Source organism: Harpegnathos saltator, unplaced genomic scaffold (genome assembly GCF_003227715.2).
Source record: "Harpegnathos saltator strain DR-91 unplaced genomic scaffold, Hsal_v8.6 scaffold229, whole genome shotgun sequence".
NCBI classification, from domain to species: Eukaryota; Metazoa; Arthropoda; class Insecta; order Hymenoptera; family Formicidae; genus Harpegnathos; species Harpegnathos saltator.
The window spans coordinates 316885-377832 of record NW_020230016.1 but is presented as its reverse complement, the minus strand read 5'-3'; the positions used below and the strand labels follow the sequence as shown (position 1 = coordinate 377832).

Genomic DNA, 60948 nt, shown 5'->3' with positions numbered 1-60948 from the left:
GATAGCGGGCCCGAGGTGGCACCAGCCGAGGAGCCACCTTCGATCCCTTGGGAGCCTCCTCGACCGCCTCGATCGGGCCTCGCTCCCGCTTACCTACCCTTCTCTCCTTCAGAAGGGGGCGCGGCACTTGGACGAGGGGCTCCCTGAGAGGTCCAGGGCCGGAGTGTCGGGGAAAGAATATTCACGTAGTTCCCCCGACTCCCCCATTCCGGCCCGCCTAGCAGACACTCTGGTGGGGTTTTAGCCGGTAAGAGTCCGATATAACCCCCGCTCCTTCCAAGGGGCAGGGGTATCCATGAGAATTTCCCCATCGTGGTAAAAAAAAAAAAAAGGAAAAAGAGTATCAAAGTTGTTGTGACGCCGTTTTCGGAGAATAATTAAAGGTCATGGTAGCGTTAAAGAATGGAATTTCATCCTATGCGAGTTTTGTTTCGTTCTTATTAAATGTTAGATTATCCGTTGCGGACAATAACTCTTCTACTTTTTATCTAATATTTAATGATGATAAATAACATTTAATTGCATTTGTTCGGTTTTTCTTATTTCGAAAATAAAAAAATATATACTAGGGTGAGATTTCACTCATGACAACATCAACGTGATTTTCTTTGATGCTTTTTTTAAAAGTTCAGTTATTTCGTTGACTCGCGGGATATTTATAATCGGAGTCTCGTCGCGTTAATTGTGCGCGTTAACATGTGCTCCTCCGAGCGGATCGAATGCTCACCGACGGCCACTGTCAGTGCCACGAGCGAATGTCCGGAGCGGACGGGATGTTGAATTGAGAAGCAGGACGAAGGGAACGGGACGCGGGCAACGATACATCATGTGTCTTCAGACGTATCAAATCGTTTATTACTGTGATCAAAAAATAAGATGAATTTTTCATTTAAACTTCGCGGGTATTATAAAATCATGAAATTATTTTTTGGTGGGTTGGTAGCACTGTCTTTGACATCTATGCAAAGTTTCATGTCAATATATTCAATTGGTGCAGAGCTATACGTGTTTTTGTAAACATACAAAAGTGAGTTTTTCGATTTTTACTATGTCTGATTTTGTTGAGCAAAGAATTTGCATTTAATTTTGTTTGCGGAATGAATATTCTGCCACGGAAACGTTGAAGATGTTGCAGAAGGCCTTTGGTGATAAGGCTACGTCGCAAAAGAATGTTTACAAATGATACAAAGACTTCAAAGAAGGCCGAGAACGAGTTCAAGACGAACAGCACCCCGGACGACCATCAACATCTACCACGTCAAGGAAATCAAAGATTTGCTGTTCGTAAATCGTCGATTGACAATTAGAAACCTTGCTGATGATACGGGCATTTCATTTGGATCAACCTAAACCATTTTAAAAGATGTTTTATGGGCAGACAATTCTTGGTTTTTGCACCACGATAATGCACCGTCCCACACTGCATTGGTTCTTCGAGAACATTTCGCCAAAAATTCGACCCATATCGTTCCACAACCACCGTATTCGCCTGATTTAGGACCGTGCGACTTCTGGCTGTTCAACAAACTCAAAAGACCGCTCCGGGGACACCGTTTCGACTCGATTGAGGAGATACAAACCGAATCGAAGAAAGTATTAAAGGCCATCCCGGAAAAAGACTTCTTTGATTGTTTCGAGGATTGGAAAAAACGTTGGCATAAGTGCATTGTGTCGGACGGGGAGTACTTTGAAGGCGATGAAATTGGTTTAGAAGAATAAATGAAGATTTTTCATTTCATTTTCATTTTATAAACAAATTCACCTTATTTTTTGATCACAGTAGTATACAGAAGACTTTGATATGGCAACATGTATTCGAAGATTTAATATTTAATACATACTTTTACTTTTCTTGCTCCCCTCCCCTCCCCCCCCGCTCTTTTTAGACCTCCGGGCATAGTTTGGCATAGAGATAGCAACTGTGGTTGTAGCACGGACATAGGGCCGTATTCATAGTCTGAACTTATTTTAAGACTGTCTTAAATTTAGTCTTAAGACGCCCTCTAGATTCATAATCGAAAAAGAAGGCGGGACTTGAGCAAAATCTGAAGGCATACCTTTTTCAAGATGATCTTATTTGAAAAGATCTTAATGTGATTCACAAATAGATATAAGCTTAAGGCTACCATATTAATCATAAGGGCCGTATTCATAGTCGAGTCTCAAGGCGATACTGAAGGTCGTCTTAGTCAAGATTATCTTATTGAATGAAGATCACCTTAAAATCGATATAATTCATAAACATATATTAAGATAATCTTTGCGAAGAAGTTTTTGCCTAAGAAACTCTTATTCTATTTGAGAATATCTTCGCAAAGATTTGCTTAAGATGATACTTATTGATCATTCGGCTATTTCCGTATTATTTCTTTTAGGCCAACCAATAAAAATGATCCTTCCTTTGAGCTGAAGTGGTTAAAACAAGAGTGGTCTATTCTTTTTAACTGTACTACTACACTAGTGCAACAAGTTAAAGTGGACATGTGAGAAATGTGATACACTTGATTAGAAGAATTAACAAATTTTTATTTGCTAGTTGTCTCATTGTAAGATTTCAATCTTTAAAATTAAAAAATTTGAAAATGTCGAAGAATAAACATTATACAACTGTGGAAAGAAAACTTTTCGTAGAGATATTAAAAGATTTTAAGCACGTCATTGAGGTTAAAAAAAGTGATTCTTCAACACTTCATGACAAAGAACTTGCATGGGCTGAAATTTGTAAGAGATGTAACAATTCTTCCATGATTATGCAAGAAGTAAATATAACAAAATTAATTATACTACGTACAGAAAATTTTTGAAATACAGCTCTAGATATATTAGTGATATTAATGTTTTCCCTTTTGCAGCGTACAGTTCAACAGCTAAAGAAACTCTGGACAAATATTAAACAAACTCAAAGAGAATTATTAACTAAAGAAAAACAAGCTCGTCTAACCACTGGTGGTGGCCCGCCACTACCAGAAATAAACATTGACCCTGATGTTGCCATAATAGCACCACATCTTTTAAAAACAGCTCCTGTTTTGTTTACATCTAATATGACAGAAAATGAGATAAATGGTAGGTAACTTTAAAAATATATTTAAAAATAAATAAAGACACATAAGTAAGGCATATATATATATTTATGTATAAATTTCTTATTATTAAACACAATATAGATTGCATTCCAATAATCATTGCCAAACATTGCCAGCCTTCACAAACTATAGGTATATTCCATTTCTCGCATGAAATGCATGATGCACACATTTATCTATAGTTCATATTACATATATTATAGAAAATGTTCACATTATGAGCTTCATGCTAGAAACGGAATGCATCTTACAATTAATGTCACGTATATTAAATATTTTCAGCACTGTCAATAATTTTGAAACAGTCATAGTTGCACATGCTAAAGATATAATTTTACTAGATAGAAAGAATTTTACAAATATTTATTATAATTCATATATTAATATATTTTATTTATGATTCAGAGAAAGGAGAACATATTTTGAACCTTTTAGTAAATGATGACATCTCATCATTATACGGGAGTAATGTTGATGAGCTGAATGATAAAGAAATTAACAAAACACAAGGTATTTTCGATTAAAATTAATTCAAAATTAAATTTACATATACCATACTATCTGCGAGAAGGTACATAATTTGTTAATTATATAGATTTTATTAATACTTTTATATTTACTCAATTATATACAATAGTAAAAATAAATACGTTTATTTAAAAATATTGTCAAATAATTTAGATTCATTATTAACGATTTTCAGATATAATAATAGAAGAGATGATTGACAAAGAGAACCAAGATACTAATCTTTGTAATGAAGGTAGTATAAACTATTTTTTACTTATTTTATAGTGTTAATGAGAGGAAGTAACTAAATATTATTGTTTTTACAGTTTTTGAGCCGAAAGAAGAAAATAAATTGGATTTTGCCTGTACGCGACCAGTAAAAATAGCAAAAGGAAAGAGAAATATAAAAGAAAATTTTGTTAGCGAGGAAGATACTGTAAAGATAAAAAGAATAAAGCAAATCATAGAACAAGAGAAAGATATATCAGATATAAAAAAATTTCATGAGAAAAGAATTGCTACAATGAAAGAAAATCTTCAAACAGAATTATTTGCTTTACAAATTCGAGAAGCTACTGCGAAAGCTGAGTTAGCCGAGTTACAATTACAAAGGGAGAAAGAAAATATGCGTTTTTAAAAGAAGTCTGTAAAAGGAAATATCGAAGTCCATTTAACCAAAGAAATATTATAAGAAAAAGTTATTTATTTTTAGCTGCAAGAAATAATATTAAAGTATTGAATAATATAGATTAACCGTATTATGTTAGTGTCCGATAACTCACTGCACAGCCACTATGTATACAAAATATTTTTCACTTTGTTATATTTTGTTTTATTATAAAAGAAAATTTAAAGATTTTATTTTCAAAATATATATAATAATAATATATATAATTAACAGTGGAAATGTGCAACAAAAAGTAAAAGACTGAATAAAATTTACTTTGGTTACTTTTTGTTTATTGTATAAGTTGTGTAATAAGTTGTATAATAAACTATCTATATAGTCTCTCAATAAGTGCTTCTCGCATTACAAAACCCTCTCCCGGCTGCCAGTGTGGTTCAATTGGTATTTCTATTTCATTATTTTCTTCAACTTCTTCTTCTGGTAACATATTATTAAAAATTAAAGACATATTATGCAGCACAGCACACGCAACAACTATTGTTGTTGAACCAATTAACTTGTTGCTTAATCCTCTAGATAAGCACGGAAATCTACGTTTCCATATCCCAAATGTTCTTTCAACAATCTGACGTGTTCTTCCGTGAAGTACATTATAACTGTAAAAAAATACATTTGTTTACTAACGTTTTATAAAAAAATATATATATATAACCTAATATAACCACAGAAAAATACAAAAAACGCAATTTCCTTATCTGTTTGCGGATTCTGAATAGGAGTTAAAAGAAATGGTAAACAGGGATATGCTGCATCTCCTACTAGAATACCTGGCAACTGACGTTGAAAGTATTTTATGTATATAGCAGAATTTTGAAAAATTCTACTATCATGTTGGCTTTTTTTTTTTTTTTGGTGACGCAGGGGAAATCCATCATGGATAACCCCTTCCCTTTGGGGGGAGGGGGTTATGTCGGATTCTTACCGACTAAACCCCTGCGGGATGTCTACCTGTCGGGCCGTGAGGAGGGGAGTCAGAGGAACTACTCCCGTATTCCCTCCCCAACCCCCCGGCCCCAGGGCTCTCCGGGAGCCCCTCGCCATAACGTACCGCGCCCTGTCCCACTAAGGGAGTCCAGGGCGCGGTCCCGGTGGGTTGCCCCACCGGTTGGCCTTCTGGTCACACCTATTAGGAGGAAGGGGACACCCACCCCTCCTCCTTTACCCCCCCCTTGTTAGTCAAGGGGGAGAGCTTTGGGGGAGCGGGCCCGTCCCAAACCGGGACACCGCCCCCCCTTTGCCCTACCTATCCGACCGCGCGGGGGGATCTAGATAGCCCAGTCCCCCCCGCGCGGACGGTGGCGGGCCCGAGGCGGCCGAGGAGTCCCCGACCCGTCGCTGTCGACAGGTGAGTCCTCCTCGGCCGACGCCACCTCGGGTCCGCTTCCGATTCCTCCTCCCGAGGATCGTCGACCGGTGCGCCGCCTTTGCGACGCACTCCCGGTCGACGTCCCCACTCCGCGGCCTCCTTCTGCGAGATAACTTCCCGACAGAAGGAGGCCGCGTCCCACACTTCCTCGCTCCCGCACATGGCCTTGACCATGCGCGGGAGCGAGAGGTCCCCCCCTTCGGCACTCCACCGCCCCCTCGAGGACACGGCGCTCCTCGTCCCATGCCGAGCATGTGGACAAGGTATGATGCGCCGTGTCCTCGAGAATGGGGCAGTGGTGGCACCGGGTGGTGGACCCCTTCCTTATCTGGTGCAGATACCGACTGAAGCATCCGTGCCCGGTCAGCATCTGCACCAGATGGAATGACATTCCACGTCCCTTCCTGCCTGTCACCTCGGACAGGCAGGGGCGGACAGCCGCTGCCGTCTTGGGACCGGACACCTTCGGGTCGGACAAAGCGTCCTCCCATTTCCGAAGGATCCGGTTCCTGGCCTGGAGCTTCAGGCTCCTTAGATCCCTGGCCCTTAGCGTCCCATCCGCGCGGAGCTCCCTCACCCGCCAATAGAGAGTACTTCTCTCATCGGCAAGGAGCTCCACGGGAGGAACGCCGGCCAGGGTGGTCGCCGCCATGTACGACACGGTCCGATACCCCCGAATCGCCCTTATCAATACGGGCCTCAAGGCCTGCCGGAGGAAGCGTTTTCTCCTCCGGCAGACCAAGAGGCTCGGCCCATATGGGCGCCCCGTAAAGGGCAATCGAGAGCACGGCCGTGACGTACAGGCGGCGTGCATCCAACCCGGGCCCCCCTGGGCGCGCATGAGGCTGGCGACCGCCAGACCTGCTTTGCGCACCCGGGGGGCCAGGTTCCCGAAATGGGGCCCGAAGCTCCAACGACTGTCCAACGTCAGGCCGAGATATTTAATCGTCGGCCCGACGCGGACGTGGATGCCATCCACGAGGACCTCGGTTTCCAGAGGCGCCCCTCGACCTCGGTCGTAGAAATATACGGCCTCGGTCTTCTGGGGCGCCACCGAGAGTCCGAGGTCCTTAATGGTGCCCACCACCGATGCCAGCGTCGCCTCCGCGCGGAGGCGGGCTTCCCCCCAGTTCTCCCCCCCGGCCACCACTAAAGTGTCATCTGCGTAACAGACGACGTGGCAGCCCGAGGAGAGCGGAGTTCTCAGCACCCGGTCGAACGCGATGTTCCATAGCAGGAGGCCCAGAACGGACCTCTGCGGAACACCGCGCTCCATGGTGCGCCGGCCCTGGACCCCGCCCTCCATCGGGAAGGTGAGGTCCCTGCCCCCGAAGTAGGCCGAAAGGATACGCCGGAGATAGGCGGGCACACCGTGATACACTAGCGCCCGATCTCCGGCCACGGCAGGGTGTTGAAGGCATTCCTGATATCCAGGGATACCGCCAACAACACCCCGCCGTCCCTCTCCACGACCGCCCGGGTCAGGCCCCGGAGACACTGGACAGCGTCCAGCGTTGATCTCCCGGGCCTGAACCCAAACTGGCGGTCGTGGAGGTTCGACCCCTCCGAGGACAGATGCTGGACGAGGCGGTCGGCAATGATGCGTTCCAGCAACTTGCCCGCCTCGTCCAGCAGGCATATCGACCTATAGGCCGACGCACTACCGGGTGCTTTGCCCTCCTTGGGGAGGAGGACCAGCTTGGCCCTCCTCCACTCTGGGGGGAATACCCCCTCCCTGAGGCATCCGCTTAGAACCCTGCGCGTGGCCGCGAACAGGTTTCCCTCGCCGAGTGCGAGGGCCCAGGCGCGGCCAGGAATTCCGTCGGGGCCAGGGGCTTTTCCCTTGGCCCCGAGCCTCTTCCTGGTCCCTACGAGCTCCTCTGGACTGACCTCCAGGCCCTCGTCCCAGTCCCCCTCCCCCATTTCTGGGGGAGGGATCACTGGTGAGCCCCCTTCCGCCCTCGGAAAGAGGGCGTCCAGGAGCCCATCGAGGGCCTGGTGGTCCATTTGTTCGGTCGGCGGGGGCGCCCAAGGGCGGACCTTCCCGGTCACCCTTTTGTACGGGCGCCCCCACGGATCCTCGCCCAGGGAGCTCACAAGTTGCTCCCAGGACGCTCGCTTCGCCTCGGCGATGGCGACTTTCAGGGTCTTCCTCACTCGGAAGTATTCCCATTTTGTCCCCGTGGCATCCCCTCCATTCCGCCGGGCACGCACAAACAGCCGCCTGGCTGTGATGGCGGAGCGTCGGAGCCGTCCTAGCTCCTCACTCCACTAATATGCTGCCCGGCGGGATCGGGGGCGGGACTGGGGCATCGCAACGTCGCAGCACGACGTCACGATGCCCACTATTTCCTCGGCCCCTTGCAGGAGTCGGGGTCCCGCCCCCCTGGCACCTCTTCCAGGTGCCAAGGTGCCACAAGGACAGCCGCCCGAAACCTGTCCGCGTCCAGTCGGTTGAGGGCCCATCTCTTGGGGAGAGGGGGTTCCCTCTCCACAGGGCGGCGGATGAGCACCTGCTGGGGTCTGGGGAGGCGGAGGTTCCACACTATATGTCTGTGGTCAGACAGTGTCTCACCCTCCGCCTCCACCTTCCACTCGTGGAAGAGCCCCGCGGCCGAAGGGGTCGCCCAGGTCAAATCAATGACCGAGCCTCCGCCCCCCCCCGGCCGCACGCAGGTGCTCTCTGAGCCCTCATTCAGAACAAGGCAAAGTCCCGCCGCCCAGCCGATCACGATGTCCCCCCGGCGGTCCCGTTGTCGGGGACTGCAACCCCACCCTTCCGAGTGGGCGTTGAAGTCCCCGGCAATTATGACTGGTCGGGGATGGCACCTCCGTGCCAGCTCCCCGACCCTGTCCAGGACCGCCTTGACCGGGGCAGGACGACCGAGACCGGCCTTGTTCCTGTGGTGGGGAAGGTATATCCCCACCACATTAATGGGCCCCCAATCGACCGCCAAGTACGAGGGCCCCGATTCCCTGAATTTACAGGGCGGGGCCCCCGTCGCAGGGTCTGCCACCATGGCCACCGAGCCGTCCGGACCCCTGAACCAGTTCGCGCTGCGAACGGGGATCCAGAGCGGCTCGGTGACCACCGCCAGCCCGGCACCCAGCTCTTTCAACCTCTGCATGCAGAAGTCTTGAGCCCGGGCGCCGTGGCCGACGTTGGCCTGTAGGACCCGGAGTGGCGTGAAGGCCATGCCTTTCACGCCTCCTCCGGGTTACCTACTTCGGCCCCCCCTGGCCATCCTTTGACGGCAGAGCCGTCTCGGATAGCCCGGGGGAGGCTTCGGCCGTGGTGGCCTCGTCTACGGATGCCTCCGCGGAGTGGTGGGGGGTCCCTACCTGTGCGGATTCCTCCTCTCGGGAGTACGAGGAGGAATCGTCAACCTAGGGAGATGGAGGTGGCGCTCCCTCCGTCTCCCCGTCTTCTAGGGTTGTTGGGGGTGGACCCGTGGGTTCCACCCTCCTTACCTTTGAATCCTGTTCCTTTTCCTCCTGTTCCTTTTCCTCCGTCGAGGTGTCCGGGTCTTCCCTACCCTTCCTCTTCCTTCTTGGAGGTACCGGTGGCTTCTCCTGCCAGCCTTCTGCGCCTGTCGTCTCCGGTTCCCAGTCGCACTGGCTGGATGGATGGTCCTCCCGGTCTTCTGTTGGGGTGAAGGCTTCCCTGCACCTTCCCCCTCTGGATCCTTCCTTGGGGGAGGAGACTCACTCCCCTCTCCTGACTGCTCTGGTGTCGGCTGGGTTGGCACTCCGGCGACGTTTCGGGCACTCGTCACTCCCGTGTCTCCCGCTCCCACCAGACCTCATGTCTTCTTCCCCTTCTTCTTCTTCTTCCTGTTGCCCGCAGGGGGGCCACAGGCAGGCCTTCCGATCTTGTGACCGGAGGGCCTGCCCGCCTTTGCATAGATGGGGCAGTTCGCCGCCCGCAGGCACCCTTTGGCGCGGTGGCCGGGGCTACCGCAGCGATAGCATAAATCGCCGCGGTCGACGGCGCTGGTGCACCGCTCGCGCACGTGTCCAGGTAGAAGACACCGGAAACACAGCACCGCGCGAGCGGGCAGCGCCGTTACCCTGGCACGGGTCCACCCCACGTGGACCCGCTCCGCGGCGGCGACCTTCGCGGCCACCGCCAGCGGACACCGCACCACCATGGCGCCCGTACCCCGCTGGGTGACACTCATTACCCCTGGGGATACCTCCCCAGGTGAGCATCCCCCAGCGCGGGCAACGGCGGCCGTCACTTCCTCGGCCCCGGTTGTCGCGTCCAGGCCAGCCAGTCGCAATGCAGCGACCTATACCGGCCTTTGGACGCGAAAACTGGGGCCCCTTTCCGCCGCCAGCTTGCGGAGCTCGTCCGCAAGCCGGTCGGCGGATGCCCCGACGTTGAGGCCAGGTACCTCAACATTGCCCCGCTCAGGGCCCGGCGGACCTTCAGGGATCCACCGATCCCCAGGTCCGCCGGGATGATGCGGCGCCTGGCCTCCAACATAAAGCTGGCGTATTCGCCCTCGGGGCAGATTATCGTGACGGCCGCCGAGCGTGGCGGCTTAAGCCTGCCCCCTCCTGCTACAGTTGGTCCCTTCCCTTTAGATCTCACCTTGGGGGTAAGGGTCGGAAGTTCAGTTGGGTCCCTCGTTCTTGCCTCTTCCTTCCTCCTCTTTCCCTCCTTTCGTCCCACCACCTGGGACCAGGTCTCCTGTAGTTCCTGGTTCCGGGTAACCTGTGGTACCTGGTTCTGGCCAATCGAGTACCACAGTCCCTTCTCCACCGGGTAGCCTCCTGCCAGCAGTATGTCCTTGGCGGACATGCCCTTTCCTCCTTCCAGGGCTCTCTTTCTCTCCTCCTCCTTCATTAGTTTGTCCCTGGCCTTTTTCCTCATTTTATTCGCCTTCTTCCTTTCCTTTTTCCCTTGACCCTTCTCCTTTCGTCCATTGGGTTCCTCCGGGATTATATTCTCCTTCCTATTTGGCGCCTTCTTCATCCTTTCCGGTGCTGAGGGAGGGGTGGACGCTGGGACCCCCACCGACACCGCTGGCCCGCCCCCCCGGATAACAGCCTCGAGGCGGCTGGCGGCGGCCCTGAGCCGCTCGACCTCCGCCCCGCAGCCACAGCCGGGGAGCCGGGCCTTCAGGTCGGTGTCCAGCTCCTCTTCAGCGCCTTCCATCTTCTCCTTCGGGGGGAACGGATGGATCATATCCTCCAAATTGTCATCTAAGGAGGGGATGTCCTGGTCCTCTTCCACCATCCTGGCGGAGATGGAGGTTCAGGACGAGACAATCCTCCTCCTCTTCCTTTCCCTCTCCTTTCTCTTCATCTTCTTTTTCTTCTTCTTTCCCTCCCTATTCTTTTCCTCCTCCTCACTGGATCCGGCCGAGGATGATCCTCTCACCACTTCTGAATAGGTGGGTTTCGTGCCTGATGGACCTGGTGGAGAAGAAGCGGCAGTTGTCGGAGGAGCCATAGAGATCGACGAGGAGACTTGCCGCCTATTCTCCACCCTCAACCTCTTTAGCTCCTCTCTGAGCTCCTCTGCCTCTTTTTCGGCCAGGGTGATATCGCCATCCTTTTCCCTACTGGCCACCCTGGCCATCAAAGTGGCGAGCACGGCCTCGGAGACGCCCACGGCACGATTCAGCGCCCCCACAAAGGTCCCTTTCAAAGTATTGGACCTTCTGGAGACTAGCCGAATCGTGCCGAGGGCACGACCTGCCTCCGAGGCCAGCTCGCACACTTTTGCCTCCCTCAGAAGTCCTTTGGCTGCCCCGTCCCTAAAGACTTCTTCCATCGGTCTCTTGTCAGCGAGGAACCGGAAGATTCCTCCATCCAAAATGGTCTGGATCTCCTTTTCCAGTCTAATCCTCTCTGCTTCCTTCCTCTCCTTTTTCTCCGCCTCCTTTCTCTCTCTTATCCCCACGCCGAGACCAGTTGTGAGGGGCCTGCCACGTCCCCTCTTCGTCTGCTCAAGCGCTGGGCCGGCGGTAACGGCGCGCGAGCCGCTACTGCTGCTCCCTCTGGAGCTTAGCGGTTCCCTGGGCCTTTTCCTTATCCGAGATATGGGGACCCTTGAGTTCTGCGAAAGCAGGACATCGGAGACGACCACCGGTTTCCCGGTGGTCCCCTCCGACGCCCCTTCAGCTCTCGCAGACCCCAAGGCCCCCGTCTCTCGGATTCCTTTGTGCTGTCCCCTCTTAGAGCAGAGGGGACCAGGCTTATCTGCCGCCGGTGTTAGGCTCGGACCCTTGGACCCAGTCCCGCTAGAGATCCCTCGTTGGGTGGCCGCTCGCTTAGACCTGACCGGCGAGCTTATCTCGCCACCTCCGCGGTCGAAGGGGCGATCCCCTGAGGGCGGTGGTCTTCCCTCTTTATCTGGCTGCACCCCAGCGGCTATTCCACTGGGGCTAGCCTGCACTTCCTCCCCAGAGGGTGGGGAGGTGGCACCTGCCTGCAGATCTCCTGCCACCTCTAAACCCTCCTTTCCCTCTACATAAAAATCACTCTCGCAAGAGAGTGGTGAGTCCTCGGACGGGTTGGTGCACCTGTCCATACGGGACCTTGAGTCCGAAGACTCGGAGTTTTTTGTTTTTTTTTTTGGAAATCTTCATTTGAGTCCCACGGGTGCGGCAGGAAGTGGGCGTCGACCCCAGGCAGAGCCCCCGCATTGCCCGGGGTAAGGCTACCATGTCCCCTGGGTTCGCCAGGTGCCCAGAGTGAGGAACCACTAGCGACAGGTCACGCACCTGCCATTCATCCCATAAGCGTGGCATGCCTCAACCGTAGGATTACGTGGTATTTTATAGAGGACCCGCCTCGCGGTCCGGCCGATTAAGGCAAGACCCCCGGCTCCAGAGACATGACCTAGGGTTTCGGTATAGTAGGCTAGGGTCTGCCGGGGATGCCTGAGCCCCCTGTACCAGGATGCCGAAGCATCCTGGCCCCTCGCAATCGTGTCAGGTTATACGTCCTGACAAGTACGGGTTTGCAGTCAGGGTTTTCCTTCCCCTAGAACGGTTGCCTTCATCCGGCTTACGAGCCCGTTCTGCCCGCGCTGTAGGGTCCTTTGGGTAGCACTGGTACAAGTACCAGTGCGACCCTCCGGTCCCTGTATGAAATTCGGAGGCAGCTGCCCCTCCGAGAGTGAATAAGAACGCTCTTAGTCTGGCCTTTCAGTGCGGATCTCTCCGGCATGGTAGAACCTGCCAGGGGCCGAAGTCCCCGCCGGCACAGCTCCGCACATCAAGGCACACAAGCCCCCCCACCACGTCAAGGTGGCGCCCACGGGGGGGATCATGTTGGCTACCCGGCCATTCTGGAACAATGTCCAAAAATTCTGTTCTAGGCCCAACAACAGCCTACATATAAAAATATATTAAAACCAATATTTTTTAGTATAATGTACTTAATAACATTTTATTACAATTAATATGTGTGTATTTACATATGTTACATTGCATACCTGTACATTTAATGATAGATATCCCTTTCGATTTCTATAAATTTCTTCTATGTTCTGCAATTTGGTACCATACATGTGTACCGTACATGTGGTGGTAATAGTACATGTGTACAATCAATAGCTCCATCAATCCCTGGTAAACCAATACTTCCAGCATGACGTACTATATCTTTAAAAAGATTGTGATTTTCTCTTATAGCATCTGGTGTAGAAGGCATTTTTATAAACCTATTGAATATCCTTGCTAACAATATGGATACTCGAAATATAACTCTTGATATAGTTGGTTGCGAGACAATAATTGTATCTCCAAGTACTGCCTGTAAAAATATAAAAAAAGTATAAGGCAAGATCCGAGTCTTGACTGGTTGGATCATGCACGGATCTTGCCTTGACTGGTTGGATCATGTAAGATAAGACTATTGGAAAGTGAATGTTTTACGAAATATTTTGTATTTTTATCAAAATTTTGTAAATTTGGAGCTTTATAACTCGAAAAGTACTTCACCAAAAAACATTTGATTATAGTGTTTTGGTAAGTTCTCGAGGTCAGCTATAAGAATATGTAATAAAAATAAGGAGTTCCATCTAAAAAAATTAAGGTAACCTTTACGTGACCTTCAAATGACTCTTCAAGGTCAAATCAATGGTACCATCTTATGGCCCCCTCGAAACTATACAAAACACGTCTGAACCATTTTTCTCTAAAATCAAAAATAAGAGATATTTGGGGTGGACACTTAAAATGGGACACCCTGTATATAAACACATATGATTATTTGTCACAGAACTTACTTAATTTCAACCTCTATGTTAATTATGCGTTCCTCCATTCTGGTCAAGAGTGCTTCACTTCTCCTGTAACGAAAACAACAATTACAATTAGTTTCTAATAATAGACAAATAGACAAATAATTTTTAATTCCTTTTAGAAATTCAAATAAAAGATACATATCTGTTCCAATAATCTATTTAATAACTATATATTTTATCATGTATCAAAATTAGTTAGCATATATTTGATAATGAACAAACCTTTTTTCTAGATTGTCATCCTGCGGAGGGAAAATTGCACTGCCTTGACCATATTGGAAGCACTTCTCCTGCTGCACTGGCTGTGGAGTTCGCACATGAGACAAACTGTTATTGGTATACAGGATTTGTCCATCTTCTTTATTCAATATAAAATGTGTTTGTGTTGGTAATGTGTTTGTGTATGTTTGCATGGGTGAGATGTGTGTGTGCATCTGTATGTTAGGCGTGTATGTGTATTATGTCCAGTACGTGTTTGTGTATTATGTCCAGTATTAGTGTTTGTAAATGATTGTGTATTTAATGTAGGTTGAATGTGTGTTTCTATATTAAAAGTTGTAGCTTCATCCCCCAAGGTTCTTGTTATTTCATCTAGGTCGTCATTGATAGAACCAGCTGCAGCAGATGCTGCGAAGCGCCTCCTCTGTGGAGGTCCTTCATCTGATGATGTTGTTAAATATCGGGGAGGCTTTGTTATACTTCGTTTTGGTCGCTCTGTGGATCTGAAACAATAGCAATGCATATATGAATATACTTTGTTCAAGAGGTTAAAGAGGTTGCTTAAAAGTTACAATTCCTTATTTTACTTGAAATAATTCCTCCTTCCTCTAATGTGGTTACATTAAATTGAAATGAAATTATATTATAAAATGAAATGAGATTATATAACAAATTGGGGGCGGTAAGGAAGATATTGGGTGGTGGAGAGAAGCCAGAGGAATGGATAAGAGAAGTAGAGAGATGGCGAGGAGAAGGGATGAGAGAAAATGGAGGAAGAGAGGAGGGAGAGAACGAGGGAGAATGGAGTATTGAGGGAGCGGGGAGGGAGAGAAAATAGGATAAAAGTATGAATGAAGGGTGAGGGATAGTAAGAGAAAGGAAACGGAAGTCCCACCAATTAAATGTAATTAGTTACAAGCAATAGATATAAGGAGTAGTGTTTGCGATCCGTCCAAGGCGCCGCTCTTTGTGTCGACGAAATCAAGGATTCTCGATATCACGAGATATCCTGCGTGACTCTCGCGTGAGCACGCCGTGCGTGTTTGCTACCGGACACCGCGTAGTTGTTGTCACGTTTTTGTCCGTATGTGACTGCCAAATATGGCAACGTCTTCGACAATAGCGGTTACCATATCATCTCCGAGCGACACAAAAACAAACAATACAGGTAAGATCGAAGTGACGAACGGGTTTTCGGTTCCTCGCGTCGATCGGACCTTCTCTTCGCACGAAACCGCTCGCAAGTAATCTTCCGTTTTTCCGCTCCGTATTCGTGTGTTCTCAAATCAGCTGCTCGACCGCTCCGGTCGGACCTCATCGTACGGACTACGAGTGCGGCCTCAACGCATTGCGCTTCGAGCGGACGTGCCGCGTACGATCATATTAATCGCACATTGTGAAAGTTTATTTGTATTGTTTTTATAATAAAATTGGGATCGCGTGTTCGAGTCGTGCTCACGCTTCAACTGGCGAGCATTGGCCTCCCAGCGCCTCGACGAACGTCGAAGCTGATCAGGAAGGAAAAGGAGGACCGATCCCACAAGAAATAAAAGAGACCATTATCTTCCTTTTAAGTCGCACCCCGCGCTCATTGCTGAGCCGTCCCGGCCTCGTGTTCGCTGCGCCAAAGAGCGAACAAGTAGTATATAAGCATTAATTATAAGCAATAGCACATAAGCATTAGGATTTAAGCTAATTAGTATGTAAGCTAGTAAGATAATTTGAGTTAGATATAAGCTAGAGATGGATGGACAGATAGAGGGGAAGAAAGGAGAAAAGGTGTGTGTGTGTGTGTGCGTGTGTACGTGTGTGTGTGTATGTATGGGGGGGGGGGGGTATAGGGAGTGGGCGAGAAAAAGTGGCGAGGAAGCAAGATGTATAAAATTGTAACTTCATAGGAAAACAATAAACAGCTTATCTATCTATTTATATATATTATAATGAAATTGAAGAGAAAAGAAATTATTTTAAATTATTTCAAAAAATTATTTCATAAAGGGGGCTAATTCCAAAAATAATTAAGCAAATATTTATTTTAAAGAAGCAATTTATTTTAAAGCATGCAATAAAGAGATTAGAGTAAATATTTTTACCTTTCTTGTGACATAGTGAAGATGATGAACCCTTGCTATATCACACTTGCAATATAGAATATTTATCTTCTATATTACTCGACGTAATCACGAAAAATATGCTGTATAATTGACCGCAAAATCGTAAACTTATTAAGAGAACAGTTGAAGGAGGAATAACGTTAGGCCGATGCCCTGCGGAAATTTTTAGCGGAACGGAACGTGCGCACTAATCACAGCCATTCTATTCTATTCGTGAAAAGAATGGAATGGCTGTGATTGGTTCGAGCGTTCCGTTCTGCTGAAAATTTCCGCTCATGGGACATCAGCCTTACGAGCTACGTTCAAAAAGTGTACCCTGAGAGCTTGATAGGAATTTTAGCCCCAGCCGAGGTTTAATCATATCATAAAAAACTGCGTAGTAAAAATAGCGTATACGCGAAAATTTCAAGATGGGCTCTGAGGCTCAAATGTCCATCTAAGGGTGCATTCAGTACTACAACCGCTCACTGAGTACTACAACGGCTGCGTTCAGAAAACACAACGGTTACACAACGGTTGAATAATTCGTCAACGTTATTGGCCTGAATGTAAGGATCTAATAGTAAGGACCAATAGTTATTAAGTGCTCAGCGAGCGCTTTGTTTTCTGAACGCAACCAACCGCTCACTGAGCGCTAAGGGAACTCTTGCATCTGATTGGTGTATATTTTTAAATTTAAAGGAATATACCAATCAACTGTAAAAGCTCATTGAGCGCTCAATGAGCGGTTGTAATATTGGCCGCGTTCAGTAGAACAAAGTGATCAGAGAGCGCTTAGTGATTATTGTCTGTGATTGGAGCATTCTTTTAGATTCTTCATAGACCCAGAAGTATTTACCAATCAGGAGCGAGATTCAGTGGAAAATCTAGTAATGTTGTCCAACTGTTGAGTCTACTGAATGCAGCCATTGAATGCACCCTATGCTTGAGAGCAGCATGCAGTTAACCAATCATGATAAAGAATGTCTCGTTCGTGTGGTCCTCATTGGTCGATCGATTGCTATTCTACTTGTCGAGTACTGGCACTATATTCTTGAAATAATTGCATAAACGTAAGTTTTAAGCCAGCGGTACACGATGCTTGTTTTCATGCTGGATTGCTTGCTCGATGAAAATACTGCGTTCTGATTGGTGCATTTCCATTCATCTTCGGAAATGTACCAATCAGAACGCAGTATTTTCATCCAGCATGCAATCCAGTACGAAAACAAGCATCGTGTGCCGTTGGCTTTACTGTGGAAATTTCAGCGGGAAGTACACACTTTTGCATAAAGGAATAATATACGACCATAAGGAAATGAACCAATCACAATCTTTTATTTCAAATGTAGCAATACAAATGAAAGACTGTAATTGGTTCATTTCCTTATGCGTTATGCATTATGCCTTTATGCAAGAGTGTGTGCGTCTCGCTTTACGTATAGTACATTGCACATTTGTTTATTCCGTGTTCAACTCGCAGTGAGTTGTGTTGGACGAATTTGCCGTATTCAAGTGATATTTAATGTGATATTCAACGAGTTGTCTCAAGGATTTTCAAGCATACAACATTTTGGACCTGGACTTACAACAACAAAGTTATGTAAATATGAAGCCATATTTAAAATTATCCACCTCGCGTAAACCGTTGCATAAATTATCAATGAGACGAAGAAATATGATTATGAAAGAAGTACGGCGCAATTTTCAACTACAAAATTCTGGAAGGAAAGAGTACATATAACGTAACCAATGTAGAGTCCAATGATAATTCCGTATTGCAAAATGTTTCAGCTTTATCGCAATGTACTTATTTTAATAACTTGCCTTCCGTTAACGAAAATATTGCCAGCACAAGCAGTGCAAACGTAGAGGATGATAGAGCATCATATTCATCTTCCATCTCTTCAGATGGTTCTTGTGTATTGTCTTCATGTTTTAGTAGTTTGTCAGAACCATCCTTTACTGAAAATTTAGCTTCTTCATTTTTTGATTGCAATTTGACGCATAGCCAAGGAAATAGAATATTATCTGTTTTGAGAACATATACTTGTTTGTCTCATTTGCCCAAAGACGTAAGAACCTTGCTGAACACACCAAGGCATCGTGTCGTTGTATGCACTGTTGAGCCAGGGAAATATATACATTTCAATGTGGAAGTAGCAATTGTAGAATATCTTTCTAATGTTCAATGTGCATCTGATATTAGAGAATTAGAACTCGATTTTAGTACTGACGGATGTACATTAGATAGATCAGGTACAATTCAGATTTGACCGATTCAGTGTAGAATATCAAATTTACAAAATTCAAAACCCATCGTTGTTGGAATATATAAAGGTGCACAAAAGCCTAACGATGCTAATGCTTTTTTTGAAAAATTTATTGTCGATATAACAGCTATTTGTAATGAAGGTGTAAATTTTCACGGTGCTTTAATACCAGTTAGATTAAGAGCCTTCGTAGCTGATGCACCTACTCGAGCTCTTCTTTTACATCATCGTGGTCATACATCTTATCACCTATGCTCTAAGTGCAAAGTTAATGGCATGCCGATCGATGGCCGCAATGTATTTCATGGTGTCAAACATCTCCTTCGTACGGATGAAGATTATAGATTGCGTCGTGATGAAAATCATTACAAAGAGGGCACAAGTCCGTTGGCAGTTTTACCTATGGGGATGGTTTCGCAGGTCTCCTTTGAATATATGCATTTAGTATGCTTAGGTGTAGTAAAAAAATTATTGTCTGCTTGGGTACATAGGAAATACTTACGGATGTCGAAACTGTGTGGAAGATCGATTTCAAGAATTAGTGATCGTTTAAAAATGTTGACACAATATTGTCCTGCCGAGTTTGCAAGACGCCCTAGATCTCTAGATATTTTTTCAAAGTATAAAGCAACAGAATTTCGCCAGTTTCTTCTGTATACAGGACTAGTTGTAATGTATGGAATATTAGATGACCACCTCTATAAGCACTTCTTGCTTCTACATGGTGCTATAAGAATCTTGCTTTTAAAGTCTCCATCAGAGAAACAGCTGAGGTACGCGGAACTTGCACTGGAAAAATTTGTATTGCGTAGTAATACTTTATATGGTTCTAATTTCATTAGTTATAATGTTCACGGTCTGCTTCACCTTAATGATCACCTAATGATGTAAGACACCTTGGTAATTTAGAATCGTTCTCCGCTTTTCCTTATGAAAATATATGTCTATTTTTAGAAAGTATTGCAAGAAACCGGGTCAGCCTTTACAGCAATTTTTTAATCAAATGACAGAGTTACGACTTCATGGGCGAGACGATAATCGCGATATCGATATATCTGTTCGCGTATCAATATCACGTAGTAATAGCAATACTAGTGTCCATTATTCAAAAATTACATTTAATGGTATATACCTAGGTACTCATATGCCAGACAATTGTTGCATTCTGCGGGATGGATCGATTTGTATTGTCGTTGACATAATTGCTGACACAGATTCTTACTCTTTGATTATAAAGCGATTTTTAGAGATGGATGATTCTTTTAACGTTGGCCTGCCATCTTCAGCGTTTCACGTATATCAATGTAGTAACATAAGTAGCGATAGGCATGTAATTAATATTAATCAAGTCAAATTAAAAGGTTACAGGATGCCTCTGTTTGAAAAAACATCGTCAGACGACAGCAGTACCGAAGAAGAGGACATGGAATCATCCAAATACATCGTCGCCGCTTTAATACACATGGAATAGAGAAGTAAGCTGTATAACGAACATTCTCTTTACTAGTACTAACACGCATGAATATTAATCCGCAAATTTATTGTCTCTTTGTTTTTTGCAGCATATGGTTAAATGATGCCGAGTTCCGTCATATAAGGACCGATGGGCAGTGGGGTTTTAGTGGGTGCGAGTCCCACACTATCTCCGGTCGCTTCTGCATCTACGGCCGGGGATGTGCGTAGGCATTTCCCCACTTAAAAAAAAAAAAGAAAACTAAAAACCTGTGAAATTGTATAATTTTATTTTTCTAATTTCTAATTTTTCTAATTCTATTGTATTATCTATGTATATTGTAAATTCTTCTAATTCTGTTATATATTCGTCCGTGTTTGGTTTGCAGACAATCAAGGAGCGTGCAGCGGAAATCGCGACATAGAAGGAAGCGCTTGCCATGCAGTAGTGCAATTTTGTTACTAGAGTTAACGACAGTTTCGTTATCGTTATGTATCTTTTGTATACGTAGAAACGCTGCGCAACAATAATGAAACCATCGTTAACTTCAATAACGAGTTAAGCGGGAAGCACGCACTTTTGCATAGGCATAATAAATAATACATAAGGAAATAAATCAATCAAAATTCTCATTTCTATCACCACGCTTGAAATGAAAGACTGGTTCATTTCCTTAAGCAGGATCTACATTGGTCGTATCGCAGCGTCGTAATGTTTGTTACGACGCTGCGATACTACGATACGACCAATGTAGATCCTGTTTTAGACATTTTAAGGCGTTTTTTTGCATGATGTTTTTAAAACGATTCAAAGACGTCTAAAAGGCTTCTTATGTCCCGATTTTACACATATATGTTGTCCAGAAAGATACAAAGCGCTATCTGTAAAGTCCTTTGCACAATACCAGGCAACAGGCAATAAGAATAAAAATAGACCAATCACAATTGACTATTACAAGAATAATCTATTGTGATTGGTCTATTTTTATTCTTATTGCCTGTTGCCTGGCATTGTGCAAGGGGCTTAACGGGAGCAAGGCGACAAGAATATAAAAGGTGCATTTGCAATGTCCATTTAAAATCTTTTTTGACAAGATTTATGTTACATCGCAAACATTATTTATATAAAATATGTATTTCATATTTTTACAAAATAAAATATATATTTCTTGTCTACTTCTCACAAATGTCGGTTCTAACTTGTTTATTCATCAATTCTATCCTAACGACCGAGGTTATATACGCCATGCGCGCCATTTAAAGCGATCAACTGTTTATGTGCAAACGTTGCTGCGAATTTGCTGTCAACTTGCACTCAAGTCTTGAGTTCAAGACGCTGCTCCGGTGTTGCCGCCAACTTGCTGCCAAGTTATGCGCGCAAGGTTTGAATGTTGTTTGCTGCAAATTTGTATCAAATGCTTTATGTCAAGGTTTGTCGCGTATTTGACCGCAGTTTGACAGCAGAATTTGATATAATAAATCTTGCTTCAAATTTGATGCTCATTTGCGATCAACAGTTGAGGTCAAGCTCCGTTCGAGATTTGCTCGCGCAGGCTTGGCTATCTGGGTAAGTATGCTCCGTTATTCTTTGTAGAGTTATGTGGCGGTCGAGCCGCTCCCGCCATCTCCAGCGCCGACGGAGAACTAGAAAGTGAGCCGCCGTAAGCAGATTCTCCAGCCGAGGGCGCTGTTTTGAATTTAGTGTGTTGTGCGACCGTGTGCCAAGTTCGCACGTTTGAGTCGTGACTTCTGTACAGCCATAGTAGCTTTTTTTGAATGCGACATTTCTCACGAGTCCGTAGTGATCTCGTTGCCTTTCGCGTGCAGTTTCGTGTTCGTGCGTGCGTTTCCGCGCGTGCACCTCTGTGTACGTTTCCGCGTGTACACCCCTCTGTGTGCGGTTCCGCGTGTGCACCGCTTTGCGTGCGCTTCCGCGCGTGCACCCCTCTGCGTGCGTTTCCGCGTGTGCATCGCCTTGCGTGCGTTTCCGCGTGTGCGTCGCTTTGCGTGCGTTTCCGCGTGTGCATCTCTGCGTGCGTTTCTGTGCGTTCATCTCGCCGCGTGCGTTTCCGCGCGTGCATCCCTCCGGGCCCATTGCCCGTTCGAGGGTTCCGCCGGTTGAGCCGATCACGCGTGCGCCGCGTGCCGGGCCGTCGAAGCCACGCGCGCCGTCGCGTGATCGCGATTCGTTGTTGTTTTGACAGGCGTCAGGTTCCGAGCTGTGCACGTGCTCGTTTCTCGTGCGTGCACCTAGCGTGTGCTCAGGTGACCCTTTGGTCCGTGCGATGTAATCGAAAAGCGCGTGGCGCCGGCGTGAAAGTCGTGTTCTCCGCCGCGTGCGGAATCTTATTAGTGCGTTCCGCGTTTCGCGCGCCTCTTGCTTTGGTCAGCCCAGTCGCGCCGTGCGCAGCCGGCGGTTAGTGTAGATAGTAAGCCGTTAGTAGTGTAAGAGCGTGAGTTCCCTCTTGCGAGGGGATTTCAATAAAGACGGTGTTGTGAACCCGATTGCACAATTATTGTTTCTTCGCGCGGGGGTGAAGAACCCTCACGATCCACTCCTGAACACGCACCAGGACGCGAGTGTCGCGTTCCTTTGGCGCTACGTGGGCGGTCGCCTATGCCCCCAGCGGCGGTCGGCCGTGCATAGAACAGGTGACCCCCCCATAGTTATTTCCAAACGACGATGTAGTGCAGCAGAGTGGGCGCAGTGCTAGTACTCGTCAAATTGCGTGTTCGCGCCTAGTTGTATCTTGTTATTTCTTTTTAATTTATGTTTTTTTTACTCTTACGAATAAAAATATATATGTTACAGAAGAATAGGAAGATAAATTCATTATACAAACAGCCTTTTCTATGTTTTATGAAGAAGAATGGACACAATTCAAAAAGAGATATATATTATATTTAATTAGAATTTATTGCATACTGTTCGCGCGAGCGCGTCGAATTTTTGTCCGTCGGCGAGCGAGCTTTCGCTGCCGTCGGCCGGTCACACGCGCGAATCGCGTTGGGCTGATACCGCCCAGTACAAGGATGCGAGGACAGTTCGGAATCCTTTAAACAAGGAAAATGACAGTAGACCGTGATAGTTTATAAATCTTGCATTTATACTTTGAGACGCGACACGATTCACGCAAGACAGCACATTAACAGAGTCCACGACAATGACAGTTCGATACTCAATTCACAGGGTTATCGGCGACGAGCGCAACGGTTACCGAAACCGTTATAAATAGAGTTTGCGATGATCGTCGAACGACGGTATCAATTCCGCGTCGACTCACAACAACACGGACAGCGCGAAGCTCGATCGGAAGACGGACTCACGCGAAGCACAACCGCTCGTCTTCACTCGCCGAGGTTGCGGCGCGGCAAACGGATCAATAATCCAAGTCCGGAGAGATCGCCGATGAACGGCGTGATCCTACACGTGGGTAGCACGCGGGATCGCGAATCGATACGCGCAATGCCACACGTACCCGAATAACGGTTATTCGCTCGACTTGTGATTTGGCTGTGGCCGTTGTCGACTCACCTAACCGCTCCTCAACGTGAGCGATCGATCCGCTCATCGATCCGCGTTGCGCAGATATTCGCATTTTATGGCTAATTGTTTCCACGCACACGTGTCACAAGATACGCCGAGCGGATTGGTGGCCCCTGCTAGGCGCGTATGCCTTGTACGACTCACGCGCACTACGATCCAGACGAAGCTACGTGAAAACGCGTGAGAGCGACGCACCGGCGAGCGCGACGTCGATCACGCGGCCAACACGAGCCATCGCACATGTAGCGCGGTGTCAATCGCCTATAAGCTGGCTAACGATGAGCGTTGTCGGCCCGCGCCAGAAGCGCACGACTTGAGCACGCGTGCTTTCTTCCACGACTTAAGGTGGTCGTGTTTATCTGATTGGAGCGAACAACAAGAAAAACGTATCGAAGTTTGCATCGATACGACCGACGTCGCGCCGGATTCACGTGCTAATCACGAGTCGCTCGAGGCGAAACCAATTTCGCCTTTGCGCGAACACATACATTTTTTAATTAATACATTTGTATATATGTTATTTGTATGTATGTAATACATTTGTATGTATATATATAAAATTTATATACAGAGTGTTTGATAGCTGATCATGCAGACGAAAGTTGGAGATAGATTGAGTGTAGCCGAGAAGAAAAGTCATGTATCATAATGTCAAATTGCCAATACTTATCGAGTTATTAATTAAAACATGTGAGCCAACGAGTGCGTAGAGAGCGGAGGGCGACCGCAGTAAGCACGTAGACATTTGATACAGGCGGAGTCAGCGAGTAACGGTAGGCGAGCGCGCACGGCGAAGGGCAACGTAAACAACAAGAAGCGAACGCGCGCGACGAAGAGCGAGCGAGCGCAAACGACGAGGAGCGAGCGAGCGCAAGCGACAAGAGGCGAGCGAGCATGACGAAGAGCGAGTGAGCGCGAACGACGAGGAGCGAGCGAGCTATAAGGAAAAAGCTATAAAGTAAAAGCTCTCGCTCACTCCTCGTCGCGCGCGATCGCCTCTTGTCGCTTACGTTGCCCCTCGCCGCGCGCGCTTGCCTACCGTCACTCGCTGACTCCGCCTGTATCAAATGTCTACGTGCTTACTGCGGCCGCCCTCCGCTCTCTACGCGGTCGTTGGCTCACATGTTTCAATTAATAACTCGGTAACTATTGCCAATTTGACATTATGGTACATGACTTTTCTTCTCGGCTACACCCAATCTATCTCCATCTTTCGTCTGCATGATCAGCTATCAAACACCCTGTATATATATGTAATGTTATATAAAGACACGTAATATATAAATATTGAAGTATATAACATAATATATGAAAATATAATATATAAGAATTATAATGTGAGACAGTGCTGCGAAAATGTGCCCGCGCACACCACAGCGTGCGAGGGGAAGCGTCCCGTCCATGCGCCTTCACGCACACAACGCTGCTGCTCCGCCTATCGATGTGAAGCCTCGTCGCCTCACGCCAGCCTCGCCGAGCAAGAAAGAGAAAGAGAATGAGATAGAGAAAGAGAGAATGAGAAAAAGAAAGAGAATGATCTTCGCTCCTTCTCGGTCCTTCTCGCCTCGACTCAACTGCGTTAACGCGCGTCCGAGCGTATTTTGGCTTTCTCGGCGTGGATCTGAATCGTGAGCGCGATTATGATATATCATCGCTGCCGTGAAAAGATCCCCTATGTAAATTTTCTTATCAAATCAAGATATTTACATCAATATACTATATGTATAGTATATTCACAATTTTATTCTACATATAATGACACAAGTATGTTACAATCAGAAAACATGCAACATAGACTTTTTTACGGCAGCGACGATTTTTGAAAAAATATGAAATAAATATAAGGCGAAAATATAACGTGCCGGTACGTCGCCCGGAGCGAAAGTAACATACTGGCAATTTCCTAACGAAGTTCAGTCCTAGTTCAGTCACTGAACTGTGACTGAACAGTCAGGAACTGTGACGCAAGACAACGTCGTCTGGACAAACCCTGTTAAATATCCTCATATGTATTGACCAAAGTTTGCCTGTGAAGCATTCGCGCTCCGATTCTACGCAGAGGTTTGGATTTTGTTATTACTCACATTACATGCAATACGTACAAGCAACTTTGGCAGGGAAAAAGAGATGTATGCGTTACATCTTGCTTTTCACTACGTACTACACATTTCATAAGAACAAGTTGCACATGCATGCTTTCTGGCAACTGTAAATACGACAGTAATTGTTTTGTTTACATCTTTATAGATTATTGTTCTCATAGTTATTTTAATGTTAGTTGTTACTGTTTGCTGAACGCTTGCATGCAATTGCTTTAATTATTGCTTTCGCATTTTTTCCTTCACTCCTTCCCTAATTCCTTAGGAAATGTAGAACATTATCTAATGTTTCTCTATTAAAAGAGTCTTATTAGATAATTGTTTTACATTTCCTCCTGATGGAAGAAACCACCACCTTCCCGCGGTTTCCATCGAGCAGTAATGTGGACTTGCAACCTTGCATTTTTCAAATTTATTGACACGCTTTCATGTCACTTCTTCTGCATAATGCATACTATCGCATGTATGAAAATAGTTTCCTTTACTGATTTTAGCGTTATAACAATAAGACATGCAAATATCTCCTATTTTTTAGACTTCATTAAACGTGATCATAATAAAACATGCAAAAATATCTGCTATTTTTAAGGCTTGATTCCGTCCACGTTGCTGGCAAAGAGTGGCTATCCTCTTTTGTATTAGGTTGTTCGGAAAGTTCGTTTCAAATTTTTGAAATAAATTAAGAGCGCAATATTTTACACAAAGAGGAACTTTATTGAAGCAAATATTTACCGTTTTGTTCAACGACCTTGGCCCATCTTTCAAGAAGCTGCATAATGCCTTTGCTCCAAAATAAAGGTTTCTTATTGGCGAAGAATTTATCCAGATGACTTTTGAGGACTTTCAAAGACTCGAATTTCTTGTCCCGAAGAAAATTTTTTAAAGAAAGAAATAGATAGTAGTCAGATGGGGCAAGGTCGGGAGAATATGGAGGATGAGGAAGAACGTTCCATTCGAAGTCTAACAGCTTCCTACGGCTTCCTACAGCTTCCTACAGCTATCCTACGGATAGACATTGCAACGTGAGGTCTGATGTTATCATGATGGAAAACAATTCCACGCCTGTTGGCCAATTCAGGGCGCTTCCGTGGCAGTCTTCAGTTCGTCCAGTTGAAGGCTGTACTTCGCCGCGTTGATGGTTTCGTTTGATTGAAGAAGCTCATAATATACCACGCCCTTAAAATCCCACCAGATACTCAGAAGAACCTTTTTCGCGTGAAGCCCCGGCTTGGCCACTGTTTGCGTAGACGCGTTGCTGGTTCCCCACGACCTCTTGCGGCTAACATAATTGTATAGGATCCAACTTTCATCGCCTGTTATGATCCTCTTCAAGAACGGTTCTTTTTGGTGCCGTTGAAGCAGCATATCGCAGACGTTCACACGTTCCAGCAACTGCCGTTCATTCATTTCGTGTGGCACCCACACATCCAGTCGACTTGAGAATCCTAGCTTCTTCAAATGGTCATGCACGGTGGAAACAGACTTGTGCAGAGTGTCGGCGAGTTCTCTAACTGTCACTCGAGGATTTTTGTGCACGAGATCCATAAGAAGCGTTTCATCAACCTCCTGAGGCCGGCCTGAGCGAGCTTGATCTTCCATGTTGAAATCGCCAGCTTCGAATCTTCGATACCATTTTCGAACTGTCTGGTGAGTGACGCAGGCATCTCCATATACTGAGAACATCTCATTCAGGGTCTGCGAAGCCGTGAAGCCACGTTCAAAGCAATATAGCATCACATGACGAAAATGGACTTTTTGGTTCTCCATTTTTCAAACTGATTTCTGACGAAATAGTTGCACTTAGGAAGATCTGCGAAGTTTCCTTAGCGGGCTCATAGATCCGGGAATGTTTGTTGACAAACATAAAATCGTTTAGAGTGCCCTCGTTCTTATTGATTACATAGAAATGTGGAGCGCGCGAAATTTGAAACGAACTTTCCGAACAACCTAATAGCATCGATACATTTCGCGACAGTTTCCAGACCATCGAAAGAAGTCTTCTGCATTACAATATTCTCCATGTATAGCTTACGCTTCTTCAACGGCGGCTGCTTAAAATGTGTAGAGTCCTCCGATGCCTTCTTTGCAGACTCGTTTTCGTCCACCATTTTCTCTCGCTGGCTCATCATTATAACCCGTGCACCGTACGCTGAGGTAAAGCTGATGGCGATATTGTCGATGATGATAGGGGCTGGCATATTCTTATTTTCCCCGCACAAATAAGAATTTGCAGAGGGTATAATGTCTTTAAATTTCTCCCACGTATTCAAATCAAGGAGAATTCCTGAAGACGTGTTTCCCATTATCCTGATCGATGGCTCAAATGGTCCCATGTCGTACATGGTACGCAACCCAACTTGCATCCTCTTAGTGTCCGAATTGTTGAGAGCGTAAGTCGTGCATAGAAGCATGTTACGCTCGTTTCTCACTTCTGTAGAGAGGCTGTTCGACGTCTTCTTAAGATCGACGTTCACGTTAGCGGCGAACATTTTTCTTGCAAGAACTTGTAAATAACTTATAAAGAACTTGTAAATAACGAGAACTAGCTATGCTGCGAGTAGAAGCAACGAAGCTCGAATGCTTCATCAGTCTCAGCACCGTATGCCTTTCCCCGTAGAGAATAGAAAAAGTAGTGGGGATGGTGATGCGCAGACGTAAAAGGTCTACAACTATTTATCTTTTTCAAAATGATAAAATATAGTTTTTATATTTACTTAGAATGAAGAGATAGACTACTATATCAATACCATTCTGTTTCTCAAAGCATTTTTCTGGGAAATGAATGTACGAGAATATAAATGCTGTAAAGCTTCTACTGCATGAGAGTAACGTTGAGACGAAGCAGTATGTAGATGAGAATGTTAAAAGATTGAAGGATTGGCTGGAAGATTACCGGAAAAAAACATACAGAGCATAAATAGCATTCATGAGAACATAGACCAAATTTTAGACTGGACACGCTCAGAGATAAAGAAATCAGAGGAAATTTAAAAGTAGAATATTACAGTTAAATTGACATATAGTATCAACATAGCGAGAGACGGATCATCACAAGCTGCAATGGCGAAGCAATCATCAAAATTTAACAAAAAGAAGAAAAGTTCAGAGAAGCAGCTCATCGGTAACGAAAAGCATCGGTTGGTGGAGGAGATGCACGCTCCAGCGAGAAGATATTTTCCCCGTAGACGCGTCATAGTGCGCGGATACGATGATCTTTGGCAAGCTGACTTGGTAGAGATGCGTCCTTACTCGCGATTCAATAGAGGCTACCACTATATACTCACTATTATCGATGTGTTGAGCAAATATGCGTGGGCTGTACCGATGAAGAGCAAGAGCGGTAAAGAAGCAGTGGCAATATTCGCCAGGATATTTCAAGAATCTGGAAGATGTCCGAAAAATTTGCAAACGGACCAGGGAAAAGAATTTTATAATGCGGATCTGCAGAAACTCCTTAAAAAACACGGTATCAATCATTATTCTACGTACTCGGTAATGAAGGTATCTGTTGTAGAACGATTCAACCGCACGTTAAAGAACGACATGTGGAAAATGTTTACGTTGAATGGAACATACAAATGGATCGACTCGTTACCGCGCCTTATCGCGGAGTACAACACACGGAAACATCGAACTATCGGCATGCGTCCTATCGATGTGACACCCGAGATCACCGATAAGCTCCTACACACAGTCTACAACAACGTAAAGATCACTGCGCCTGCAAAATTCAAAGTGGGTGATCTGGTACGCGTGAGCAAATTCAAAACCATCTTTGAAAAAGGCTATACACCGAATTGGACAACCGAAGTGTTTAAAATCGTCAAAGTGCAGACAACTAATCCAGCGACCTATCTGCTTAAGGATTCTCGCGGAAAGTCTATTGCCGGAGGATTTTACGAATACGAACTGCATCGCGCTGCTAATCCTGACGTTTATCTCGTGGAAAAGGTGTTGCGAAAAAGCGGCGACAAGGTTTTAGTGAAATGGTTGGGATTTGACGATTCGCACAACTCTTGGATACACAAAGAAAATGTATTGTAACCAATTCTTTGTTATAAACCAATTCTTTTTATTACAATATCCTATTATAAACAGCTTGTAATAAACCATCTTTTATTATAGTTAACAATATTTCTTACAAACAAATATATATACAATGATCGCTTTTCATTTTACAATATACATGTATGCACAATGATCGCTTTTTAGTTTACAATTGTATCCTGTAATGTCCCCATGGTAAAGTGTCTGTTGAGTCTGGTACGATATACCGCTTGTCATCATACGGACTCAGAGCAGTTTTCAGTTCGGACACGGTGTAGACTTTGTGCATTTCGGATCGTATGCATGACTGATGACGTTGCTTTTCGACCTCGTCTCTCAGACACTGCATATAATCATCAAACGTTATAGTTCGCGCTACAACATTGGTCTTCACACCTTTCGCCTTCTTCGTGTCATTTTTGCTGTCTACCTTTAGCGCGTACATCTTTGCTCTGAGCCCGACGAATTCCGTCATAATCGCTCCGTTATTTTCATCTTTCATCAGACCTGGCACCTTTTTGTTGGCAAGCGGTATACCATACGCGTTATCAGCGGGATAATCACTCGTATCAAACTTAGAAATATCACGTTTCATGTGTTCGAAAATATCATCGCATTGGATATGGTAGATTAAACTGTCAGTATCGGTGTACATTACTTTACATCTGTTCTGATATAGAGGAGACATGTACTCGTGATGAAATTCGTACAAGCAGATCTTGGATATGTCAAGGATACACATACCCACATAGATCGGCTTGTTGAGTTTCACTTCGAGTTTACGTAGCTCAACGGCGATTAAATTTTCCGAAAAGACACTTCTGCTATGAACATTTGGTCTCGCGATCATTGCCTCAGCACCGTATCGTCCCTCCCATTTTGTCAATAGTTTTACATCTACGTGATTGCGAACGTTTTTCATGGTTTTACCGAACACCGCGTTGTTCATCAATTTGCACAAATTTTTCTCGAAATCGTTTGTCGCGCGTGTTCTAAATTGTGTATTAAGGTCGATATAATCGCGGAGCCATGGGGATTGAGCAAATTTGAGTATGCGGTGTATCTTTCCAATACGAAGACCGTGACGCGTGCACTGCTGCAGGTTGCGATAATGAATTACATAACGCTGCTTATCGCATAAGGTTGCGAGAAGCTTGTCCTGCTTTTTGTTTGGCGGTTTGCCCCGCGTCGGACAGAACGGTAGGTCAGTGTGCGCGTCGTGCAGACGTTGTGGATACTCTAAGTCAAGAATGTAACCTATAGGTGAATCTAGTGCGATTGATGATACGTCGAAATTCGATACATCATCGACCCATCGAAATTCAGCGTATGGCAACTGTTGACACATTGCCCAATCGTACAAGTTATTTACATCGAAGTACATCAAGTATGATGATGGCTGCAATGGATCGTAAGACTGCATGTACTTATTATTGGCTTTTGCATATCTACCGGAACATTGACTGAGGCGAATACCGCGAATACCGCGCTCGATGAACATGACCATATCGATATCAGTGAGCAGTTCGAAATTAACGCCTGTATGCTTCAACATAGCATCCCACGTAAAACCAGGCAAAGTGTAATAATACGCGGGATTTAACCCATAACTTTTGATACAACTATTGCGGAAATTTTCAAAAATATCGGCCAGCAACAAGACATCAATCTTCAGATACAAGTCGCTATATTCACCTAAGGTTTGAATGGCGAACCGTTGCCAGATGTTCGCGGCGTGCGCGTAATCGCTCTCAGATACCGTGTCACCCGTCAACGAACTGTAAAATTACTCGCGCGGCGGTAAACACCGATCCTGCAGCTTGTCCGCGCAATCAAGGTATTCGTACGGAAAGACCCCCTTTCGCGTCAATAAATCAAAATCCTTGTCGGACAAATTTGAAAATTTGGACCGAACAATTTTTAATTTGTCGTTGTCGAGAAAAGACGCCAATTTATCGAGATTACTACTGAGAAATTTGTACGAATCGATGAACCGCAATTGTATACAATTTTTCCATTTATTCTTACTATCCGTCATGTTTCCTACAGTCTTTGTAAATGAAATATATTTCTCTTTGGTTATCGGTAGTACAGTGATTGAACCTTCGAACGCGGTTGCTATATCTTTGATGATAAGGTGTGAATTATAACCGGATAAGTTGTGAAAGACCACGGGAATGCAATAACTGTCTTGATAATTTAGATTGCAATTGGAATGCGCGGGACCTCTGTACCGTCCAGTCAGGTGGCAATGATCGGGCACGCGTGTATCATCCTTTGCGAATGATTTCTCGCACACATGGCACAGCATAGCGTTTTGAAATGTCTCCCGCTGTTCTTTCGACAAAGTTTCCATAGGGACATTTGTGAACAAAATATCCTTTACACGATGTGCCAGTTCTTCAAGTTCTTTGACAAACCATGAGATGCAATCCTGATCGCGACGACATCGATACGCGGATAATGACTCGTCGTAGGAACATCGCACGTAATATGCTATACTAAATATGCTATGATGTTGATACGCATACGAACTCGTTTGTTCTTACCTCGATGTCTTCTCCAGGATGCATTCCAAGTCGACGTAAACTATAACGGGATCCGCTCCTTTCTGCAGTAGTTGATGAAGCTGAGCCATTTGTTGTCATCGTTTGGCAAGATGATGACACAGTTATTCATTTTTTGACAGTCGACGGTATGGTTCTCCAGCTTCTCGCTCGAGCTGAAGTAATGTAGACATCTGGAAAAACATTATTTGTTATTAGTATATGTCACATTATACATTGCGTTCTTTGTATATACTTACCGGTCGCAAATATGTTTTTTGTGTTCCTTTTTGCTCAGTTGTGAGCTGACGAGTCAGGACAAATTCTTGATCCACGCGAAGTGCCCAGCGTTATCATCATCTCGCGGATCTGGGATATGCAGCAGGTTGACATGCTTCTCCATTTTCTGTTCCGTGAGACGTATGGGTGAACACGTTTCCTTCTTTCTTTGTCGCGTTGTCATATCTCTTCTCCACACTAATGTTGACCACATAAATGTTGACCGAGATATCGTTCAACCGTTCAAACTTTTTAATTTGATTTATGCGCATTAGAAATTCAATGTCCTGCATATTCAAAACCGATGTATAGTGTGGGTACGAAGATTGACGATCTGCGTGTTTGTCGGCTGGACATAACATTGCAACCACTGCCCATGCGAAACATGCATTATCCATAGATTGCACGTTGATTATAGCCCGCTTCATTTTTATTTCGCGCGGTAACTCGATATGACATCCCGAATGTAATGGATTGTACTTGTTAACATTAACGGTCAGATTGAGTATGCGCGAGAGTGCCCACCCGCTATCTCGTTCCTGAAATTCTTCCATGGACGCTAAGGTGGGTTCGATAACACGAATCGCGAACCAATTGTCTAGATCGGATGTAAAAAAAAGTTCAACGTTCCTCATATTAATGCTCTTGTTCGCGCGTTTATCACCTGCCACAAATTCACCGTTGAACACAGTATTCACTTTTACGCTACCGTGTCTCTTCATAACGCTTCGCACATGCTCGAGCACGATATTCTTCACATCTTGGAGAAATCGAAGAGGGTCGATATTTACAATCGCTCCGGTTCATATGCGACTATTGAACGCTGTATCGATTTCTCGCCAAACAAGTGTCGAATGTCCGGCTCCTGTGTATACAAAACGTCTGCGCAAAGTATTTTTTAAACCCTCAAGTTGCGCTATACGAGCAACCATCGAATGCGCTGAACCAACCGATAATCGTGGTTGTTTGGCTCGGCTATGCTGTTCCAACGACTCGAGACACTCGTCGCACTTTTGTTCCCATGCGAGGTATTCGTCTAGCGAGCCTAATCGAGCGACCTGATTTTGCAGCTCGCGTTCTACGGTTGATAATGATGATAATGATGATTCTGCCATTTTTCTAGCAAACGTTGTAAACACACTGTAACTGCGCTCTGCTCGTCTTCGACTAAACTATAGAATATTCTGCTTTGAACATTTTATAGCCCTTAACTCTTTCAAAAATACATGCCATTATCAAAATTCGAGGAAACTTCCTCGACGAACTATTAAACACATTCCTGGGTCTTAAACTCATATCGACTCGTTGTGGACTTTGCCTAAGTGCATGCCTTTCTTTATCTGATACAATAATAGGCTTATAGACTTATGATTTGGTATCAGCAGTCTGGCGTCCATTCTGTTCGTCTTCGACTAAACTATAGAATGTTTTGCTTTGAACTTTTTTATAACTCTTCTGTCTTCCACATGCGCATACGCACGCACGCACACATATCGTTATCACATTCTTCCTGCTTCTTTTTATCTTGTATAGTGTATTGGATGAAGTTTTTATACCGTATATAAGAATTCTGTTTTAAATATGTCATATTAGTGCGTACATATTGGACACAGATTGCATGGTGTTATTTGGTAGACGGGGTTTCTACAGTTTGAATAAAATACACCATCAATCACATCATGTTTTCGGTGATGTGTTTGCGCACTGCAAATATTTCTGTAACTGTATCGCGGACACCATCAACAAAACATGATGTGCAGAACTGTAAATTATCTCCAGAATTATATGAAAAATAAATGCAACACACTTTTGTTTGGCCATTCAAAGTATTAATTTCTGAAACTTCCAATTTCTTCACTTTTTCATTCACTAATTGATTACTATTGTCACTATCATAATTACTATCATCCGTAAGTATATGATTTATATCTTCTTCGTCTTCTATTTCTTCGTTTTCTATTTCTTCGTCTTCTTCATGCTCTATGTTTTCACGATCCATACTGAAAGAGCTCTGACTGGTAAATACACACAAAATTAAATCTATATGCTTCACTTTTGCCGCTCTTCTCGTTATTATTTGAAGAATCAGCGACGACACCTTCAATACTTTCTTCGATATTACGCAAACACGGACCACAATAAGCGACTGATGCTGGGGGGGGGGCGTAGGTAGCATCTTCGCTCGTTCGCTTCTATAGTCTAGTCCCTCATTTTAAACAATCTTCGATAGGTAACTCCCGGAAAAACCTATCCAAAATAGTCATATCTTTACATGATGCAGCACTAAGTGCTTCACAGGATGCATCCTATGATAAGATATGCATACCTTTCTTTATCTGATACCACAATAGTACTTGTAGACCTACGATTTGGTATCAGCAGTCTGGAAGGTCGACGGCTGACAAAAATATTTTGGTCAAAATGTGATATTGTAATACACAACACCATTATATTGCAGCGTTTATAAATTGTAATAAAAGTATAAATAAATTACTTTGTTATATATTATGATACATCTTTTTTACTTTAGACCAGATCCTTTCTTCCAACTTCCCCTTATCCCCTTTCTTAGGATTTTATATGTTAATTATGTTAATTATATTGATAAAAATACCTATAGATGTTTGATAGACGTTCGATAGACGTTCGTGAGACGTTCAATAGACATTCGAGAGACGTTGGAGAGATGTTCGATATGTAACTACTTCGGTCAAAACATACTAGTTATTTTATATAAACACCGTATATAATTTCAGTTCCCTATATATTATTTCAGTTTGATAATTACGAGGGGACATTTAAAACACATTATATGACATTTTTTCTCGTGACGTATGCATGACATCACGGTCACCATCTTGCGTAACGTCCCACCACATTTTTTTTTCTCGTGACGTATGCGTGACGTCCCACCATGACTTCCCCTTCCCCGCGCGACATCATACCCCGCGCCCTGAGTTCCCCGCTTCCCCGCGTCCCCCTCAACACTCCTGGGTTAAAACCGGCCTAGCTATTCTACTGCAGCAGGCGTACGCGACAATATAACAGAGAAAAGAAAAGAACCTGAATGCGATGATCAGCTATTAGTATGCGACACTCTACAGACGAAAAATTGCGAAAGCCAGATCACCGAAATCCTGTACGAAGATTACGGCGGTTAAGCGACACGCACGAATTTTTGATTGGCTGCCCGACATCGGATGATCCGCGGCAACAAGAAATCACGCGAAAGGGTTGTGACTGACAGCAAAACATGCGAGCACGAACGGGTCACGTGCCGAGCGGTCGCGAAACAGAAACATTGAACTTATAATAATCACCGCTCGAACACGCCGATCGGTCGAATCCCAAACAGATAGTTTTAAATATGTATCAAAAGGCTCAAGAAGTACTTCGCAGCGCATTTCAAAACCGCCGAAAAGAAGATTTCGTGGCAACCAGCATTCCAAGAATGAAAGTGATAATTTAGACGAGAGTATCAGTGTGAAAAAATTAAGTACAGCGAGTACTGATAATATTATTGTGAATCCATTACATTATTATAGAATCATAGAAAAAAAAACTTATAAGTCCATTTTGACTTTGAATCCGTATGGCGAAGATTGCCCCTTAAAAAAAAGTGAGTGCGTCGGACACGTTCAGAAGCGGATGGGGATGCGGCTTCGAAATATAAAAAAAGGAGAAGCTTGGCAGCAAGGGGAATTGACCGATTTCGTCATAAAAAAATTAACCACTTACTACCATAAAGTTTAGCCATAAGACGAAATGTAGATTCTGTGGGTGATATGAAAAAAAGCATAATGGCAACACTCTACCACTATTGCTCGACCGATAAAGGGCCGAAACATGGAAATTGCCCCGCAGACGCCGACAGTTGGTGCGAGTGGCGCAAAGCTGAAGCTGCCGGTCAACTCGTAAACTATAAACATCCTGCTCCAATTATAAAGCCTGATATTGAGAAACACCTTACTTAGATCTATGAAGATCTTTCCAATGAAGATCTTTTGACTAGATGATTAGGCGGGTACATACAAAATTCCAACGAATCCTTCAATTTGACTGTGTGGCGTATCGCTCCCAAACACCTCAATTCGGGCTTTAAAATTGTTCAAATCGTTGCATATTTGGCTACTGGCATCTTTAATGAAGGCTACACTGCCATTTTATTAACAATGCAGTTATTAGAAATCAATATCGGCCAGCAATGCAAAATGTTCGCTGATAATTACGATGCGCAGCGAGTTACGAGAGGGGAGCGGCGCCGAAGCAGCACGACCAAGGAAGCTCGCACAGTTCGTGGACTGGAGCAAATGCAACGAAACGAGTTTTATGAAGAAGCTGAAGGCTTGCAGTATGGCCCTGGTATAGCTGATTAGCATAAGATTGCGGTAAGTCTCCAATAAATGATATTTTTTTGTACCACAAACTTTAAACGCGTTTTTCTCGAAATATCATTTTCGTACTTTCTTAAAATCTGCGGGAAAGATAGAGAAAAAACTAATTGATCAATCGACTTGATTCAAAGTGCGTTAGCTAGAGAATGAACAACCATTCTATGTGAACCTCAAACATTGGTAAAAACATTAATTTAAATAATTGTTATTGCATAAAAACGGAGGAAATTTTTTCTCAAAAATATCATTTTTTTGTTCAAGTGCTAAAAAGTTTTGTATTTTACGGTTTTTTAACCATGTTGTTGGTTCACATAGAATAAAAATATATGAAAATTAATAATCATTTTGGTTTTTTTGTTTCAGATCAAAATTGCAGGCTACATTTTTCCCGCAGATTGGCAACTCGGTTGACGAGGCGCTCTGATTAGAGATACACCATGGCGCCATTTTGCAATTACTTTACAATATAAAAATATTTTTTACATCTTCAAATAGGCAGTTATTAAATATTATAAAAGTTTTAGGAACCTCAACTGCATCATTGTCAATAAAAAAATTCATAAAAATCTCCTTTTTTTAGCCTCTTAAACCAGGTTTCCCCCTTAAGGCATAAATTTGCCTTTCTCTGCCAACTTTTCAGTAAACATAAAGCATCAGTCACGTATTATCTATTTTAGAATGTCATACATTCAATCATGTAAATACATGATATACTATATAACACATGGTGTTATGTAGCATTTACATGCTTGAGAGTTCATTCTAACAGAGAGCACGTTTTAACATAGATGGTATGCAAATGATACTTGTTATTTATTGAGTTAACTCGCACATATGGGATGTGTATATAATAACAAAACCCAAAACCATATATAGAATGGGAGAACGAAATCTTCACAAACAAACTTTGGTAAATACATATCAGGATATTTTAAAGAGCTTGTCTAGAGTACAAACGACCTTGTCCTGCATCATTTATTTCTAGTTCAATCTTCTAGAGCAACCTCATGCAAAGCGGCACTCACGTTTTAACACAGAATGCATTCTATACTCGAAAGTATTTCGCATATGAACAATAAATATTATTTACATACCATCTTGACTCTGTTACAATACTTTATATTTCATTCTACATATTTGTATAACTTAAAATTATTCTTCAAATATTATTAAACAATTCCCAACAACAATCAAATCTATGAACCTGTCCGCCTCCGCAAAACAATTAATGAAATATATTTCATTTTCTCGGTGCGGAATATTATTAACATTATTATTATAAATAATATTATTATTAATAATAAAATAATGTTATTCATAATAATTTCGGTGCGCTGAATAGGAAAACTTATCAGTATTGTCATAGTCGCGCCCGCGACTTATAAGAGATGCTTCCAAACCTGCGGTTACTGATTTTGACGAGCTTTGGCAGAAATGTAGTATAGGTCTAACAAAAGTTACTGTTAACCGGAAACGATGCAACACTCAAGCATTTGGGAGAAATTATAAATTGAAATTTCGCGATTTTAAATATGCTCCGTTATTCTAACATTTCCAGAGTTATTTCTAAATGACGGTGTAAGGCAGTAGACTGTGCGCGGTGCTGGTACTCGCCAGATTGCGTGTTCCCGCCTAGCTATGTTTTGTTATTTTTTTTTTATTTATGTTTGTTTATTCTTACGAATAAAAATATATATATTACAGAAGAATAGGAAGATAAATTCACTATACATGTAACGGCCAAACTCCGCGGTTCGGTCGTCGCTACGCGTTTTGCGCGGATAAGGCTCGTTGGAGTCTGGGTTCGAGGCTCCTTCGGGGTGCGTCACCTTGTCGTGGTGAAGGAGCTTTGGGTTCCAATGATCCCTCAGGGCTATGCCGAAGGGGAGCTTGCTCCCCGGTGGGTCCTATCGGACAGGCCTGAGGAGTAGGTCCCTTACTAAGAACGCAACTAGGGGTAGTGGTACCCGAATCAATTCCACTCCTCCCAATCTACGGTGTGTAGGTACCGTGCCTATGGATGAATGGCCGAGGGAGGTTAAATATACCAGGTATTCCGAAGGTCTCGAACGGTCCCTTGGGGGCACCTGGGGCAACCCCCTCGTATCTAAGTCCCCTTACCCCGGCAGGCGGCTCTGCCGGGGCGGACATACATTTCCGACCATTTTCGTGGGAACACTATGGATAATCAAATTAACTTAAAAAACAGTGAGCCTTCGGGCTGTGAGGAGGCGCAGGAGCCTTCGGGCTCGGGTGCGGAGTGTGGCGTAGTTTTGCCGGTTGTGGCATTCTGCACTGAGGGCGAACTTGGGGGCCATGGAGTGTCCGAGGCTATGAGTCAGCAGCCTGTCAGTGAGAAGGGTGGGATGCCCAATATCCGGCATCCTGATGATGTCCCGCCGTCAGCGGAGGACCCTCTCGAGGTCGGAGGGGAGAATCCTGGACTGGTGTCGGTAGCTTGTGAGAAGGGGCAGACTTTTGGGGCTCCGGTTGCCGATGGCAGGAAAGTTTCGGTGGCCGGAGCCTTGGCTGATATAGAGTCGCCGCAGCTGGTGTTCGACTCATCAGCATCATTTGGTCGTGGCCAATCTGCTGAGATCCTGGGCGAGATTAACCGCGTGGAAGAGGCGGTTTTGACCGAGGAGCGGCGGGTGGAGGAGACTCCCAAGCAGCAAAGGAAGAAGAGGGGGCTTGCTGCGGTGGCGCCCTCCTCCCCGGAAACTGCGGCTGGTACGGCGAGTAGCGTAGTGATGGTGGAGGACGAGGAGAAGGATCTCCCCAGATCTTGCAAGAGGAGGGGTGCGCGTTGCCGCCTGGCTTCGGACTCGGGAGATGCGGCTGGGGAGGATACTCCTGCACCTGCATCGCCGTCGTCTCTAAAACGAAGCCCGCCTGTGCGGCGTAGCGGGCGCAACATCGGTGCTGCGGAGAGGCCACGAGGTAACCACGGTCGTTTTGTCAAGAGGACCTCTTCGAAGAGGACGGGGCCTGTCACCCGGCCGAGGAAGAAAATAAAGCGGGCGGAGTCTCCTGAGCCGGTGGACTTAGATTCTGACCCCCCCGGTGGAGGTGCACTCCTCCCCGGCAGGGCCCGGGCCCCCCTCGCCTGGGAGGAGAAGGACGAGGGCTGACAAGAAGAAAGAGAAGGAGAGTCGGGATTCCTCTGTGGAAGAAGAGGAGCTGGCCAAACTGCCGAGTCTCGAGGAGGAGATCTTGGCTTTGCGGGGACTATCGGCTACAGCTCTCTTTTCCAGAGGGCGCAATAAGCTATTGTTCCTGGAGAGCCTGAGATATTGCAGTAAGAACCTGAAAGGACCGATCAGCGGGAAAATGAAACTGCAAATCGAAGTTTCTGAGATTCTCCATGAAATGAACATCAGGGCGGAGACACATGGAGATCCAATAACTTTGAGGAGACAGCTGAGGGATATGAATGCAGAGCTTGCCGCATCGAAACGGAGAGAGCAGCAACTGCAGGAGCGGGTTCGCAACCTTGAGGAGAGGCTGCAAAATCTGGAGGCGGGACGTTCGGTGGCTGTCAGTGGGCGTGACAGTGTGGCGAGATCGATATTGTCGACCGGGGGGCCCGACCCGGGGAATTCTGGATCCGCACTGCCCTATGTATGTGGTGAACCTGAACAAATAGAGGTGGAACCGGATGTAGCGGCGTTGTTGTCTGTAAGAGCGGAAAGAGCGGGGACATCATCTTCATCAGCACGGGGGAATGGTGCTGGTGCGATGTGGGTCGGAAGGGAAGCGGCGAAATCGACTGCGTCTGCGGCTTCATTTGGGGAGGACTCTCCCTCAAGTGTCTGGATGAGGGGTGCTCGGCGGGGATTTACGCGGGGCTGCGGCCTGCGATGGTCCCTCGGCTCCTCTTGTGAGGGGCAATTTAGGTGCCTCCGGTGCCAAGGGGGACCGGCGTGCGAGTGAGCGTACGAGTGACATTCGGCCGGGCGGGGCTGGCGGTCCTGCTGTGTCCGCGGATAGGCGAAGGCTCCCGCAGATTCGCCAAAATATTCAGTTGGTTCCGCCGTCTGCGGGGGCCCCCGTTAGGGTGACGGTTGCCCCTCCTGGGGCTTTGGCCCTGGCTGCGACTCAAAATGAGAGCGTGGAGTGGCGTACGGCACTCAGCAACAGTGCGAAGCGGCGTCAGCGACGCAAGCTCCTGACAGAACGATTCCGAGCGATGCTGTGGAAGGGGCGGGCCCTGCGACCCCGGCGGGGGGGCGGCCCCCAGCGTACACCGGATAGGAGTAGGTTGAAATCCGCGAGTGGGGGGCCTCGGCGGGTCCCGGTCCCTGGTAGTGGACTTGGAGCCGTGCCCAGACCCCCACGTACGGCTGCCGTGGCCATTAAGGGAGTGGGAGTAGCCTTTTCTTATGCGGAGGCCCTCTTAAAAGCTCGGGAGGAGGTCTCCCTATCCGAGCTCGGGATTGAGTACTTGCGTATCCGGCGCGCTGCGAACGGCAGGCGGTTGTTGGAGATATCTGGACCAGATGGTCCTGCCAGAGCGGACTCCCTGGCGATTAAGTTGCGTGCGGTGTTTGGCGATAGCGCGCTAGTGTCTCGCCCAATGGCGAAGGGCGAGCTGCGGCTCTCCAATTTGGACGACTCTGTGACCGTCAGTGAGGTCGCGGAAGTCGTCGCGTTTAATGGCGGGTGCGAGGTGACTGACATCCGGACGGGCCCTATTAGACCGATAATGAACGGTATGGGGTCCGTCTGGATCCAGTGTCCTATGGCTGTCGCGGTGAAACTGGCCAAGTTAGGTCGAATAAGAGTGGGTTGGGTCTCGGCGCGGGTGGAATTGCTGCGCACGAGACCCATGCAGTGTTTCAAGTGTTGGGAATTCGGCCATGTGAGAGAGGCATGTTGAGCCACCGTCGATAGAAGCGGGGCCTGTTTCAACTGCGGTCAGCCGGGACACGTGCATGTCTGGCTCGGTCATGGTGTGTGGTCTGTGTAGAGCGGGGCGGTGATGGCAATCACCGCCTCGGCTCTTCTGGTCGTGCCGCGCTCGGCAACGGGCGAAGAGCGGCGCCGGCTTGGGGGGCCGCGAGGACTGGTCAGCCGTGAATGTCAGGGTCCTGCAAGGGAATGTAAACCATTCCCTGCCGGCGCAGGACCTTTTGATCCAGTCAGCGGCCCAGTTCGGCGCCACCCTGTGTCTCGTTTCCGAGTCCTGGACCGTACTCCCGACTCCCAGCATTGGCTGGGTAGCGGGAGCGGCCTTGCGGCTCTCCACTGGAGGCCGGGGGGCTTGCTGCGGGGCTGCAGTCTGGTCGACCGAGGTAGAGATTTTTTTATCGCGGATTGCGGCGACTTTTACGCCGTTAGCGTTTACTTTCCCCCTAGTGGGGGCATTGCGGCTTTCCTTGGCCGGCTGGACGGGCTCCGTGGTGCGTTCTTCGGCCTTCGGGGGCGTGGGGTTCTTCTCGGCAGGGATTTCAACGCCAGATCCTGGCTTTGGGATCCCCGCCGGGAGAACCGCAGAGGGGAGATCCTCTCGGAGTGGGCTGCCGAGTTGGATCTCCGCCTCTTGAATGTGGGTAGGGTGAGCACCTGCGTGCGGCCGCAGGGAAAATCTGTGGTCGATCTAACCTGGGCCTCTCCCGGATTGGCTGGTAGCATTGTGGGGTGGAGGGTTCGGGAGTGGGAGACCCTCTCGGACCACCGCCATATAACGTTCTGTATTGAGTTTCGGAGGGGAGGGTCCGGGCAGGATGGGACGGGTCCCAGTCGGGTTTACCCACGCTGGGACTTTTCCAAGTTCCGCCCGGACGAGTTCTCCGCCTCTCTGGAAGAGCGGTGCGCGTTCGGTCCGGGAGAGGCTCAGGTGGCCTCTGCTGAGGGCCTGGCGGGCTGGGTGTCGCGGGCCAGGGCCTGCGTCTGCGATGACTCGGCCCCCAGGTCCCGATTTTGTGGTGATGGCGGTAGGCGCGTCCCTTCCTCCGTCTAATGGTGGACGGAGGAGATAGCGCAGCTGCGTCGGGCCTGCTTGCGGGCTCGCCGCCGCTGTACTAGGTATCGGCGTAGGGGTGTGTATGTACAGTGTAAATGTAATGTTGTCTTCCGTCGAGCCAAATGGGACCTTCGCAAAGCCATAACGGCTGCAAAGGTCCGCGCTTGGGAGGACCTGGTCCGTTCGGTTGAGGAGGATCCGTGGGTGCTGCCGTATAAGCTCGTTTTAAAACGGCTTAGGCGGTCATCGCCAGCCCTGACGGAGACCCTCAAAGAGGAAGAACTGGCAGAACTGCTAGATTCCCTCTTTCCGCGGCCTCCTGATCGGGATTGTAGCGAGCCTGGAAGCAGTGGGGAGGCCTAGGACCCCTCCTGGTCTTGCGACGAGGAGGAGGTACTCGAGGCGGTGATTGGCAAGGCTAGGGCGGGTAATCCCGCTCCTGGCCCGGATGATGTCACGGCCGGAGTTTGGAGGAAGATTCCTCTGGCTTTCCTTGCGGTCATCACGCGGCTATTCAACAAGTGCCTGGAGGAGGGAATTTTTCCCTCCTCATGGAAACGCGGTAGGCTCGTTCTAATCCCCAAGGGAGGGGCGGAACCGACCGGGCCGCTCCGGGCCCGCCCCATCTGCCTCCTCAACGAGATCGGTAAGATCTTCGAGAGCGTGCTGGTGGGGCGGGTGGAGAGTTGGATGGCGGATCATCCGGCGGCCTCCCTGTCCGATTCCCAATATGGGTTTCGGGCGGGTAGGTCGACGGTGGACGCTCTCCTTCGGGCCCGAGAGTATGTGTTGCATGCGGTGTCGGATGGAGGTGCGGCCGTGGCGGTCGGGTTGGACGTGGTAAACACGTTCAACTCGGTGCCGCGGCTGCGGAGGGCATTGCACGACAAGGGGTTTCCTCCCTACCTCCGCCGCGTGGTCAGGTCCTACTTGTCCAATCGGACGGTAGAGTTTCCGGTCCGCGGCGGTGGTGTGAGGTCCCGGGAAATGGTGGCGGGCGTCCCCCAGAAGTCGGTCCTCGGCCCCCTCCTCCTCCTCCTGTGGAACGTGGTGTACGACCGCGTGCTCAGGACTCATTTCGAGCCTGGGTGCGAGGTCCTCTGCTACGCGGATGATACCCTGGTTCTGGCTGCGGGCCCCTCCGTGGAGAGGGCTTCGGTTCTGGGCACCATACAGGTGGAGTTCACGGTGGGGTCTATCGCCGGCCTGGGGCTCAGGGTATCGGCGGACGTGGCGGTCGCGTTCCATGGGAGGAGGGTCCGGAGGCGGGCCCCTCCGGTGGAGATGTGTGTACGTGTGGGGGACGACTATGTGGTGGTGGGTAATTGCATGAAGTATCTCGGAGTGATCCTGGATAGTCGGATGACGTTCAGGCCTTACTTCGAGTATGTGCGGACGAAGGTCGCGACAATCACGAGGGCCCTGGGCAAGCTGATGCCTAATTTCCGGGGCCCCGGGGAGGCCCGGCGACGGTTATACGCAATCGTCATGATGTTCGTGGTTCTCTACGGGGCGCCGGTTTGGGTTGAAGCCTATGCTGCAACTCAGCGAGCCCAGGTGGACCTGAGACGTATTCAGCGTCAAATCGCTATTCGGGTGGTGCCTGGGTACAGGACGGTGTCGTACGTAGCTGCGACCCTCCTGGCTCGGATGCCGCCCGTCGACATCCTGGCGGCGTCTCGCCGCCGGATGTACGAGAGGGCTCGCAACCTCCGTCCGTACGGGTTGTGGACGTCCGAGGCGGTCACGGAGGCCCGGGCTGCGGAGGAGCTGCTGGTCCGCCGGCAGTGGCTTCTGTAGCTCCGGGCCCCGGGACTGCCGAGTGTCCGTGTTCGTGATGCGATCCTTCCAGAGTTCAATCTCTGGTTGGATCGTCCGCACCGTGGCGGCCTGTCCTTCCACGTTACGCAATTGTTGACGGGCCACGGGGTTTTCGCGGATTTTTTGCATAGGATTGGTAAATATCCTTCTCCGCAGTACTTTCACTGCGGAGATGCGCGCGACGATGCGCAGCATACCCTGCAGCACTGCGTTGCGTGGCGGGTACAGCGTGAGGAGTTGGCGAGGAAGGTTGGCGGGGATCTGTCCCTGCCAGCGGTCATGAGCGAGAGCCTCCGCTCTCGTCGAGCCTGGTGGGCCCTGATGCGGTTCGCCGCAACGGTGGTCGGCTCGAAGGAGAACGCGGAGAGGGCTCGAGAGAGGGCTACTGGCCGCTCGGTCGGGGGCTCTTCCCCCTCTTCTTCCTCCCAATCGTGAGACTGGAGTTGGTCCGCTCCCTCCCCCGGCTCCGCGCCTTTGTCTTCGTCTTCCTCATCGTCGTTGTTGTCCGGGGTGTCGGGTTCGTCGTCGTCGTCGTCGTTGTCGTCGTCTTCGTTGGTTCGTCGTCGTCATCGTCGTCGTCGTCGTCGTTCGTCTGCCTCGTTATCATCTTCGTCGTCTTCGCCGTCATCGTGGTCTTCGTCGTCATCGTCGTTGTCCTCGGGGGGGGAGGGGGTTTCTTCGGATCCGGATGATGATGATCATCATTCGTTTGACCCGGGGGGGTGGGGGTAGGCAGGGAGAGGTGCGGCTCTCCCACCTGAGTGGCATAGCGGCGCGCATGTGTGGCGGGGAGTCCGGATGGCTAAGTGCCGTCTTGCATGGTGTTTCCCGGGCTCTCCGCACTCAGCACGCTGTGGGCCGGGGGGGTTTTAGTGGGTGCGAGCCCCACACTATCCTGGGATCACCCCCAGCACGTGCCCCAGGGTGTGCGTCAGGCATTTCTCCTCCTTAACAAACAAAAAAAAATTCCGGGTTCGAGGAGGAGTAAAGCAGCGAGACACTTGAGAGTGGAAATATAAATAACTTAGATTTATTCTATGTTTACTGATATACAAGAGCTCGGCTCCGAAGGCGCTGTCGCGGGTCGCGTCTATTAGGCGCGTCGGTACGGTACGGTGCGGCGCGGTGTGCGGTGCACGCGCGTATACAGACGGATAGGCCGCGCAGGAGGCGGAGCCTATTGCGCGACGTGTGTAGACGGTAACGACGGTAACGGCGCGGTGATCGGTCTCGCTTCGCGACGTTGGGCGTCTCGGACAATTATCGCCCAATACTCGCAATCGCTCGCGTATAGATAGTCGCCGGACCGGAGATTTTGACTCTCGGTCGAACGCACGCACGCAAGTCGCGGAATACGTGCAATGATTTCGTCCGTCGGGGCCGAGGACTCTCGACGGAGAAGGCGTACGCACCTTACCTTTTCCCTACGTTCGCGGAGGAAAGCGACCAAGTGCTGTGGACACTCAGCGGAGACGGCGGACACACCGTCCCGGGTTCTTGGTCGCTAGACGGATCGTCTAAAGGCTGAGTACGCTCAGCGGAGTTCGCCGACGGACGAACCCCTGACTCAAGGCGGCGGGTAAAGGCTAGAGATTGTCGAGTACGCTCGACAGAGCACGCGCACGCACAAGCCCAGGAAGACGGGAGACGGCCAAGTATCGAGCACGCTCGATCGAGACTGCGGACGCACAATCCCTTTTGCTTAGTCGCCGGTCGGGTAGTCGGAAAGCGGAAGGCAGAGCGAAATGGTCCGGATATCCTCTCTATCGGCATAAAGCGTCTAGATCGAACGACGGTACGGATCGGTGGGTATGTGAAGTTAGCAACCCAACTTTAGTTCTCGATAGTTCTGATTAGAGTTCTAGCTTCCTTTTGAAGAGTATAAGAGTTCTTTTATATCAATAAAAAGAGTTCCGGCGATTAACAGTACTAAAATAACAATTAAAAAATGGGGTGCTAACTTCATACCCGACTTCAAGATCAAATAGTTCTGAGTAGCTCATTCGATGTCTTTTGACAAATACTAGAGTTCCTGATAGGTAAAAAGATATTCTGATTTTTTTCCAAAAAATTAAAACTTTCGAAAAATTGAACATCAAGCTCGAATAGTTCTGAATGGCCTATCTGATTTCTTTCGATGAGTTCTAGAGTTCCTGATATAAGAAAAAAATTAAATTTACAGAATTATTTAAAAAATAATTACTAACAGTATCACCGTAACAGACGTTCGACGTCAAATAACTTTTTAATTACTGGTCGGATCGCTTTCGACCATCATAATTTCTTTTAGAACTCTTAGAATGCTATCCAAAACTGCCCTCAGAACTCCTGAAAACTCTGAAAAAAATTTCGCTCAGGACAGCTAAATTTCACTTGCCGGATCTTTAAGGTGGAATAAGTTTTAAACGGTTCGTCGGATCGCTTGCGACCATTATAATTTTTTTTAGAACTCTTAGAATGCTATCTAAAACTGCCCTCAGAACTCCTGAGAACTCTAAAAAAAATTCGCTCAGGACTTAGCCAAAAATCGCTCGCCGGATCTTTAAGATGGAATAAATTTTGATATTTCATTGTGTGTATGACTACACGAACACGTGCATGTCCAGGTTTGTTTATGTGATACATTGAACTATCATATTGAAGGAAAAAACGAAAAAATATAAGGTAAGGGATTAGGAGATTAACAAGTAATAGAAGTGTATAAACTAAATGAAAAGGAAAAGTTACATATTATTTAGAATGTAAAAGTACAATATAAAATTAAAATATTATTTGATATACATTATCGCATGAGGTGTAATGGTTTTTTGGGAAGTGATATAACTTTTTGTTTTTTTCAAATCATCATATTCGTACCAATACATTCCGGTAAATACAATAGCCACATAATGACCTTGGTTATTTTGTTTTAGATTATCCCCATAAGATATATAATTTATTATGCCACAAAGGGTATAATCCTGTTTATTAAATATAATAGTCTTTGGTATGCTATTAAGGTTTGATTCAAATCGACCTCCGTGTTTATAATTTGGGTCAGTTATTAAACTAGTATCCAAGAATATATGCGGACCATGTTCTATTTCTAATGTGATGGTTCCATTACATTTTATGCACGTATAATTTCTATTATTTACTTCGGCGGACGTTCCAGGCAAGATTTTTTTCAATATTTCCAAGAGTTCCCATGACAGATGATTGTAAATAATATATTAAAAGTTCTAAAAGAAATTCTAATGATCGAAAGCGATTTAACTAACCACTTAAAACTTATTCAATCCTGAAAGGTCAGCGAGCGAAATTTGACTAAGTCCACAGCAAACATTTTTTTCAGAGTTCTCAGGAGTTCTAAGGTCGAAAGCGATCCAACGAACCGCTTAAAACTTATTCCACCTTAAAAATCCGGCAAGCGAAATTTGGCCAAGTCCTGAGCGAATTTTTTTTTAGAGTTCTCAGGAGTTCTGAGGGCAGTTTTGGATAGCATTCTATGAGTTCTAATAAAAATTATAATGGTCTCAAGCGATCCGACGAACCGTTTAAAACTTATTCCACCTTAAAGATCCGGCAAGTGAAATTTGGCTGTCCTGAGTGAAATTTTTTTCAGAGTTCTCAGGAGTTCTGAGGGCAGTTTTGGATAGCATTCTAAAAGTTCTAAAAGAAATTATAATGGTCGAAAGCGATCCGATCAGTAATTAAAATGTTATTTGACGTCAAACGTCTGTTACGGTAATACTGTTAGTAATTATTTTTTAAATAATTCTGTGAATTTAATTTTTTTCTTATATCAGGAACTCTAGAACTCATCGAAAGAAATCAGATAGGCCATTCAGAACTATTCGAGCTTGATGTTCAATTTTTCGAAATTCTTAATTTTTTGGAAAAAATCAGAATATCTTTTTATCTATCAGGAACTCTAGTATTTGTCAAAAGACATCGAATGAGCTACTCAGAACTATTTGATCTTGAAGTCGGGTGTGAAGTTAGCATCCCATTTTTTAATTGCTATTTTAGTACTGTTAATCGCCGGAACTCTTTTTATTAATATAAAAGAACTCTTATATTCTTCAAAAGGAAGCTAGAACTGTAATCAGAACTATCGAGAACTAAAGTTGGGTTGCTAACTTCACATACCCCGGATCGGTCTGGTCCTCAGGAGCTCGATCGCCGCCGTTTTATAGTCGTATTCTCTACGACTGATACGGCGGCGATCGAGCGGCGCGCCTATCAGCGCGAGGCACGGCGACGGCGTGTGATCGCGGCCGCGCGCGCTAGCGGCAGCGCGTGATTGCCGCGGCGCGCGATAGCAGCGGCGCGAAATAACGGCGCGCGTGTTGCTACCGTACGTTCGCACACGAGAATGGGGACACTCAAAAAAAACTCGGATAACGTTGTTTCCAAAGCAAACTCTTTCTTTTTAATCGCAAAGAAGATGTTGGGTTACAGCCAGACTTATACAGTCTCGGTAAAAAATACAACTGGGTTCTTTTTCTTGTCAGCGCGCTCTATCGGCCGCCGCTTGCCATAGGGTAACTCCTTGGGTTGCTAGAGCTATTAGTTCTTGTTTCTCTCATCAGGAAAGGCGCGTCTTTCAACATCCTCACATCTTAAGTTGCTCCCTCTCCTTTTCGGTACAATGGAGCAACTTAATAACTCAGTGTAGATGAAATCAAAATCCCAGACGTTCTGGCTGCTTGATAATCCGACCGCTTCTTGTTCTTGGCTCAGGAATCGACGTTGGAACGGTTTCAGTCAGTTCCTTCAATTTTTCTGGCAACGTCGGATCAGGTTCTGTCCGTGGTTGATCTTTAATTGTCGGCACAATCGAATCAAGAAGTTTTCTTGATTCGTCTCCCGTGGTTTCCATTTCCAAAGGAATTAATCTCTGTATTGGGCGAATTAACTCTCCGCCGGCAGTTTGTAACTTCACGACTCGGACATGGCCGTCTTTACTCGGAAAAAATTGTTTAATCCTCGCCATAGGCCATTCAAGCCGTTTCTGTGAATCATTGGCGATAAGAACAACATCACCCACCGAAAACGGAGTGGCAGCGTGTTTGCGTTTATTTCGTTGAGACAGCTGTCCTAAGTATTGAATGCGAAAACGGTTTCTCAATTCCTCCTTCAATCTTTGACGATATCGTAGGCTTTTGGATAGTTGAGTTTTACCAATCAAATCTAAATCTGATACTCCGTCTTCCTGTATGTCTCGGAGGAACATAATAAGTGAGTGGCCTTGAGTTTATTACGGCTTCGCAGTCACACAAAACCGTATTCATTGCTTCATAGTTGATGGAAGCTCTTCCCAGTGTTCTCTTCAATAGATCTTTCAACATGCGAACAAGACGCTCCCACCATCCTCCCCACCAGGCCGCTGACGGAGGATTAAATCGCCACTCTATTTCAATAGTAACACAATATCGAGAGATTTTCCTCCAGTTGATACCTCGCAGTAGATTAGCCGCTCCGACAAAGTTTCTTCCATTATCGCTGTAGATAACAGCAAGTCTTCCACGTCGTGCTATGAATCTCCTGAGGGCCTCCAAAAATCCTTCCGTTGACAAAGTGGAGACAAGCTCGAGATGAACCGCTCGGTAGACCGCACACGTAAAAAGGCAAATATAAGCTTTGCTCTCGTTAGCTAAAAAAAGTGGATCCGCATAATACCTGTCACCTCAAAAGCGGTGGCATCTCTAACCCTATTCTCTGGCAAAATCGCCGGTGGCGGTTCTAATCTTTTCGCAATATATCGGCGACATATCGTACACTTATGAATTACGGCTCGTACCGTTTTACGACAGTGGAGAACCCAAAACTTTTCCCGCAGGTTATTCATCGTAATGTCTATCCCGGCATGATTAAGTCTTATATGTGTGTAGTAAACGATCCTTCCCGTTAATAAATGTTTCAGATCGAGGATTATCGGACATCTGAAGTTGAAATCGTCTTGGCGATTGGAAATGATCGTTCGCGTACGTAGAATCCCTTTGTGTTCGATGACGTTTAGTCCCTGCAAACGTGGATCTTTCACTCCCTTGAACGATTTTTGTTGCGCCAGTCGACACAGCAGCAATTCAGCCGAAATTAGTTCCTTGACAGTTATTTCGGTGTTCTTGATCACGCAAAGCTTCCTGCAGTTAGTCACGAATCTCAACATCCAGGCCGTCAAACGTAAGATTCTAGGATACGACGAGTGCTTCTGCAAATACCAGGTAACATTATCTTCCGCAGAGTGTGTAGTGAAGTTCACAATCATCTCTCCCTCGGCAGTGGCGGACGTTCCACTCTTTTTCTTTAACTGCCTCGGAGTCTTGCGAAGCTCTTCGTTTACTAATTTCTCGTCAATTTTTTCCTCTTCAGCGGGCCATTCTTCAGGAGATGATTTCAGCCACGTCGACCCCTCCCACCACCTAGACTCAAGGAGTTTTTTGGCGTCACAACCGCGGGAAGGCAAATCCGCTGGGTTTAGAGATCCAGGTACATATCTCCAGGCTCGAGGGTTGGTTATCTTTCTTATTTCTTGAACTCGGTTCCACCGCCCATTGTCTTTCATGACGTATCCAGGATAAGACAGTAGTTGAGTCACTCCAAAAATATCTCTTGCTGTGTTTGTAAGACATCGCCTTATCGAAGGAATGCATCATCCTTGCTCCTATTGACGCGGCGAGCAGCTCAAGGCGTGGTATCGTCTTCTTTTCACGCGGCGCCACTCTCGATTTCGCTTCAACAAGATGTACTTGGATTTCGTAGTCTGTTTGCACTCGAATATACAAAACAGCAGCATAGGCATCTTTACTCGCATCCACAAAGACATGAAAGGATACGGCATCTCCATTGCGTTGATCACCAAAAATCCATCGAGGAATCTTCAACTGTAGGAGTAGATTCAACTGTTCCATCCATTCTAGGAACTCTTTTTTGCTGTCTATATCGATTTCAGCATCCCAGTCTAAATATTGGTTCCATAAACGCTGCAACATCAATTTCGGTTTCAAAAGCACAGGGCAAGTGAAGCCTAAGGGGTCGAACACTTTCTGGACTGACGAAAGCACGACTCTTTTGGTTATTTCTTTCGGAATTGTATCTGGAAAGGGTCCCATGAGGGTTAGAGTGTCTCTTTCTGTGTCCCACCGGAGGCCAAGTACTGTAGTCGAGTTGTTCGGTTCCTTCATGCCCGAATACCTCCAATCTCTCAAATCGAACAGAGCTTCGTTCATCAGGGTGATGGCTTCTTCAAGCAAGATCTGCAAGTCGTCATATGAGTCAACACTAGTAATGCAGTCATCTACATAGAAAGACTTTGCCAATTTCTCACACACAAGTCTCCTGCGTGGAGAATCAGAGGCCTTCAAACCCTGCTCGAGAAGTAACTTAATTGTTGCTCCTAATAAAAAGGGGCTGCTCGACACACCAAAGACTACTCGCCGATGTCGATAAGTTTCAACTCTCCCCAGGGAGTCCCACCACAGGAATCTCAACACATCTCTATCCGCTTGAGCGATGCTTATCTGAAGAAAGGCCTTAGCTATGTCTGCTGTTACTCCTATCTTCTTCTCTCGAAATCGATGTAACATATCCGGAATGAGTTCGATGAGGTTAGGTCCCGTCTCCAAACATTGGTTCAACGATGGCGAATCTTCTGATTTTGCGGAAGCATCAAAAACTGGACGTATTTTCGTCGTACTGCTTTCTTTAACAACATGCCTGTATGGAAGATAATAGCTCTTGTTAGCAATCTCCTCATCATTCACTTTCTCGATAATACCCTTAGAAAGCCAATCGTCAAAGACAGCTTTGTAATCCTCGAATAAGCTTTCTTGTTATAACCTCTTCGTTACTGTGTCGAGTCTTTTCTGTGCGATATGTCTATTGTCTTGTAATGCAGGATGATTTTCCTTCCAAGGTAATTGGACCTCATAGCGTCCTTCTTCGTTCTTATTAGCTGTATCTCGAAATGATGCTTTCACTTCCGCTTGGCGTGCTTCTTTGGTTATACTCTCTATAGGATCTATGATACCCAAAGTATCCAATCTCCATAGATCCGAGATGCTTGCTTCTTGTGTCATCATAGACATAACCATCAGAGCAGCATCTTCTTTCCTTTGTTCAACCAGAATTTACCTAGCAGAGTCCAACCGAGTTTAGTCTCTATGGCGGTCACGCCATTATCCAGCTGAATAATTTTCTCGTTGAACAGCCTACCAGCAACGTCAGCGCCAATAAGCAAAGTAATAGATTCTTCTCCTTCTCCGGTATCACATAGTCGTATGTGGTTTTTCTTGAGTATATCTGCCCATGGTGCGCTGTTTGTTTTAGGAGGGTTGCGGCAAATAACCTCTTCTTTAAAAGCGATAAAATTGCATTGATACGATCCGTCCAGACAATCCACGTAAACCCGACAAGCTTTATGATTTTGCGGTTTGGTCTTGATTCCACCAAACAGCAAATGCACCATCGTTTGTTCGCCCACGATGTCATAACCTAGCTCTTCAGCTACCTGTCCCAAAATGTATGATTTATGTGAACCCGTATCAATAACAGCTCGCACATCTACAGCTCCCTTAGGTCCTCGCAGCTTAATCTTCAACATTGGCAGAAATACCTTGACATCCAATGATACGTTAGTGAGACAACTATTTTCTTCATTAAAGGTTTGCTTGACTGATTCTTTACCCGTAGTTTGATTCGGCTCACTATTACTTGAAAGATTTCTACACATGAGCAAACAGTGCCCCCTTTTGCACCAAGGACATTTTTCTTTGCTGCGACACTTCTTATAACTATGTCCAGATCGCAGACATTTAAAACAACCATGTTTTCCTTTTACAACCTCGACTCGTTGATCCATGGGCATACTTCGAGCTTTCTCACAGTGCAAGCTGTCATGGCTTTCTTCGCAGAACAAGCGTTTAGATATATTTGTATCCCTGAGCGTGAGTAACCCAGCAGCTGTAGCCACATCTTGACCTCGATCCAAGTCACTTTTCGACTTCTTTTTATTTTTATTCTTTGCAGGATCATCATTTATATCAAAGCACGTTTTAGCCATATGAATGCGTTCCTCACTCTCCACTTCTTTTCCTAGAAAAGTCATCAAGTGCGTGAGACGATCTTTAGCCGTGATACTTACTGTAGGGACATCCGCTGATATGGTCGCTGTCCGCTGCCATGTCCGTAAAACTTCTTCCGGCAACGAGGATTCTACTAATGGGAATAACATCGCCGCACACATCTCCGTAGTTACATCCAAGGATTCGAGTGCACGAAGATGCGTTTCAAGTTTATCATAGATTGTCATAAGCGATACGTTTTTATTCTTACTCAGAACCAACTTCAAGAGCTCACGTACATAAAATTCTATCAAGAGATCTTTCTTACCGAATCGAGACTTAAGGCTCTGTATTGCCTTCTCATAGTTTTCCGCGGTAGGAGGGAAACTGTTAACGATCTCGTACGCACGAGAATCCTTTGTTGTCGACTACAATAAATAGTGGAATTTATCCTCTCTCGTTACGGTCGCATTGTCATGAATTTTCTTGAACGTGCTCCAAAACGCTAGCCAGTCTTTAATCTCACCGCCGAATTTCCTCAATTCGATCTTAGGTAGTTTCAGTGCGCGTATGTTTTCCTGTGCCGATACGACCGTTGGGAATGGCTGCGGTTGTGCTGCCTGCATCGCTGTTTCCCTTGTCTCGGATAGTTGCGTCAACTCGATCTTCGCGTGATGATATCTTGCCATATATTCATCAGCGCTTTCCATTTCTCTAGAAAGAGCTTCTTCCGTCTCTCCGGCTTCAATCATTGCCTCCTGTATCTTCTGGCTCAATTCACCGAGCTCCGTCGCTTTTTCTCGAATCAATGCAAAATTGACTCGCAACGAGGTTATGTCCGGCGATCCTTTTTTCGTCTCGCTCAAGAAAGCGTTGTACGTCCGCGTGAGCGCGATCCGCGTCACTTTTTGCGATATTTTCAATTTATCCATTATCCGAAGATTGCCCTTCTCTCGAATGTCTTCTTACCTCACTACGTAACGGTTAGCAACAGTACAAAACCAGTCCTGTCACGGTCGCCAGAATGTTGTTACCGTACGTTCGCACACGAGAATGGGGACACTCAAAAAAACTCGGATAACGTTGTTTCTAAAGCAAACTCTTTCTTTTTAATCGCAAAGAAGATGTTGGGTTACAGCCAGACTTATACAGTCTCGGTAAAAAATACAACTGGGTTCTTTTTCTTGTCAGCGCGCTCTATCGGCCGCCGCTTGCCATAGGGTAACTCCTTGGGTTGCTAGAGCTATTAGTTCTTGTTTCTCTCGTCAGGAAAGGCGCGTCTTTCAACAGCGCGATCGTTTCGATCGATTAAAGGTGGCGCAAAGCGCCGTTCTTCGGCCCGACAGATGGTCGGTCGGGCCGGTAGTAACGAGGTGCATTTGCGCCTCGTTACATACAAATAATCTTTTCTATGTTTTATGAAGGAGAATTCTCGCATCAGTGCTGCGAAATTGTGCCCGCGCACACCACAGCGTGCGAGGGGAAGCGTCCCCTCCATGCGCCTTCACGCACACAACGCTGCTGCTCCGCCTATCGATGTGAAGCCTCGTCGCCTCACGCCAGCCTCGCCGAGCGAGAAAGAGAAAGAGAATGAGATAGAGAAAGAGAGAATGAGAAAAAGAAAGAGAATGATCTTCGCTCCTTCTCGGTCCTTCTCGCCCCGACTCAACTGCGTTAACGCGCGTCCGAGCGTATTTTGGCTTTCTCGGCGTGGATCTGAGTCGTGAGCGCGAATATAATATATCGTCGCTGCCGTGAAAAGATCCCCTATGTAAATTTTCTTATCAAATCAAGATGTTTACATCAATATACTATATGTAGTATATTCACAATTTTATTCTACATATAATGACACAAGTATGTTACAATCAGAAAACATGCACATAGGCTTTTTTACGGCAGCGACGATTTTTGAAAAAATATGAAATAAATATAAGGCGAAAATTTAATATAACGTGCCGGTACGTCGCCCGGAGCGAAAGTAACATACTGGCAATTTCCTAACGAACGTTCTATGTCTTCATAAGAAACTTTAAAGCCGTTCGTTTATCGTTATGTTCATGGAATGAATGCGGAACTGATATTATCTCTTGAAGCAGCTGTAACAATATGAAAGCAATAGTGCTAAGAGAAGTTTATGCAACGTGTAAATGTTTATCAAATGGCGTTGACAGCGTTAATTCGTTCTTGATGCGGATCCAAGTCGCGGACATGACAATCATCTATACGGCTATGTTAACCTACTCATAATAAAAACCACCGTTGAAAACTAAGGCTAATAGCAGTTTACAGTTTGCAATGTATTATAGATACGAACATTTACAAGTGGTTGCAGCTCTTGTGAGTAATTGTAAATATATTTTAATATCCGAAATAGAACTTAATCTTGCGAAGAAAGGTGTAAACGAAGATTTCGTGAAACAGACGCTCGCTGATAAATATCGAGAAATCGAGGAAAACGTACGGCGTCAAATAAAAAATTTACAATTTTTAGACACATATTTTAATATTGTATTCCGTGAATTAACCACGATTCATTTAAATGAAATTATACACGAAATTGTAACGAACGCAGAATGCTACGAGTGTTTGCAAAACTACGAATGTAACTTTAGAAATAAAATGTGAATTTATTTTATAAAAATGTTATATATTCCTTTCTCCCCACCTCTTTTCTCTTCCCTGCGATCTCCAATTCGTTGTAACAAAACCCAACTTAACTTCAAAAATAAAATGTGAATTTATTTTATAAAAATGTTGTATATTCCTTTCTCTCCACCTCTTTTCTCTTCCCTGCGATCTCCAATTCGTTGTAATAAAACCCAACTTAACTTAACTTTTCGAGTTCGAAAGCAAAGGGGACATACAGGTAAAAATATATTCTACTTTTATATTTCCCCTGATTTCTTTATCTCCGAGCGTGTCCAGTCTAAAATTTGGTCTATGTTCTCATGAATGCTATTTATGCTCTCTATATTTTTTCCGGTAGTCTTCCAGCCAATCCTTCAATTAACATTCTCATCTACATACTGCTTCGTCTCAACATTACTCTCATGCAGTAGAAGCTTTACAGCATTTATATTCTCATCGATATACTGTTTCTTCTCAACGTTACTTTCATGCAACATAAGTTTTACAGACTTTATACTCTCATCCACATAATATTTGTGCGCAGCGTCATTGAAGGCTTCCGGCTGCGGTACATTATGTATTGCATGCATTTTTGCATCGAAACATTTGCCATCACGATCTTTACTATTGGCGGTTAAACAAAGGGCATTTTCATGTACATATCGTTTGGTTGCAACGTTGTTTAAATGATATCTCACACCTGCAACACATTCTTCCACATATTGTTTGGTTGCAACGTCACTGTCGGCTTCAGGTTGCGCTACATGTTGTATCTTGCGCGACTTTGCATCAAAAACTTTGGCAGCGTTTAAACAAAGGGCATTTTCATGTATGTAATGTTCAACATGTTCATTCCATTGATACGCTTCGATCGGAGAATTATTGCTGTCTGGCAACACTCCAAACTTATGCGTTGACATTTCGGAGCAAGCTGTGCCGATGCTGTACCGATTGGCTGACGACTGACTGACTGACTGACTCGTGTCAGTGCAGCGCTGTTTAATTTATAATAAGACCAGCTTCGCGGAGTTCTTCGATAATCGATAAAATTTCGTTGTCATGAGCGTTGTTGCCGGCTTGGCGCGAAGCGTCAAGCAATCGCAAACGATCCACCAGCTCGTTGGGATCATCCCAATGCACGTAATCGATATTGTTGTCATTTAAGGTCATCATAGCTTGAGATGCGTATAAACCTTTTCCGACCACTTTATCGCTCGACGCATGTTATATTAGGGGCGCGATTATATGTTTATATTTGTGTCCCTTGTTACCGAGTATCGGATTTTGCGGGAGGTACCCGCGTCTGTGAGCATTCGTCGCCAATAGTATACTTTTGTATTTTTGCATATCAGCCTCGGTGTACACAGAATCATCGGGGATTCTTTTGAATATTAGCTCATAAAGACCGGGTGTTCCAATGTATCCTGTTTCGCCTATGATTATATTATCGTCTCTGTCTACATCGACACGTTTATCACCGAGCTCCATCGTTACTAAGACATACGCCGTAAACATAATCTATGGTGTTATCTTTTCCACTACTTAGCACAGCTCCCATATATTTTTGACCCAACGGACCAAAATAATCATGTAAAGTTTGTTGTCCTTTGTACGTTCGCAACTGACGTCTAACAGATGTCACTACCGGTTCATCGAGGGTTTCGGAAACATTCTCATCATCATCATCAGTGAGTAGATTGTCGATCGGTGAAGGTTCATGTGGTTCCTCATATTGTAGAGCTCCCGTCGATGTAGAAACTATCGAAGGATCTTTGAATAGTTTCCGTTTCAGCGGAGTCAATGCGACTGGTGAAAGTTTTGCCTTACACTTTATCTTTTTTTCGGGTTTTAATATTACACTCTTTGTTTCTTCGCTTGTACTCATTGATAGTGGCGCAGTTTTAACATCAACGTTACTTTCCATATCAACGTTACTTTCCACATTAGCGCTGCTTCCCGCGATTTGCTTGAGAGGTTCAATAATAGGTTTAAAGTGTCTCTGCAATGCAGCATTCTCAACAATTCTACCGGTTTTCAAAGCGCGATACTTCTTGCGGATCGATTCGCTAGTTTTCGCAATCTCTTCCGCTACCTTTCCACGATTCTCGATCTTCACGCTACTATTCATCATTGAAATATTTGTCTCGTGGACGTTGAAGATGTTACCACGTTGAGGTTGCAACGACGATTGAGCATCTCACAGCACAGCAAAGTCGTTAAATCCTTTCCTGTATTGTCCGTTGGTTATTGAGCTGTCCTTATCAATCACTGTGAAACCATATTTATCTTCCCAACATTTGCGACACAATGCACTGAAATTCTCATATGACATGTCGGTGTTCACATGATCGTTGTACACATGTTTCAAATTGGTACCATCCTGTTTAAAGAGAATCAGAAAATTTGCATTGCCCCGTATAAGATGCTTGGGTATTTTTGCGTACGTCTGACAGAGATAGAAACAGTCAACGTTCGAATGACGACCCATGGCAAAGTATTCTCTTATCGTATCTTGCTTGTCACATGCTACATCGTCAAAGATAAAAATAGAATTTTTGGGTGCTTCGGTCGTTGGAGTCACGTCGCTGTTATCGGAGAATGTAAAGTATCCAATTTCATCTATCGGTTTCAACAAATTTTCCAAGTAGCGATATTTAGGTTGTTGCAACGATTTTGAGTACACGTACAAGTTCTCGAAACGCAGACCGTGCAGACTTTCCAGCAAGCTGATGAGAACATTCGTCTTGTCGCAATTCGAGGGATCGCATATAATGCCGCGTATGGTGTTCGGAAGCATGTTTCCATGCCTGCGCGCCTCTTGCTCAATCATTGATTGCGTTCTATTGTCGAAATTTGTCACACGTATCGACGTCGGTTGCTTCACGAACCGCATGTTTCCCCCACAAGTCACAAAATTGATTATGTTAACGGATCGTTGCGATTGAACTATATATATATAGACGCGTCGATCTTGGAAACGCTCAGTTTAGAAAATGTTGCTCCTTCTGACAGATACTCGTGATATTCGAGAGCTAACCTCCAAACAGTTGAAATACATACCGAAGATTGTTTTGTTGCACGATTTTGCAAAGTATATTGACGACTTATGGGGCAGACTCCCTGAACATATAAAAGTTGATCCAAAAGTTCAGCAGTATCGTCGGTGTTTGGAACATTACAATCGTCCGTGGCAGCGAACGCATATCGATGGCCCGGCACTGCTGATCCAGGACTGTAGTGAATGCCTTCAACAAAGTCAAAGTCGGCAGCGGCCTGTTGAATCGCGCGATAAATGCGCTTCTTATCGAACTACACATTCCCGGATATCAATTTTGCGGTCCTGGAACTCGCTTGGCAAAACGATTGGTCAGAGGCGATCGAGGCATTAATTCATTGGACGCGGCGTGTCGTGAGCGTGTCGATATAGCCTATTCACGTAGTAACAGTCTCGCTGATCGACACGTGGCGGATAAGATTCTCGCTGTAAAACCGTGGAAACGCATAACTTCGAAAGATTCAACTCTAGGCGAGAGAGCGGCTGCTGCCGTCGTTTGGGCTGCCATGAAAGTTAAAACGAAAATCGGTATGGGCATGAAGGAAAAGAAGTCGTTCAAGAAAGCAATCCGAAAACAAGCACTTCCGATAGCAGAACGGGGTGGTATTTTATCAGTTCTGCCATTACTGGGAGTTCTCGGTTCACTAGTCGGTGGAGCGGCGGGTGTCGCAAAAGCGGTGAATGATGGCAAAGCCGCGCAACGTCAGCTGGAAGAATTAAAACGTCATCATCGCGCTATGGAAAGTCGCGCTATGAAAGGTCGCGGAATCTATCTTGCTCCGTACAAGCGCGGGAAAGGCGCTACAGAAAAAAGAAAAAAAAAAACGTCAAAGAGACACTAAAATTATCCATGGGTGCAATGACTAACGTACAGTTGGAAAGACTAGCGAGACGTATGCGTATATCTTTCTTTCGCGGTGTTTTCATGCATGACGCCTTACCGATAGATGGAGTACGTCAAAACGAGAGTGGTATTGTAAATTTAGACAACACAGAGGGACCAGGTACACACTGGGTGGCATATGCGAAAAGAGGAAATCACGCAGTATATTTTGATAGTTTTGGTAATCTTCGATCGCCCAAGGAATTGATTCGATACCTTGAGAAAGATGTAGTGAAAATTGTGTACAATCGCACATCTTAACAACATTACAGTCAGAGCATATGCGGACAATTGTGTTTACAGTTTCTCCAAACAGTAGAGGATCGATATGGATTTAAATGACAACATTCCACTCACAGCAGTCAGTATTCGCTTGGCAGTTTGCGAACATGTCGCTAACGCTTACGTTGACTGGCAACAGTAGCACCCTTACGGTGAGCTATTTTCTCGCTATAGATTTGAGTGACGGTGATTACGAGCTTGGTTTAACGGATTTCGAAACATACAATACGATACCAAATGTAAATTCGTCGAATAATAAATTTTACTATGGTGCTAACGACGAAGAAATTACGATTCCTGAAGGATCGTACGAATTGCGCGCCATATACGAATATTTAAAAAATGCAATTTCACATGCTCAAAAAACAGTACATTCCATAAAAATAATCCATATAAAGA

The 60948-nt window shown here is 45.8% G+C and overlaps 4 protein-coding genes, 1 long non-coding RNA gene and 1 pseudogene across 8 annotated transcripts; 1 reads left to right on the top strand and 5 right to left on the bottom strand.

Annotated features, from left to right (window-relative positions):
- The first annotated feature begins 2490 nt into the window (after positions 1–2490).
- LOC112588485 (uncharacterized) lies at positions 2491–4402 on the top strand. 2 transcript variants are annotated; one of them, XM_025298646.1, is made up of 6 exons: positions 2491–2759; positions 2853–3066; positions 3168–3218; positions 3492–3596; positions 3790–3849; positions 3923–4402. In XM_025298646.1, exons 1-6 carry the CDS (start codon positions 2583–2585, stop codon positions 4231–4233), a joined length of 918 nt encoding a protein of 305 aa, XP_025154431.1. In that variant the 5' UTR covers positions 2491–2582; the 3' UTR covers positions 4234–4402. The 2 variants fall into 2 exon arrangements, with proteins under 2 accessions (XP_025154431.1, XP_025154432.1); XM_025298647.1 differs by lacking the exon at positions 3168–3218 and having other exon boundaries at positions 2492–2759.
- A 149-nt stretch (positions 4403–4551) lies between these two features.
- LOC112588482 (putative nuclease HARBI1) lies at positions 4552–13171 on the bottom strand. 3 transcript variants are annotated; one of them, XM_025298641.1, is made up of 2 exons: positions 13104–13171; positions 4552–4880 (listed from the first exon to the last, which is right to left on the bottom strand). In XM_025298641.1, the coding sequence occupies exons 1-2, from the start codon at positions 13109–13111 to the stop codon at positions 4592–4594; spliced, it is 297 nt and encodes a 98-aa protein (XP_025154426.1). In that variant the 5' UTR covers positions 13112–13171; the 3' UTR covers positions 4552–4591. The 3 variants fall into 3 exon arrangements, 1 of the variants encoding a protein (XP_025154426.1); XR_003112876.1 differs by lacking the exon at positions 4552–4880 and adding an exon at positions 12940–12999 and having other exon boundaries at positions 13104–13165; XR_003112877.1 differs by lacking the exon at positions 4552–4880 and adding an exon at positions 12941–12956 and having other exon boundaries at positions 13104–13165.
- Positions 13172–14511: 1340 nt separating this feature from the next.
- Positions 14512–14752, bottom strand: LOC112588486 (uncharacterized). Its single transcript, XR_003112884.1, has 2 exons — positions 14723–14752; positions 14512–14638 (listed from the first exon to the last, which is right to left on the bottom strand). It is a non-coding gene; the product is annotated as an uncharacterized LOC112588486 (long non-coding RNA).
- A 15060-nt stretch (positions 14753–29812) lies between these two features.
- LOC109504655 (uncharacterized) lies at positions 29813–32284 on the bottom strand. The gene is made up of 2 exons (XM_019845337.2): positions 32196–32284; positions 29813–31424 (listed from the first exon to the last, which is right to left on the bottom strand). The coding sequence occupies exons 1-2, from the start codon at positions 32282–32284 to the stop codon at positions 29813–29815; spliced, it is 1701 nt and encodes a 566-aa protein (XP_019700896.2).
- A 17525-nt stretch (positions 32285–49809) lies between these two features.
- LOC105187838 (uncharacterized) lies at positions 49810–52723 on the bottom strand (annotated as a pseudogene).
- A 5-nt stretch (positions 52724–52728) lies between these two features.
- LOC112588490 (uncharacterized) lies at positions 52729–54630 on the bottom strand. The gene is made up of 2 exons (XM_025298656.1): positions 54163–54630; positions 52729–54021 (listed from the first exon to the last, which is right to left on the bottom strand). The coding sequence occupies exons 1-2, from the start codon at positions 54628–54630 to the stop codon at positions 52729–52731; spliced, it is 1761 nt and encodes a 586-aa protein (XP_025154441.1).
- Between the last annotated feature and the right edge of the window lie 6318 nt (positions 54631–60948).

Bases quoted from the DNA above. Each gene is read 5' to 3' on its own strand.
- LOC112588485 (XM_025298646.1), top strand. From the start codon at position 2,583: ATGTCGAAGAATAAACATTATACAACTGTGGAAAGAAAACTTTTCGTA. The intron at 2,760-2,852 runs GTAAATATAACA...TCCCTTTTGCAG, and splicing joins CTTCCATGATTATGCAAGAA to CGTACAGTTCAACAGCTAAA. The intron at 3,219-3,491 runs GTATATTCCATT...TTTATGATTCAG, and splicing joins CCAGCCTTCACAAACTATAG to AGAAAGGAGAACATATTTTG.
- LOC109504655 (XM_019845337.2), bottom strand. From the start codon at position 32,284: ATGGCTCAGCTTCATCAACTACTGCAGAAAGGAGCGGATCCCGTTATA. The intron at 31,425-32,195 runs GTAAGAACAAAC...GTAATTTTACAG, and splicing joins ATCCTGGAGAAGACATCGAG to TTCGTTGACGGGTGACACGG.
- LOC112588490 (XM_025298656.1), bottom strand. From the start codon at position 54,630: ATGGATAAATTGAAAATATCGCAAAAAGTGACGCGGATCGCGCTCACG. The intron at 54,022-54,162 runs GTAACGAGAGAG...CGATTCGGTAAG, and splicing joins AAATTCATGACAATGCGACC to AAAGATCTCTTGATAGAATT.